Below are 72,089 nucleotides of genomic sequence, written 5' to 3' on the forward strand. Positions count from 1 at the left end.
GAGCATGCAGGACACACACACAAAGGCAGGTATATCCAGAGAACATAGGAAAACATATTGTAACTGAACTGAAGCTCAGATAAGATAAGACTGGTTTAGGGTAGGATGAAGCAAGAAAGGGCACAAGGAACTATGAAGCATACTAAAATAAGAAACAATAAGATCAAGTTTATACTGTCTCAATATATAGAAAATTCTGGCAGTTACAGGGCTGTAGTACAGGAGGCAGATCAGGGGGCTAGTCTGGGAGATTCTGTAGGGTATTTGCTGATGACAATTTGCTTTAAAGTAGTGACTGGGTGATGCCAGGAGTAGGGACTCATCTGGTAACAGGATTATTTGTTTAGTGTTATTGCTTTTGAAAAAAATAAATAGCGAGAACAGAATGAGGTAATCTTTTAATAGAATGACCTTTTAAAATTTTTACTTATCAAAAAATTTACTTATAAATGTCCATCAGTTCAAGATTACTAGTGTTTGGCAAGAGGTAGGATATATATGACCAGGTAGCAGAACAGGAATAGTACTCTTTTTTTTCCATCTCAAAATAATTGTTTAATGTTTGTATTTATCTTCATATTATATAATTTACTTAATTGCATTACTATTGATAATGCCCAGGTTATATGTGGAATTTTCTTTTTCTTAAATTATGGTTAGACATCACTGGCCTATAATTTAACAGTCATAGTATTCTTGTTCTTGTAGCTACGGTGAAACAAAATTTTAAAAAATATATATATCTGGGATGAAACTGATCTTCGTAGCTGGAGAGACTTTTCCTCAAGAAAAAATCTGTGTCATCCTAAATATGCTATGTGAGGATGCTGGATGGTGGTGGGAGGGCAGAGAGCTAGATGGACGGACAGCTCTTCAGATGACTAAGGAAGTTATCACACTTTGAGATGTGCTTGGGGATAGCAATCCCTGCACATCAAAATATATCAGAGAAAAAAAGAAAAAGAAAAACTTCTCAAGTAACATGAAGTGTATGGAGAATCACAAAGTATCCCTGGCTGTCCAGAGATTAACAGCACTTCCACTGCAGGGAGTACAGGTTCAGTCCTGTTCAGTTCCTGGTTGGGGAACTAAGATCCCATATGTTGACAGCGAAACAAACGAACAAAAACCCAAAGACTCAGTAGAGGCTGCTATCAGCAAGTCAGGCTCAGAATCCAGAACAAATGGAATACAAGTGAACTCTTTACCTCTCTGCTAGAAGAGGGCAGGCATTTCTGAAGTGGGAGGCTGGGACTGTTGCTGGTAATTGGAGAGAAAAGGAAATTAAAATGTAGAAAGGAAAGTAGAGGAAGAGGAAATTCAAATTCCCACCATACTTGGCTGTATTTTACTGGGTAATACTTTAAAGTTGGAAAATTGGAAAAAAAAAAAAATCATTTAGTGCCTTTGACTATGACTCCAGGTCCAAATAAAAGTGAATCTTTTTTACCTTCTTTCTGGAACCATCAGCCACTTGGACATGTTGGCTTTGTAATCACCTTGTAACTGGTATTACTATTTTAAAAGAAGCAGTGCTGTTTGCGGGATGGCAATATTAATATTATTTTTAGAAAAATGATGTGGCATTCATTCAGTCGTCCTGATGGTCGGGAGCTTTTGTTGACCATGTTCTTTGCCTTTTCAGGTAACTTTTTTCTTTCTTTTACATGCAATTTCTTCAGGGTAGTAATTTAATAAATATGAATATTTCCCATTCACAGGAATTACTTAACCATGTAAAGACTATTCCCCAAAATGAACATTTTAGTTATTTTTCAATGTCTATGACTGTCTTCTCATTAAACATATCATTTGTGAGTCAGTAAACCTTTCAGGAAAAAAAAAATCTCAGTTTTACTTGCATATGATTTCAATTGTTTCAATTAATATATCTAGGAAAAATAAACATGTAGGACTTTATACTCATTTTATAATTTATAATGGAAATTACTTTAGTGTGTATGCTGTTAACTACTTCCAAGTATTCATTATATGAATACCACAATATTATTCCATATCTCAGTATTTTAGAGGAATGATAACTGCTCTTGGATAAGATGTGATTATAATTAAATCATTAGAAAAGTCTCTAAAAGATTCAGAGTTAATTTTAGCAAATCATTTTTAATGACGATAAATTCTAGAATATAAATTTTAGCATATAAGATAAATTCTAGCACAGTCATGTCTGACTCTCTGTGACTCCATGGACTCTACAGTCCCTGGTATTCTCTAGGCCAGAATACTAGAGTGAGTATCCTTTCCCTTCCCCAGGGGATCCTCCAAACCCAGGAGTAGAACTGGGGTCTCCTGCACTGTAGGAGCATATAATGTGTACATTAAATTTTTCTACATTTTTTATAAAAGAATCTGTCCCTTGAATACAATGTTGTTGCTAAGCTGCTAAGTCACTTCAGTTGTGTCCGACTCTGTGTGACCCCATAGACAGCAGCCCACCAGGCTCCCCTGTCCCTGGGATTTAATACACTGAATTAAAAACCAGTCTAGAGCCTTCAGAATTAGAAAAAACTGGCTTTTAGATTATGCTCTTGCATTTCTCAAGATGAGATTCTATAATACATTATTCCTGAGAAATATTCCTTTAAAAACATTTCTTGGTTAAATAAATTTGGGAATCACTGAATATGACCAGACTTGGAGACTTGCAAAGTTCATTTGTATATTAAAGGCTATAAGAAGGTCTTTTATAAAGTGGTATTTAACCTCTTTGAATCCAATTTTTCTCAAGTGTACTGGACCCCTGAAAAAGTTTCTTAAGGCTCCAGCACTAATATCTTCTAACACGAATTGGGAAAAAGTCAGTCCAGTCTCGTAATAATATAATTAAGGAACGCTACCATGACCCTTTGGGCTTCCCTGGTGGCTCAGATGGTAAAGCGTCTGCCTGCAATGCAGGAGACCCGGGTTCGATTCCTGATCAGGAAGATCCTCTGGAGAAGGAAATGGCAATCCACTCCAGCACTCTTGCCTGGAAAATCCCATGGATGGAGGAGCCTGATAGGCTACAGTCCATGGGGTTGCAAAGAGTCAGACACGACTGAGCTACTTCACTTTCACTTTCACCATGACCCTTAGGCTTCCAAGTTGGCTTCTGCCTGCCGATGTAGGAGATGTAAAAGGCACAGATTGGATCCCTGAGTTGGGAAGATCCCCTGGAGGAGGGCATGGCAACCCACTCCAGTATTCTTGCCTGGAGAATCCCCATGGACAGAAGAGCCAAGAGGGCTACAGTCCATTGGGTTGCAAAGAGCTGGACATGAGTAAAGCAAGTTAGCATGGCAGGGCACTGTACCATGATCCTCAGGACAATCAACCAACAACCTCAAGATGGCACCTAAGTTAATACTAGGATTTAGAATAATTTACACATTTCCAAGTTACCAGTAATCCAAGTCTATGCCCTAACCAGTAACGCTGAAGAAGCTGAAGTTGAACGGTTCTATGAAGACCTACAAGACATTTTAGAACTAACACCCAAAAAAGATGTCCTTTTCATTATAGGGGACTGGAATGCAAAAGTAGGAAGTCAAGAAACACCTGGAGTAACAGGCAAATTTGGCCTTGGAATACGGAATGAAGCAGGGCAAAGACTAATAGAGTTTTGCCAAGAAAATGCTCTGGTCATAGCAAACACCCTCTTCCAACAACACAAGAGAAGACTCTACACATGGACATCACCAGATGGTCAACACCGAAATCAGATTGATTATATTTTTTGCAGCCAAAGACAGAGAAGCTCTATAGAGTCAACAAAAACAAGACCAGGAGCTGACTGTGGCTCAGATCATGAACTCCTTATTGCCAAATTCAGACTTAAACTGAAGAAAGTAGGGAAAACCACTAGACCATCCAGGTATTACCTAAATCAAATCCCTTATGATTATACAGTGGAAGTGAGAAGTAGATTTAAGGGCCTAAATCTGATAGATAGAGTGCCTGATGAACTATGGAATGAGGTTTGTGACATTGTACAGGAGATAGGGATCAAGACCATCCCCATGGAAAAGAAATGCAAAAAAGCAAAATGGCTGTCTGGGGAGGCCTTACAAATAGCTGTAAAAGAAGAGAAGCGAAAAGCAAAGGAGAAAAGGAAAGATATAAGCATCTGAATGCAGAGTTCCAAAGAATAGCAAAAAGAGATAAGAAAGCCTTCCTCAGTGATCAATACAAAGAAATCGAGGAAAACAACAGAATGGGAAAGACTAGAGATCTCTTCAAGAAAATTAGAGATACCAAGGGGACATTTCATGCAAAGATGGGTTCGATAAAGGACAGAAATGGTATGGACCTAACAGAAGCAGAAGATACCAAGAAGAGGTGGCAAGAATATACAGAAGAACTGTACAAAAAAGATCTTCATGACTCAGATAATCATGATGGTGTGATCACTGACCTAGAGCCAGACATTCTGGAATGTGAAGTCAAATGGGCCTTAGAAAGCATCACTACGAACAAAGCTAGTGGAGGTGATGGAATTCCAGTTGAGCTATTTCAAATCCTGAAAGATGATGCTGTGAAAGTGCTGCACTCAATATGCCAGCAAATTTGGAAAACTCAGCAGTGGCCACAGGACTGGAAAACGTCAGTTTTCATTCTAATCCCAAAGAAAGTCAATGCCAAAGAATGCTCAAACTACTGCACAATTGCACTCATCTCACACGCTAGTAAAGTAATGCTCAAAATTCTCCAAGCCAGGCTTCAGCAATATGTGAACTGTGAACTTCCAGATGTTCAAGCTGGTTTTAGAAAAGGCAGAGGAACCAGAAATCAAATTGCCAACATCCGCTGGATCATGGAAAAAGCAAGAGAGTTTCTGAAAAACATCTATTTCTGCTTTATTGACTATGCCAAAGCCTTTGACTGTGTGGATCACAATAAACTGTGGAAAATTCTGAAAGAGATGGGAATACCAGACCACCTGACCTGCCTCTTGAGAAATCTGTATGCAGGTCAGGAAGCAACAATTAGAAATGGACATGGAACAACAGACTGGTTCCAAATCGGAAAAGGAGTACATCAAGGCTGTATATTGTCACCCTGCTTATTTAACTTCTGTGCAGAGCACATCATGAGAAATGCTGGACTGGAAGAAACACAAGCTGGAATCAAGATTGCAGGGAGAAATATCAATAACCTCAGATATGCAGATGACACCACCCTTGTGGCAGAAAATGAAGAGGAACTCAAAAGCCTCTTCATGAAAGTGAAAGTGGAGAGTGAAAAAGTTGGCTTAAAGCTCAACATTCAGAAAATGAAGATCATGGCATCCAGTCCCATCACTTCATGGGAAATAGATGGGGAAAGAGTGGAAACAGTGTCAGACTTTATTTTTCTGGGCTCCAAAATCACTACCGATGGTGACTGCAGCCATGAAATTAAAAGACACTTACTCCTTGGAAGGAAAGTTATGGCCAACCTAGATAGCATATTCAAAAGTAGAGACATTACTTTGCCAACAAATGTCCGTCTAGTCAAGGCTATGGATTTTCCTGTGCTCATGTATGGATGTGAGAGTTGGACTGTGAAGAAGGCTGAACGCCAAAGAATTGATGCTTTTGAACTGTGGTGTTGGGAGAAGACTCTTGAGAGTCCCTTGGACTGCAAGGAGATCCAACCAGTCCATTCTGAAGGAGATCAGCCCTGGGATTCTTTGGAAGGAATGATGCTAAAGCTGAAACTCCAGTACTTTGGCCACCTCATGCAAAGAGTTGACTCATTGAAAAAGACTCTGATGCTGGGAGGGATTGGGGGCAGGAGGAGAAGGGGACGACAGAGGATGAGATGGCTGGATGGCATCACTGACTCGATGGACATGAGTCTGAGTGAATTCCAGGATTTGGTGATGGACAGGGAGGCCTGGCATGCTGGGATTCATGGGGTCGCAAAGAGTCGGACACGACTGAGCGACTGAACTGAACTGAACTGAACAGTGAATGTTACTCTTGGTACAGGGACATTATGATTCTTCCCTTTCCTACAAAATGCTTTAGGATTTTTTTCTAAAACTCTACTGTCTAATGAAATAGATGATACATCACACATTCCTCCTTTCACTTTTCCCATATCATAAGTGATATAATAACATAAATAAGTGGCAAAGGAAGAATTTACCTCATTCTAACCAAATTGATGCTTTTCAACTGTGGTGTTGGAGAAGACTCTTGATTGTCCCTTGGACTGCAAGGACATCCAACCAGTCCATCCTAAAGGAGATCAGCCCTGGGTGTTCTTTGGAAGGAATGATGCTAAAGCTGAAACTCCAATACTTTGGCCACCTCATGCGAAGAGTTGACTCATTGGAAAAGACTCTGATGCTGGGAGGGATTGGGGGCAAGAGGAGAAGGAGACGACAGAGGATGAGATGGCTGCATGGCATCACCGACTCGATGAATGTCAGCTTGAGGAACTCCAGGGGTTGGTGAGGGACAGGGAAGCCGGGCGTGATGCAGTTCATGGGGTCGCAAAGAGTTTGACACGACTGAGTGACTGAACTGAACTGAACCAAATTGAAAATGTTCCCTGTCATCCACATGCCACACTTACTCCAGTTCAAAAGACACAGACTTCCTTAACTCCTACCCTCTTCTCTTCATCCATCTCCTCTCAACAATTTTTCGGCTTCTCAAAGTCCTAATTGAAACATATCACCTGCTGTACCATCACATATCTTTATGTCTTTATGTCTTACTCTACCACCACTTATCTTTCTGGTCTTCAGCTGCTCTTAGATTCAATCATCTTCAAAATAAAGGAACTATATCACTGCCTAGATGATTTCTAATTTCCCTACAGTTGTGCTTTTCCATGGATTCTCAGTGGCTAGTAGCAGAATTAATGAATTTTGTCTTTCAAGCCTGGACTCAGACATTGTTACCAATGACCGATTTTGGGCACCAATAAGGATCCTCCTGCGTGTGTCATGAGAGCTGAAATGCATTATTCTTTGATCAAGAATGGAGATGTGGGAGCTTGTGGTCTAGAGCACACAGACCATGGTTGGGCTGCTATTTACAGCTCTCAACAGTCCAGATTGCATTGCACTAGCTGCAGCATCTCGGAACACTGCCTACTGCCACCGCTGCTACAGAATTGTGGCTTCAGGCACAGGACTTCTGCACACCATCCTGGTCCTGAATCGGAAGTGTTCAATGTAGCCATTTCACACTAGAAATTCCACTCTGGTCCAAAGTGCTGGGGGCAAGGCCTTTGCCCACCGCACCCTATGAACAAGAGAAACTAAGCACAAAGGTTGTTGTTTTTTTTTTTTTTTTCAAAAGGTTAGACTTTATTTTATTACCCAGATTCTATTTTTATTTTCTGTTTGTTAATGGGCTTTGCCAGTGGCCAAATATATTCCTTAAAAATCCTTGTCATTGTCTGTAGAGATATGGAGGACTTTTACTTGATAAAGTTTCCACAGTTCTATTCATTGACCCTCAGGTCAAAGAACTAGGATTAAAACATTTCCAGGAAATAACAGTCTTTTTGGCAGGAATTTTTATCACTAGAAACTCAGACATTTTACAGAATGCAGCAAATAAGTAGTATAAATATTGCATGCTGCTGCTGCTGCTGCTAAGTCACTTCAGTCGTGTCCGACTCTGTGCGACCCCATAGATGGCAGCCCTCTAGGTTCCTCTGTCCCTGGGATTCTCCAGGCAGGCATACTGGAGTGGGTTGCCATTGCATACTCAAAGGGAATTTCCATTTTAATTAAAGTCCACCCCCCACCATTTTAAAACGAATCTTGTTAAAAATATTTCCTTCTCTTAAGGTGGTTGCAATTTTAGGGTATTATCCTCTACTAAAAGGCAGTGTTATACGTGATCCAGCATAAACGTAACATCCTAAATGCAAAAGTATGACACAATGCAGTGAGCTGAAAATGATATGAAACAACTCAGTAAATAGATTTATTATATTTTTTTCTCTGGTATATGTTGCAGAAGAGTCTCTCTTTTCTGATATGTATAAGGTTTGTCTATAATAATGGGCACATATTTAGAAGGAAGTTGTATTAAGGTGTTACATTTATTCCAAAGTGAAATATCAAGCCATACATGCATATCTTCAGGAAGACTAAGAATTCCAGGTCACCATTATTTCATAAACTCTTTCTTCTCACTACAGTCATTGGTGCATCCTGGTGTATCCGGGATGTTATGTAAAACTTAGTCATAAAATATACTGATTTTCACTGATTCCAAAATACATACTGAATGTGCCTTTATTAGGTTAAAAAGCTTTCCCAAGGCTATCTTTTTGCAGACTGGATATCCAAGAAAACTCTCTGGATCCTTCCTCAAAGACCTCATATTTTAGCTGTTCTAGGCTCTGTTTTCTAGTTGGAAGGCATGTTACCGCTTCCCATTTCACTTCTCAAGGATCTACATTCCACAACGCATCTGGGATTCTTAATTTTTGAGTCAGTGTGACTGCCATGAGAGATTTTCAGTAGCTGGTAAACCATTATTTCTGGGTGTGTCTCTGAGGATGTTTCTGGAAGAGATTAGCATTTGACTAAGTTGACTGAGTAGGGCTTCCCAGGTGGCTCAGTGGTAAAGAATCTGCCTGCCAATGCAGGAGATGTGGGTTTGACCTGTGGGTTGGGAAGATACCCTGGAAAAGCAAATGGCAACCCACTCCAGTATTCCTGCCTGGAGAGTCTCACAGACAGTCCGTGGTGGGCTACAGTCCAGGGGGTCACAAAGAGACAAGACTGATGACCGAGCACACACACACACAAGTAGACTGTGTAAAGGAAACTAGAATCATCCAACATATTCAGGGCCCTAACGAAATGAAAAGGGAGAGGAAGCGTGAGTTCTCTTTCTCTTTCCTTGAGCTGTGCCATCCATTTTCTCCCGCCTTCAGACATTGAAGCTCCTGTTTTCTCAGCCTTTGGCCTTCAGGACTTAGAGCAGCAGCCCTACCTTTTCAGGCCTTCAGCTTCCCTCTGGGCCCACCTGTGTTTTCATGCCTTTGAACTCAGATAAAACTATACCACCAGCTTTCCTGGTTCTCCAACTTGCAGTAGGCAACTGTGGGACTTCTCAGCCTCCATAATCATGTGAGCCAATTCTCATAATAAATCTCCTCTTACATATCTGTATATATCCTATTGGTTCTATTTCTCTGTAGATCCTGAGTAATACCACTTAGCCTCAACTGTGAATGACTGAAGGTAATGCCATCAAGGCAAACCCATTTGGATGTCATTATATACAGTTTAAGATCCAATGCCAATTCCTACCAAGCCCTTTCCTGTTTCCTTTCATCCTCTTTGATGCCTCATAATTCTCCATATTTGACAACAGCCAAGGTTGCCAACTGGCATTCTCCGTATTTGGCATTCTCCATATCTGCCAACTGGCATTCTCTTCTCTCAACCATTTATCCCAATATATCTACAAGATTTATCAATGTCAGAAATGCCCAAAATACATGGCATTTTTTCTTTTGATATAGTTTATTTCTAAAACTTGAAACACATTCTAATTCAATCTCCTCCTTTGTTAAAATTTTCTTTCAATCTCCTCATTTTTTTTTTTAAATGAAGAAATTTAGACATAAAAAATGTAGATGACTCACTCAAGGTCACAGAATATCAGACTGCAACACACATTTTATGTTCTCTAAAAGTTTATCCCCTGCATCAATAAGCAAGGAAGGATTTTTAAAGTCATGGTGCTAAGGAAAAGAGCTAAAAAACATTGATACACATAACACTTACATAAAGTACAAGTTCAGGCATTAGTGTGGCAATGAACATTAACTAAGTTAGGGTATTTGCCTTCAGGGTGAAGGCAAGAGAGTGGGAAAAGAATATGGGGAGAAGTGTAATAAATCACTAAAACCATGAGAGAGATTTTATGATAATGAACCATGAGCTGAGTATAATTTTTTATTGATTCCTTTCTTGGATTGGTCTTTTATTGCCAAGAATAGAATTATCTTTCTGTCACTTGTAACCCATGCATTCCTACCAAATATAACTTGTTTCTAAAACTTTTACACAAGTTTATAAAATCAGTTGGTCATCGGAACCAAATGAAGCATGCAGACCTCAATTTGGCAGCATGGGAAAAGGAAAGAAGGGTGCCAAAGAGTACGGAGAGAAGGGGAAATACTGCCGTCATTTATAGCAGAGAATCATATTATTTTTACCAGTTGACGTAGTCATGACACATGAACACAAAATCAAATCATGGATTAGAATGGTATCTCACTTAAAATGACGTATCACAAACCATTGTAGTCAAAAATAAGTTGTGTGCATTTTAGTCAAATGAACAAATATTATTAATTTAATCAAGGGTAAAAAGATTAATTATATTTGAAAATATGCTTCCAAAGAGCCTTTAAACTATCTTTTATCTTGTTCAGCACAGAACAAAGTTCTTTACTTCTTCCTATTTGGAAAACCAAGAAATAAATACGAGAAATATATGTTTAAGTAACTGACAAAAATAAATAGATTAAAAGACTTTAGCATTTTTTTTACCAAAAGGACTTACATTCATTTCCCACACTCAGTGTTTAAAAGTATGAAAATATACTTTATAGTAGAAACTAATATAACATTGTAAAGCAACTATAGTCCAATAAAATTTTTTAAAAAATAAACAATTCTTTATTCATTATATACTTCAATAATACTATTTCTACTTTACAGTTGATCAAATCAACAGAGAGGACTATTGACATATCTGAAGTTACATAGAGACTGTTCTAAATATCACCTTGATGTCATCTATGATATGATAGGAAATTAGTTCCCTGTTGAAAAGAAAAGCAATTTCTAGTTCCTTTTAGCTATTTTGTGGCCAGTTGGTGCTTTCTGCATGCTTTAAGGTAATTTAAATCACATGATTGAAATTATACATGCCATACCAAAAGACTCACTCTTATAGAGCTTTAAAATTTAAAGTCTCTCTCTTGCCTTTCAAACACATTTCCACCTCTGAGTGCATTATCTCTACTCAAAATAACACATTTCCCTGGAAAATGCTGCCTCTAAATTTTAAACTATTCATGTTTGCTTTAAAATTGACCAGATAAGCTAACATTTTAAATCTGCTTCCAGAAAGATAAAACACTCTAATCTCCTGAGACATCTCCTCAAATATGTGTATTTTATGACGTTTAGTAAAGTTCTGGCACCAGTAATGTTGTCCTTTGGACAAAGAAACATCTGAGGCAAAAATTTTATTTATTACTGTTGGTTGAAATACAGGAAGAAAAAAAAAGGAGTTTCAATGGCAACAGAGCCAAAAATACTGGAGGCTCAATTTTGCCATTGAAAGCAGCCTAATACTATAGCTATATTTCATTAAGAGCCCTTTATGTCATCATGTATGCATGCTGTTTCTTTTACTTATAGTCATTCCCTTGAGGCTCTTGAGAACTTTTCGGTTCCCTTGGGCCTAACATGCTTTATTTATTTATTTATTTTTGAAGTATTTTTAAAGTAAGATTGTACCAAATCCTCTAGCAGACTCACGTATCCCCTAATCAACCTGCTAAGCATTAAATGTTAAAATCTTCATATATTATATGATAATATGAAACAGGAAAAAAGCCAAAGGATATTTTTGCTAGAGAATGTAGAGACTTAGGCATGTTTTTTATATTTCCAAATGCTATTTATTTGTTTAGAGATTATTATCTTTAAAGGTTTGTTGGGCAAGTCTTTGAAATTCCATTGGATTTTCTATTAAGTACACTAGCTTGAATTTGAAAAATAATGCCACAAGGACATTCTCCTAGTCTTTTATTTTATATTTAGTAACTAAGGCAAATGACTTAGCACCGCTAAACCTCAGTTGTTCGGTCACTAAGTTGTGTCTGATATTTTGTGACCCCGTGGACTGCAGCATGCCAACCTTTGCTGTCCTTCACTGTCTCCTAGAGTTGCACAAACTCATGTCCATTGAGTTGGTGATGCCATCCAACCATCTCATCTTCTGTTGCTTGCTTCTAACCCTGCCTTCAATCTTTCCCAGCACCAGGACCTTTTCCAGTGAGTCAGTTCTTTGCAACAGGTGGCGAAAATATTGGAGTTCTGCTAAGTTATCTCATTCCAACTGAGGCAAGTCTTGCAAATGAGCATGTTAATTTTTAAAATCTTTCCTGTAGTTTGTATGTAGACCCCAAATAGTAAAATTTTGATCCAGAAGTACCTTTCAAGATAATCTAATTTTAAAACGCTTATCTCACATGACAAAAATTGTGATGCTGATGTGCAAATAATAAATGTATTTTACACACAAAAAAGGAACAAATGATTTCAAGAATATTTGATTCAAGAAGAAACTTTCTTGCTAAGCTATGAGGGAATGATTACCTCACCTTTGTGGGGAATTATTCTATAGTACCTAATGAAAGCATGTTTTCAGTTGTTTCTGACATAATAAATCAAAACCTCTCACTAGAATGTGAAGTAAATAATTGTCACCTTGAGCCCTGTATAACTCTGATGAGAAACCCATAAACTAGTTAGAATCTATTAATACTGTACTTTTGTCCTATATTAGATTTCCATTCCTGAATAAAATGTAATCATAGAGTTATTAAAAATTGTATAGATCTATGCTGTTTCTACTTTTATGGTGGAGAAACAAAGTTATGTTTGGAAACATGTTCTAGTTCACATAGTTTATTATAAATTAAGCTCCGATTTTATTTTTTTAAGTACCTGGACTAATTCCAAATAGTTTACTGTTCACCTTGTTGAGTTATCAAAACGATTAACTTGGGAAACAGAGTGAACTGTTCAGAACAATTCTGGAAGTACCTCTTTGCATTAAGCTGACCCACAAAAAGTCCAGGAAAACCTAGGTAATGCCTCATGAGTAAACCTAATCGTAGGAATTCTTGGTGACAACCAAGTTGGAGGGGATCAAAAGTGAATCGTAAAGAAGTGGCTGTTGTCTTTATGTGATGTGTTATGCTCTTCTCTAGCCTGCTGCTGCTGCTGCTGTTGCTTCAGTCGTGTCCAACTCTGTGTGACCCCATAGACGGCAGCCCACCAGGCTCCCCCGTCCCTGGGATTCTCCAGGCAAGAACACTGGAGTGGGTTGCCATTTCCTTCTCCAATGCATGAAAGTGAAGAGTGAAAGAAGTCACTCAGTCATGTCCGACTCTTAGTGACCCCATGGACTGCAGCCCACCAGGCTCCTCCGCCCATAGCCTAGACATGTTTTTTAATGAATTGTGATAGGCTATTGAAACACACACACTTTTACTGAAGCTATTTTGTCACTCCACACATTGAAAGAAAAGGGAGGATACAACTGACACCATGTCTGCTTTTCAGAATGTAAAAGAGGTGCCATCTTTGCTGCAGGGCCTTTACATTCCTTAATGGTCTATTCCAATATACCTGTGCCTATACTTTTAACCTTGGTAAGCAGTCCACATAATAAAAAATTAAGTGTTCAGTTTGAATGGCACATCTTCAGGTAAGTTTTCCTTTACTCCACAGTAAAAACTACACTTTTCTGGTCAGACAGTCTCAGTGTGCCCATTTCTATTGTTTCAGAGCAATTGTGTTTTTGTTTAATATCTCGACTATACTTTGAAATGTGCAAGGACACAGGTTCTTCTCCTGTTGTCATTGTTTTATACTCTGTTACACAGCACCTAGATTATAAATATTGCTAATCAATATTTGTTGAATAAATAAAATAAATAATAATATATGGTATATATTATGATAATGTAGTATAATATGATATGATATAGTAAAATGTAGATAACGACCGAAGAGGCTAAAACTGCCTTAAGGATCAAGGAAGGAGTGTTCTAAAGAGTAATATTAAGAGGTTAGGATTTTTTTTTATCATTTGAGATTAGACTAGCTATTTATTCTATATTTCACATATAGTGATGTTAGCTCATAGAGCTAAATTTGTTTTCTTCTCATTTGTTTTTATCTCATTTTTAATATCTTGAAAGTGTCCATAGAAATGTACTTTCTTTTGTCCCAAATATATCTAACAGAAAACTAAGTCCAAATTATCTTTTTTCTTTGGGCTTGTTAACAGTAGCTACTATTTGATAGGATTGGAAAATCCATGGATGGAGGAGCCTGGTAGGCTGCAGTCCATGGGGTTGCTAAGAGTCGGACACAATGGAGCAACTTCACTTTCACTTTCACTTTCATGCATTGGAGAAGGAAATGGCAACCCACTCCAGTGTTCTTGCCTGGAGAATCCCAGGGACGGGGGAGCCTAATGGGCTGCCATCTATTGGGTCGCACAGAGTCGGATACGACTGAAGCGACTTAGCAGCAGCAGCAGCAGCAGCAGACCTGCCTCTTGAGAAACCTATATGCACGTCAAGAAGCAACAGTTAGAACTGGACATGGAACAACAGACTGGTTCCAAATAGGAAAAGGAGTACATCAAGGCTGTATATTATCATGCTGCTTATTTAACTTATATGCAGAGTACATCATGAGAAACGCTGGGCTGGATGAAGCACAAGCTGGAATTAAGATTGCCAGGAGAAATATCAGTAACCTCAGATAGGCAGATGACACCACCCTTATGGCAGAAAGTGAAGAGGAACTAAAAAGCCTCTTCATGAAAGTGAAAGTGGAGAGTGAAAAAGTTGGCTTAAAGCTCAACATTCAAAAAACGAAGATCATGGCATCCAGTCCCATCACTTCAGGGCAAATAGATGGGGAAAGAGTGGAAACAGTGTCAGACTTTATTTTTCTGGGCTCCAAAAACACTGCAGATGGTGATTGCAGCCATGAAATAAAAGACGCTTACTCCTTGGAAGGAAAGTTATGACCAACCTAGATAGCATATTCAAAAGCAGAGACATTACTTTGCCAACAAAGGTCTGTCTAGTCAAGGCTATGGTTTTTCCTGTGGTCATGTACGGATGTGAGAGTTGGACTGTGAAGAACGCTGAACGCCAAAGAATTGATGCTTTTGAACTGTGGTGTTGGAGAAGACTCTTGAGAGTCCCCTGGACTGCAAGGAGATCCAACCAGTCCATTCTAAAGGAGATCAGTCCTGGTGTTCTTTGGAAGGAATGATGCTGAAGCTGAAACTCCAGTACTTTGGCCACCTCATGCAAAGAGTTGACTCATTGGAAAAGACTCTGATGCTGGGAGGGACTGGGGGCAGGAGGAGAAGGGGACGACAGAGGATGAGATGGCTGGATGGCATCACTGACTCAATGGACGTGAGTTTGAGTGAACTCCGGGAGTTGGTGATGGACACGGAGGCCTGGCGTGCTGCGGTTCATGGGGTCCCAAAGAGTCGGATGTGACTGAGTGACTGAACTGAACTGAACAACAACAACAACAAATGATAATCATAAAATTATATAATTTGAGATTTTTCAAAAGCAAAATAAATTAATTAGAATTAAAGATATACATAGATTTTAAAAAAGCCTCCACTGGGCTTAACCATTGGTAATATTGGGGCTTCCCAGGTGGTACTAATAATAAAGAACCCGCCTGCCAATGCAGGAGACATAAGAAATGCAGGTTCAATCCCTGGGTCAGGAAGATCCCCTAGAGAAGGGCATGGCTACCCACTCCAGTATTATTGCCTGGGAAATTCCAAGGACAGAGGAGCCTGGCAGGCTACATTCCGTAGGGTTGCAGAGTCAGACATGACTGAAGTGACTTAGCACACAAATGTTAACATTAATAAGAGCAATTTTAGTGGCTTAGTAGAGGCGGAATTCAATTACAAGTGAGTTGAAGAAAGAATAGGCAATAGCTAAATACAGGTGAATGTCAAGACTTTCTGATAAAACCTTGACTGTGTATAGAAGAATGATTGAAGGAGGTGCCTTAAGAGGGAGGGAGGCTATATGAAGTGAGATAAATTCAGGAAAAGAGGAATCGAAGTATAATGATAGCCTTAGATAGCAGGGACACCTGTCTCTTAGATCAGAGTAAAAAAGGTAAAAATTGTAAGGTGAAGTGTGTATGTTGTGGTGAAATTACGAGGAGGGGAAACTGTGTTAATGTCTGCAGATTGCTCTTTTTCTAAGCAGAAAATGCTAAAAGTGAAGATGATCTGAGTGGAACATGTGCTTAGGGGAGATGCTGTATTTCTGCCCCTTCCATTTCCTGACCCAAGACTGCCCTGGTGGCTCAGAAGGTAAAAGCATCTGATTACAATGGGGGAGACCCGGGGTTCAATCCCTGGGTCAGGAAGATTCCCTGGAGAAGGAGATGGCAACCCACTCCAGTATTCTTGCCTGGAAAATCCCATGGACAGAGGAGCCTGGTAGGCTACAGTTCATGGGGTTGCAAAGAGTGAAACACGACTGAGCGACTTCACTTTCACTTTTCACTTTCAGACTCCATGTATTTCTTTATTTCTACTTATCTGTTGTTATTCTGCATGTGTGTGTGTGACAGCTGTTGGTATGGTATACTTTTTTCTGTTTCACATCCCCAAATGGTTTTATTTATTTTTTATTTTTTTGCTGGATCTATAAGGAAATAAGAAGGAAGTAAAATAAAAATATAATCTGAGTTATGTCTAGTTTATCTGAGATCAAGACTACCTCTCTATATGAATGAATGGAAAGGCAGCATATTTCCATATAACTGAAATATTACCCAAACTAAAAAACTAGAACTAGAAAACAATCATTTTTGATGGGAACCTTTTTAAAGTGTTTGATAACACTGGCCTCTGCTGCTGCTAAGTCACTTCAGTCGTGTCCGACTCTGTGGGACGCCACAGACGGCAGCCCACCAGGTCCGCCGTCCCTGGGATTCTCCAGGCAAGAACACTGGAGTGGGTTGCCATTTCCTTCTCCAGTGCATGAAAATGAAAGGTGAAAGTGAAGTCGCTCAGTCGTGTCTGACTCTTAGCGACCCCATGGACTGCAGCCTATCAGGCTCCTCTGTCAATGGGATTTTCCAGGCAAGTGTCAGTAATTTGGGGAATGTATTTCCCTGAGTTCTTTCACTTTTTCCCTAGTTTCCTAATAAAAGTTGCTACCAAGTGCCAGGTGTGTAGTCATGTTAGGACATCTATGAAGCTAACATATGAAAGTAACAAGATAGAAACACAATAACTGGTTTGTAGATACAATTAAACCATCTATTTATAGTAAAAGTCAATATATAGTTATTAAGTGGCTGTAGTATGAAATATACATATGTCAAAATGTATGCCCCCCAAAGCTTACAAAACACTGTTATTCACATTACAGTATCTTTGTATAGCATAAGAGAATAAATGGTCTTCAGTGTCTGCTCACTGACTACCTGCCAAAACTGTCATCATCTTTCCAAAAAAGATTCCTGATAAAACTTAGAATAGTGGTTTTTAAATGTGCTTAAGAATCATTTGAAAATTGTGTTAACAATTAGGATGGATGGGCTTTGCTCCCAGAAGTACAATATCAGAAAACTGCTCTTGTTAGCAAATTCTCCTAGTGATTTGGCCACATGTAGTCCTTGGAACACACATCTAGATGGCTAATATCTTCTATTTATCTCTATCAACTTAGCTGGAAGCAGGCTATAATCCTTGTAATTATCATTCATCAGTAGCCAAAGGTTTTTTAAGATAATTGGCAATCTTCCACACAGACAACTTTGAAATTGCTTTCTCCTAAGACCAAGCCCCCTTCCTCATGTCTGTTCTGTTATATAACATTAAGCATTCTATACTTATTTGTGTTATTTATTCATATACACACTATAATATTTTATGCATAGCATTTGTGCAATTGTCTTCATATGATACAAAATTCACACTAATTCATATTGATTAAAATATGTTCTATACATCCTTATCTTTTTAAACAAAATAAACTCACTATGAATTAAATGATTCTAATAGCACCCCTTGTTACACTGTTAGGCAATACAATTTTTGTCTTCTTTTACATTATTCCGTGCTATCCCCCATGGATGTCTTGCCCATAGTGGGTGCTCAGTAAATATCTATGGGATAATCAAGTTAATTGTATGGTGAATAAGAATCCAAAGGCTAAGTATTCAGTTCAGTTCAGTCACTCAGTCGTGTCCGACTCTTTGTGACCTCATGAATTGCAGCACACCAGGCCTCCCTGTCCATCACCAACTCCCACTAGAATTAAAGTATACATCTTAAGTACATATTGATGACATTCCTTTAGTATGATGAGAATATGTTTAGTTACTTAGTTTTAGAAAGTAGAGGCTGGCTGATTCATTATATTAAAAAAAGAAAAAATATAGAATTAAAAAAAATAAAGGAAAAAAAAGAAAGTAAAGGCTGATGGAAAACTACTTACTTAAAGTGTTGTAGTTCTATTTTTTATTATTAAAAGACATATATTCTCCATGTGCCTACATTTTTATATAAGCACTTTATGAATCAAATTACCTTTTAGTTATTTGTTTGATAATAAATATTACTTATTTGTAATCTATTATTTGAGTACATTGGGCTTCCCTGGTGGCTCAGCGGTTAAGAGCCCACCTGCCAAAGCAGGAGACGTGGATTCCATCCCTGGGTTGGGAAGGTCCCCTGGCAGAAGAAATGGCAACCCACTCCAGTATTCTTGCCTGGGAAATCCCATGGACAGAGGAGCCTAGCAGGCTACAGTCCATGGGGTCACAAAACAGTCAGATATAACTTAGTGACTAAACAACAATAAACAAAGCATATTTTTTAAATGTAATCTTTTTGTATAAAAATGTGCAAAAATAGATCTTTATACCTCCTTAGTAATTTCTTATGTTGCAGAAAATAGATTATGATTACTTCATAATATAATAATATTCCTTGTGAAAAGCACTTTCTAATCTTCCAACTTGTATGGTAAAGTGTCATTTATATTTACTAACATAATGTTCATGAATACATTTTACATTTATATATTACTTGCCACAAAAAGTCGCATATAGTTTGCACTTTCGATGTTATCTTTAACACACTATCTTAATTGGTTCTTCGACATTCCTACATGATTTGCTCAATTTTACAATGTGAGTTTTTATGCTATAACTTGAAATTCTTTGAGCCAACAATTCATAGGAATCTGTTTATTTCCATTAATGTGAGATCTGTATCTCTCCCTGGCTGTTTGTTTACTGAAAGAGAAGAAAGATGGCAGATAAAAAAACTTTTTTCTTTCACATTTGTTTCCTCACAAAGATTTAGCTATAATTCAACTGTAAAGCAATTCAGGAAGTTCCCTAAATAAGTAATGAATGGTTGCTTTTGGGTTAAAGTTATATTCAGATAATTTAATGACTTGCTCATATTCAATGCCCATTTCTTGTGTAAGAATAAAACCAAATTGGAAAAAGGAAATCAAATTTCACAATATTTACTATAGTATATGTTGCTTCTTTTTGAACATTGTCTTCTTTAGCATATTTTAATTAATTTTAGAGGTAGAAATAATTGATAAACTTTTTATTCAATTCAAACACATAGTCATTGAGATTAATATTGAAGCCTCTGCATCTCTTGATAATCTTTGAGAGTGTGCTCAGTTGCTTCAGTTGTGTCCAACTCTTTATGACGCCATGGACTGCAGCCTGCCAGGCTCCTCAGTCCGTGGGATTCTCCAGGCAAGAACACTGGAGTGGGTTGCCACGCCCTTCCGGAGAAGGCAATGGCAACCCACTCCAGTACACGACTCCAATACACGACTGAAGCGACTTAGCAGCAGCAGCCGCCACGCCCTTCACTGGGATCTTCCCGTCCCAGGGGTCAAACTCGGGTTTCCTGTATTGCAGGCAGATTCTTTACCACTGAGCCACTGGGGATATTCTCTAGGTAAGCTAAACATTATTTCTCTCTTTTTTTTTTATTGAGTGGATACATAGAAGCTGCTGCAATTATGAAGAACCACACCCTTTGTATAAAACACACATTGTACAGTCCTTAAGCAGGGGTTGTTTAAAGCACATAGCACAAATTTGCTTTAGACAAGGTAAGGCATTCTCAAGTTAGCCAATAGTTTGGGACAACCATGATAAAAACCTGAGTTAGATTTAGGCACCTAAAATCTGTGTCTGCCTGTCCTTTGCTATTACCACAGGAGATTAGGGATGGGTGAACCCAGTCATGTTTTGGGTTCGTCAAACATCTTGAACTACTTTTCCAATGTTCTGGGTTAGGCAAAACCCAAAATGTGTTTTGCCAAGCACATTTTCTCTTAATTCTTAAACCCAGGAGTATTTTAAGGTAAATTTAATCCATATGTTTCTGATTCATTTACACTAAACTCATCAAAATGTTCTGTCTTGAGAGCTATTTGATGTGCAAGAAGCTTTTTGAATATTTTACAAGCCCTTTAAAATCAAATTCATTGGACTTTTACATTCAACTGGGCCAAGAGCAAGTGAACCCAGACCCCAGAGCAATCAAGTTTGGTTGCAAAGTCTAAAACATCAAGGTTTGTGTAGTTTCTAAACTTGGTTATGCACATCTCAATCCTTGGTGAGAATATATATTAACATTATTTTTGCAGAATGTAGATTGTGTAACACAATGAGTAGTGAACAAATGCAAAATAAAGCATGGAAATATAAAGAAGCCAAATGACAAATAATTCAAAGCAGATTGAATGTCTGTTCTTTAGCAAGAACCATGCACAAGCTAACATAATGGAGGATGACACTGCATCTGTTTTCATTTTTCTTTCTTTTGGGAGGACTTTCGTCTTTTTGGACTGCATTTGGATTTTTCTACAAATTCTCTTCCATTTCTATCTTTTGGACAGTCACAGAACTGTAGCTAACTACAGCTAGCACTGTAGCACTAACATTAAATAAAAGAAAATTATGTTTAATATTATATAAAAGGGTTTGTTTTGTTAAGAAAAAGCTAAAATGAATTACTAGCTTTATTTCTTAAGATATCATTATAACTTTTAGGTTTGAAAAATAATGAACAGGTTGAGACTCATTATGAAGTTCACAAATCAAATTCACTATCAAAGTCCCAACTCTTATAAATTTAGGCTGGATAATAATTAGTAAAATTTGTAATATGTAATAATACTATTTGATTATATATCAGTAAAAGCATTTTGATCTCTCTCTTGATTATTTTTATATGATTCAGAAGACCAGACTACATTTAAGAGTTATACATAATGGTAGTTAGGGTCTTAGCTATGTAAATAAGAAAACTAAGTAGTAAGGCAGAAAAAGACAAAGCAGAATAAAACACTATTATGGAGAAATAATTTATTACATGCCTAAGAGCTGAAATCTTGTTCTTACTTTTCAGTTACGAACATTTCTAAAAACCAGTCCCAGACATTGAATAAAGTTAAATAAGAAGTCAATAATAATTTTAGCATAAGCTTTGACAGTTGCAGATGAAAAAAGTTTGTTTTTCCTACTGCTGTTGGCTAATAAAGCATTTTAGTGGCTTTCAAAATAGTCTGTTGTAATAAGACACAAATGATAATATCTTTGTAATCAGTATCTCAAGTATCCTATATTCTCTTTCAACACTTTCTCAGAAATGTTGAGGAGTAACAGAGGAACACAGCAATGGAGGGGAGGAGGAAGGAACAATTATATTGGAGTAAAACTGAAATTCTTTAGTAAAGAATTCCCTTTCTGTATATGCCATATTTTTGTTTAATAATGCCATGCTAGGATTATAGTTTTTAGAAGTTAGGACTTTGGTAGTAGTATATTTTAGCTTTCAACTCTCACTAGATAGTTAACTTAGAAAAATTTAAAACTTTAACCTCAAGTTTCTTCTTTGGAGAATGAGGACAAAATTAAGGATTCTAAAATTATTGAAAGTTATAATATGCATGAAAATCTTAGTATCAAATAAACTTAAGGCCATATAATAAGTGTCACATAAATGGTACCTGTTAGAAGGACTATCTACCCCCTTTTTAGTTATCAGGGATGGGTTAGCTACTACCAACAAAAGGTAATACCTATTTGGTTTATATATGTTTTCTTGATGTGTCAGCTTGGCTAAATTACAGTCTCTAGTTATTCAACCAAAAACTAATCTAGATGTTTCTATGGAGGCATTTTCTAGATGTGATTAAGATCTATAAACAGTTGCCTTTAGATAAGAAAAAGTATCCTAGATAATCTGAGTGAGTCTATTCAGTCAGTTAAAATGCCTAAAGAGCAGATCTGAGGTTTCCCTGGTGAACAAGAAATTCTACCTGTGGACAGCAGTATCAGACCCTGACCAAGAGTTTCAGACTGCTTTCCTGACAGCCTGCCTCAGTGGATTCTGGAGGTGCCTAGCCAGTCTCCACAACTGCGTAAGTCAGTTCCTTGCAACAATTCTCTTAAAGCAGATCTCCTACTGTTTCTGCTTCTCTAGTTAAGCACTGATGCATGAATTCATTTATTCAGCAAATACTTACCAAGGATTTTCTATGTCTCAATTCAAGTATTATTCTAAATACCAAGGAATCTGCAGAGAACAAATTAGATGTTTCTCCTGTCATCACTGAACAGACGATATTTTCCTGAGAAAAGTTACAATATTAAAAATATTTAAATTAAAATAATAAAAAGTGTTTTGAAGTAGAAAAGATAGAACATTATTTTCATATTAGCCCTTTTAGTTTTCATTTGGAAACATTTAAACATTTTTATTGTGAATTTAAATCAGACCTATATCTTAGTTGGGAGACTGTTTCTGTGAATCTTGAGTGTCTATTATGCAGATTCAAATGTAGGTTTTCCCCTATGTGGAAAAAAATGTAAAAATTTAAACTTTCCGAGTTAAATGTAGCCAGTGAAGACACACTGAGTGCCTCTAGGTACATGAAATTGAGGTGAACAAAGCCGGGAAGGGCCGTTTTACCTGCATTGGGATCTAATGTTTTAAGCAAATGATGGTCATTGTTAATTTTTTTTTAATTGAATTGTCATGTAGCTAATATGGTGTGTTTATTCATGTGACTACATTAAACACATTACATTCAGTGCAAAATACTTAACTGTCAAATGTTTCTATCAGAACAATAAGAAGAGCCTTTATAAAATAAAAAGAGCTATCAGTAAATATTGAAAATAAGGATTAAATTTTTTTGAGATTTGAAATTTCTTTTTATTTATTTATTTTTTTTAAATTTTATTTTATTTTTAAACTTTATATAATTGTATTATATACATCAAAATGAATCCACCACAGGTATACATGTGTTCCCCATCCTAGAAATCTCTTTTTAATATGTGTTTTTATTTAAATAATGAACAGATAAACAAACACATTCTCAGTAAGCAAAATTGAAGGGAACCAATCCTTGAAATAGAAAGTGTTACAAATAATTTTTCTATTAAAAACATTGTGCTCAATTTCTTCCACACTGTTCCAATATCACAGGCCAGTTAGCCTTTAAATCATATGTACTTCAACTCACAAAAGTTTGTTTGTTTCCCATTTACAATTTCACAGAATTTTCCAGAAATTAGAATTGGAAAACAATAAAGTGTTTTCCTTTTTCTTTGATTGTCCATGAACACACACCTCCTGCTCCATTACCAGTTATATGTCTGCTTAAATTTAAATTGCCAGGCCCCTTAGTGGCCAAGTCCTAGCCTAGAACTCTTTTAGATATTAATCAGACTTAAAAAAATAAGAACTTTCTTCAGTTATAAATGTAAATACTTTCTTACTGATTTGGATCAGGATAAGACAATATACATAATGTGTTTTCATTTTAAAAATAATAATTTTGGTAACTGGGAAAGCAAGATGTTTGCAAAAGCATTTTAAACATGGATATTCAATTTGCAAATGCTGTTTTAAAATAACTTATAAGCATGTTATTAAATTATCCTGAACAGAAAGGACATATATTATGGAAATAGCACCCCACTCCAGTACTCTTGCCTGGAAAATCCCATGGACGGAGGAGCCTGGTGGGCTGCAGTCCATGGGGTCACTGAGGGTCAGGCATGACTGAGCGAATTCACTTTCACTTTTCACTTTCCTGCATTGGAGAAGGAAATGGCAACCCACTCCAGTGTTCTTGCCTGGAGAATCCCAGGGACGGGGCAGCCAGGTGGGCTGCTGTCTACGGGGTCGCACAGAGTCAGACACAACTGAAGTGACTTAGCAGCCAATTTCTCAGACTTTCGTAATTTTGAGTTCAGTTCAAGATGGCAGAGTAGAAGGATGTGAGCTCATCTTCTCTTGTGAGAGCACAAAAATTACAACTAGCTATTGAGCAACCATCCACAGGAGGACACTGGAACCCACCAAAAAAAGATACCCCACATGCAAAGACAAAGAAGAAGTCACAACAAGATGGCAGGAGGTGTGCAAACATGATAAAATCAAATCCCATACCCACCACAGTCTGGAGAACAATAATACCAAAGAAGTTTTCCGACCATAGTGAAGCTTCTGAGCCTCATATCAGGCTTCCCAGCCTGGGGATCCAGCAAAGGTACTGGTAATCCCCAGGGAATCTGACTTTGAAGACCAGTGGAATTTGATTATAGGACTTCCACAGGGCAAGAGGAAACAGAGACTCCACTACTGGAGGGCACAAACAAAATCTTGTTCATGCCAAGACCCGGGGGAAAGGAGTAGCAACCCCACAGGAGACTGAACCAGACCTACCTGTAAGTGTTGAAGGATCCCCTGTGGAGGTAAGGGTCAGCAGTGTCTCTCTGTGGGAATGGGGGCATTGGCAATAGCAGTCCTAGAGGAGGCCCCTTGGTGTAAGTCCTTTTGGAGGTCACCATTAACCCTACCATAGAGCCCAAAGACCCCAGGGCTGGGTCACCTCAAGCCAAACAACTTACAGGAAGGGAGCACAACCCCATCCATCAGCAGATAATTGGATTAAAATTTTAGTGAGCATGGCCTTGCCCACCAGAGCAAAACCCAGTTTTTCTAATCACCAGTCCTTCCCATCAAGAAGATTGCACAAGACTCAGCCTCACCTACCAAAGGGCAAACAGAAGAAGCAAGATGAATCACAATCCTGCAGCTGCTAGAACCAAAACCACATCACAGAAAGTTAAAAAGAATGAAAAAGCATCTGGTTTTGTCCCAGATGAAGGGACAAGATAAAACCCCATAAATATAGCTAAATGAAGTGGAGATAAGCAAAATTCCAGAAAAAGAATTTAGAATATTGATAGTGAAGATGATCCAGAATCTCGAAAAAAAGAATGGAGGTAAAGATTGAGAAGGCGCAAGAAATATTTACTGAAGACCTAGAAGAACCAAAGCACAGGTAAACAGAGATGAACAGTACTCTATTGCTGTTGTTTAGTCTTTAAGTTACATCTGACTCTTTGCTATCCCATCGGCTATAGCCTTCTAGGCTCCTTTGATATTCCAGGCAAGAATACTGGAGTGGGTTGCCATTTCCTTCTCCTGGGTATCTTCTCAACCTAGGGATCTAATTCATCTCTCCTTCCTGGCAGGCCGATGCTTTACCACTGAGCCATCTGGCAGGCATATTCTTGACCACTGAGCCACTTGGGAACCCCAACAATACGTTAGAAAGAATCAATAGCAGAATAACTGACCTGGAGGACAGAATGGTGGAAATCACTGCCACAGAACAAAATATACAAAAATGAATAAAAAATAAATAAATGAAGACAGCCTGAGACCTCTGGGACAACATTAAACATACTAACATTCATATTAGAGGGGTCACAAAAGGAGAAGTGAAGAGAGAAAGGATCTGAGAAAATATTTGAAGAAATAATAGCTGAAAACCTCCCTATTATGGGAAAGGAAATAGTCAACAAAGTCTAGGAAACACAGAGAGTCCCAGGCAGAATAAACCCAAGGAAGAACACAGCAAGACACATGATAATGAAAATGACAAAAAAAAAAAAAAAAGATAAAAGACAAAGATAAAATATTAAAAGAAAAAGGGAAAAATGACAAATAAAATACAAGAGAACTCACATAAAGTTTCTCAACAGAAACTTTACAATCTAGGAGGGAATGCCATGATATATTTAAAGTGATGAAAAGGAAGAACCTTCAACAAATAATACTCTACCAAACAAGACTCTCATTCATTTTTGATGGAGAAGTCAAAAGCTTTCCAGAGAAGCAAAAGTGAAGAGAATTTAGCACCACAAAACTAGCTTTGCAACAAATACTCAAGGAACTTCTCTAGGCAGGAAACACAAGAGAAGGAAAAGACCAACACAAAATAAACCTAAAACAATTAAGATAATGGTGATAGGAACACACATACCTTAACTATAAATGAATTAAATGCACCAACCAAAAGACATAGACTGTCTGGGCAGTAGATAACAAGTGCGTGTATGCACTTCCACTTACCACATCACTCTACTGAACCCCTCAAATTATATATAATTATTTTATATTGTTAGGTTAATCATGTTTCCATTATGGCTTGAAATTATAATGATCTTTTATTTTTTGTCTGGCTATTGACTTTGAAAATTGATAAACTTCTTTTAGTATTGTGATTATGTAGCTATTATTCACTTGATAAGATTATCAAATGAATCATTACTGGTCAATAGAAAATAATAGAATTCTATATTGCTAAAACTACCATTTAATAGAAAAATTTGTAATCACTTTTTAAAATCCAGATGCATAACAGAACTATCTTGGATTCTTTTTGAAAAATGCAAATGCCCAGATATTGCTGTTCTCCAAAGCTCCAGATATGTTTCTAATGAGCAGCAATGTTTAAAACCAACTGGACTATATGATGATCTTTTATTTTATCCAGTTTATTTCACTTTTTCTATTTCATATTCAGTGCTCACATTTCATTTAGTTTATGTTTTTTAATTTCTCTGTCTCTTTTTTGCTGTTATTGTTTTTCTCAAGCCTTTATCAAGCATAGTAGAAAAGCTTTTGTATGTATAGTATGTATGTGCTAAGTCGCTTCAATCGTGTCCGACTTCAATCGCTTCAATCGTGTCTGACTCTTGTCTACAGCCTGGACTGTAGCTGGCCAGGCTCCTCTGTCCATAGGATTCTCCAGTCAAGAACACTGGAGTGGGTTGCCATTTCCTTCTCCAGGGGATCTTCCTAACCCAGGGGTCAAACCCGTGTCTCTTACATCTACCTGCATTGGAAGGCAGGTTCTTTACTACTAGCACCATCTGGGAAGTCCTAAAATGTGTATAATATAAGATATATATATAAGAAAATTTATGAATTTTTCTCTAGTTAAAAAAATTCATGACACTTGGATTACACTTGTTTGACTTGGTATGAATAGAATGCTAGATTTCTAATTTGTATTTGCACAAAACTTCAATATAGTTCCATGTATTTTGGCATCTAGTATTACCAAAAGTCTAGAAAATTTATTATCTTTGTGAATTAAAAATAATTTGAATGATGTTTGAAACTTTTAATTCAATTCTGAGACTATAAAGAAATACTATGTTTAAAAAAAAAACAGGAATTTAACATGTGATACAGTATTATTAACTGAAGTACAGATTTTGTTCAAATTTCACAAAATTTTATACTAGTGTCCATTATTTGTTTCCATACCTTACTCAAGACTCCACACTGTATTTAATTGCATTGAGCAGATTCAGCTGCCTGCGAAAAGTTCTGGTAAATTCTCTTTTCATTTTTATTCTATTACAAATATTTTCTAATTTTTTCCTTGTTATAGCTTCTTAGATACACTCATCATTTAAAAGTAGACATTTAATTTTGAAATACATGGGATTTTGAGTAAAGTATCTTTAATATTAATTTCTCATTTTTGATGTTAATTTCTCATTTAAATGCCTTCTCTGCAATCACCCTCTGTGCTTTTCTCAGTCTAACTTTATTGAGGCTTTTAATACCTAAGTCGAAGATCTCTCTTGGTAAATGTCACACTGCACTTTAAAATATGTGATAAGAGAATAAATTGTATGATTTCAATAATTTTAAACCATTAATTTTTGCACCTTGTTTTGTGTCCCTGGATATGTTCCAGTGTCTCCTAGTTTACAATCTATGGGAATGTGAATAGAATTTGTATCCTCCTGTTGTGTGAAAAGTATATAAATCTTAGTTATTTTGAATTGGTTCATAGTGTTTTCAGGTCTACCATATCCTACTTCTACTTCTCTGTATATTCATATACAGAATATACAGAATGTATCCATATTCTACTTCTCTTCATATTCATTCTATTAATATTTGATATTGAAACTCCAACTAAAAATCTTAATTTATCTACTTTAAAAAATAATTGTAATATATAGTGGAACTATATGTATCCTTATTCTATATTTTCCAAGTCTCCTCTGTAAATGTGTTATCATACTTTCATAATTTAAAAATTAAAAATTAAAATATAAAGAAATAATTCTGAAGTTGAAAAGTAGTTTGGAAGTTTTAAAGCAGTGATATTTTTTAAGACAAAGACATTTGCTATAAAGTCAGCAAATGTCAACAGATTTTCTAATTGTCAACCATCAGTAAATGTCAACAAGTATTTAATATACAATCAGCAAATGTCAACAGAATATTAAAGGAATAAACTTTTCTACACTTTAGAATTATTCATGTATAATGAAGCATTTTAACTATCACAGAAACTGGAGCCAATACAATTAGTAATTGATACCATTAAAACTATTGCTTATTGCAAATTTTACCAGTAATTGTCATGAGTGGGCTGTTGGTACACTAAGGAAATCTTAGAGGTTATAAATTTTTTATTTTTACAACTAGTTTTATATTACAGTCATTCAAGTATTTATAAAAATTCAATTATAATTATATATTATACATAAATGTTACAAATTAATTTTATCCCTCAAGTAGACATTCTTAGATCCTCTTTGACTTACTCCACTCTACCCTACAATTAGCTCATTTTCTATTTGAGTCATGATGAAATCTATTGCTTTATTACATGAACCCTCTGAGCCAAAACACTTCTCTAATTAGCCTAGTTTCATAGTCCTTTGAAAATGTAAGTACCCACAAGTTAATAATGCTGAACTCCTTAGTAATTCTCATGAAAAAAATTTTATGGAAACTTAAGGAAATATAAAAAAAAAGACCAAGATCCCAAAGCTCTTCATTTAAGTGTTATAAAATTTGCAAAGATCAATTACAATGATTCTACAAGTTACTCTCCTTCAGTTTTTCTTCTTTATAAACATGCCCAAATAAAGCAAAGGTTTACACACAACCACGCGTTAGTTCAATATAGAGTGAAGGAATGAATACACTTTTGAAGGGCAATCTGTAAGCAGTTAGAAGACAAGGGAATTTTGAACCTTACACACCATGGTCTATAATGAACAAATCATGCCTGACCGTGATGATAGACTTGTTTGAGAGGGTTACAAAACTAACTGGAGAAGAGGATGGAGTCGACGTCATGTATTTGGGCTTCAGTGAAGCATTTGAAACAGTGGATCATGAACTTTTAGTTGCAAATTAATTATAATTGTTTTGGATGAGAGCAGAGTCACATGGATTGAGAACTGGCTAAAAGATCATAAACACAAATAATACATGGCAATGAATCCAACTGGAGGATAACTGCAGCAGGTTTTTGTAATGGTGAAGTTTTATAAATCTCTATTTATTGGTTGGTAAAAACTAGTTTTCTCAATAATATTTAAGTAGAAGCGTTTTCAGAGATACCAGATGTAGAACCCAAAGAAAACAGATCAAAATATGAGTTCATATGAATCAATATCTAATTTAGAATTTATGTTTACTTCAGTTGAATTTTGAAAATGTTATGTAAAAAAGTATTAGTGCATAATATTTAGGGAATAACTAGTGCCAATAAAATAGAATGTTTTAAATATTTTAGACATTATTAATGATACATCTTATTTCTTATTAAAGTAAGTTCGGTAGTACCTCTATTAGAAATGTATCAAAGAAATAAAACTAATCTTTTAATTTTTATAAATAATGCTTGTGATTTTTCTATGTTTGTTTAAATTAAATTAATTTTATAGTAATAAGAGAACAGCATACACAATACAGACTTTTAATTTCAAGGAGACTATCAGAAAATAACTCTTTTATGTCTTTTATGAAAGAAGAAGGCAATTATCTATAGATGTTTTTAAACCCAAATCTCTTTTATTAGAGGGGATTAGTGGGGCACAGCCAAGGCAGGGAAGGGCTGGGGAGACCATCTTCCTACACTGCTTGTTCATTGGCTTTGCTTCTTGAGTTCTAATGCTTCCTCACATAGGGCAGCTCAGGTGCGCTGGGGAAGGGCTCAAAGCACAAAGCCTCAAATGTCTCATCTGCCAAGAAGGCTAGCCCCACAGTGGCTGGGGCCTGAGGCTGTGCTGTCTGGTGGGTGAAGTCACACTCATGCAATGTCGTGCTCTGTCATGAAGTTGATTGTCCTCATACAACCACTGCACTTTCGGTCCTCGGCATCTGTGAAGATGGTGATCTGGTGGCAATGGTTGATGAGGAACATGTCCATCTCAGAATCTGCCTCTCCCCCAGATTTATCATGAAATATCGTAGAAGAGCTTTTCCAAATTGTAGCTACAAGATAATTTTAGAAGTTATGCAATAATGTTTTAAAATGCATTCATTTGCATATATTAGGGGATAAAGTGATTAAGTGACATAAATACTACTTAAATACGTTTGAATGCAAACAAGTACCATTATCTCAAGAAACATATTGTACAGTAGTATAAAATATGCACACATTCAGGTAATTGGTACACAGAAGACTAATGTTTGGGAAATGTTGCAGATGAAAAAGCCAGTATTGCCTTATCCATTGAACCAAAGATTGATTTAATTAGATGTAAGGATAATGTCTTGAGAAGATACTGGCAAGATTCTCAAGGAAAATAAGATTAAAATGTTGAGCAAATAGACAAAAATAAATTTCATAACATTCTATATAATCCCCAGATTTTCCAGATCCAGCAGAAACCTTGTTTAATTAAACAATATTTCATTAAAATTCTTTGCATTACAGCAAATGAACCTAAAGAGTCTCTTGAAGTTTCAGTTCAGTTCAGTTCAGTTGCTCAGTCGTGTCCAACTATTTGCAACCCCATGGACTGCAGCACAGCAGGCTTCCCAGTCCATCACCAAGTCCCAGATCTTGCTCAAACTCATGTCCATTGAGTCAGTGATTCCATCCAACCATCTCATCCTCTGTCATCCCCTTCTCCTCCCGCCTTCAATCGTTCCCAGCATCAAGGTCTTTTCCAATGAGTCAGTTCTTCACATCAGGTGGCCAAAGTATTGGAGTTTCAGCTTCAACATCAGTCCTTCTAAAGAATATTCAAGACTGATTTTCTTTAGAATTGACTGGTTGGATCTCCTTGCAGTCCAAGAGACTCTCAAGAGTCTTCTCCAACACCTTAGTACAAAAGCATCAATTCTTCAGTGTTCAGCTTTCTTTATAGTTCATCTCTCACATCTATATATGACTATTGGAAAAACCATAGCTTTGACTAGATGGACCTCTGTCTGCAGAGTAATGTCTCTGCTTTTTAATATGCTGTCTAGGTTGGTCATAGTTTTTCTTTCAAAGAGCAAGTGTCTTTTAATTTCATGCCTGTAGCCACCATCTGAAGTGATTTTGGAGCCAAAAAAAAAATAAAGTCTGTCACTGTTTCCATTGTTTCCCCATCTATTTGTCATGAAGTGATGGGACCATATGCCATGATCTTAGTTTTCTGAATATGAGGTGGGTTTTTTTTTTGGTAAATTAATTAATTTATTTTAATTGGAGGCTAATTACTTTATAATATTGTAGTGGTTTTTGCCATACATTCACATGAATCAGCCATGGGTGTACATGTGTCCCCCATCCTGAACCCCTCTCCCACCTCCCTCCCTATCCCATCCCTCAGGGTTGTACCAGTGCACTGGCCCTGAGTGCCCCATACGACCCAGCAATCCAACTACTGGGCATACACACCAAGGAAACCAGATTTGAAAGGGACACATGTATCCCAATGTTCATCGCAGCACTGTTTATAATAGCCAGGACATGGAAGCAACCTAGATGTCCATCAGTAGATGAATGGCTAAGAAAGCTATGGTACATATACACGATGGAATAGTACTCAGCTATTAAAAAGAATGGATTTGAATCAGTTCTAATGAGGTGGATGAAACTGGAGCCTATTTTACAGAGTGAGGTAAGTCAGAAAGAAAAACACCAATACAGTATAATAACACATATATGTGGAACTAAGAAAGATGGCAATGATGATTCTATATGTGAGACAGCAAAAGAGACACAGATGTAAAGAACAGACTTTTGGATTCTGTGGGAGAAGGTGACGGTGGGATGATTTGAGAGAATAACATTGAAACATGTATGTTACGATATATGAAATAGATCACCAGTCTAGGTTCGATGAATGAATATGGAGTTTTAAGCCAACTTTTTTTCACTCTCCTCTTTCACTTTCATCAAGAGGCTCTTTAGTTCTTCTTCACTTTCTGCCATAAGGGTGGTGTCATCTGCATATCTGAGGTTATTGATATTTCTCCTGGCAATCTTGATTCCAGCTTATGCTTCATCCAGCCTGACATTTTGCATGATGTACTGTGCTTATAAGTTAAATAAGCAGGGTGACAATATATAGTCTTGATGTACTCCTTTCCCAATTTGGAACCATTCTGTTGTTCCATGTACAGTTCTAAGTGTTGCTTCTTGACCTGCATACAAATTTCTCAGGAGACAGGTCAGGTGGTCTGGTATTCCTATCTCTTTAAGAATTTTCCAGAGTTTGTTGTGATCCACACAGTCAAAGGCTTTGTCATAGTCAATAAAGCAGAGGTAGATGTTTTTCTGGAACTCTCTTGCTTTTTTGACGATCCAACAGATGTTGGCATTTTGGTTCCATTGCCTTTTCAAAATCCAGCTTGAACATCTGGAAGTTCATGGTTCATGTACTGTTGAAATCTGGTTTGGAGAATTTTAAGCATTACTTTGTTGGCGTGTGAGATGAGTACAATTGTGTCGTAGTTTGAGCATTCTTTGGCATTGCCTTTCTTTTGGATTGGAATGAAAACTGACCTTTTCCAGTCCTTTGACTACTGCTGAGTTTTCCAAATTTACTGGCATATTGAGTGTAGCACTTTCACAGCATCATCTTTTAGGATTTGAAATAGCTCAACTGAAATTCCATCACCTTCACTAGCTTTGTTCTTAGTGATGCTTCCTAAGGCCCGCTTGACTTTGCATTCCAGGATGCCTGCCTCTGGTGAGTGATCACATCATCGTGGTTATCTGGGTCATGAAGATTTTTTTTGTACAGTTCTTCTGTGTATTCTGTATTATTGTCACCTCTTCCTAATATCTTCTGCTTCTGTTAGGTTCATACCATTTCTGTTCTTTATTTAAGGTTTAACCTACTGGAGTGATAAATTCTGACTTGTTCACCCCTTTCAACTTTTAAACATCAATAGAATGAAATAAAAACATACTAAACCTAGAATAGAAAAAAAATATTGTCACCATTAGGTATACCTTTAAATGGAAAGGGTGCTTTTGCTGCTTGCAACTGGTTTGTCAGTTGAATGAAAACTATTGCTCTAAGATTGTCTCACCACTTATTTTTATTTATGAAACCTAAAAAGATAGAGGCACCAGAGAGCTAGACTAAAATGAACACACCAAGAAAAAGACAAATTATAAAATATTTCATCCAAGTAGAAGCAATGAAAACTTTTGGTTTGCACAACAGCCTCCCAAGGGTAAAGGTAGGATTTACATTACTGGTTGTACTTAAAATTCACCCTGAAGATCATTGAGGCCAACATCTGAGAGTATTCTCACAGGAGAGATTAGATGACCTGTCATGGCTTTCCATTTTTTATTTACATGATTTTGCTGCAGTAGTAATTATTCTTTTGGAAAACAATTTGCTGACAACTTAAGATTTTAGCCTTGAGAGTTGTCTGGCTGTGTTCAGTTAAAGTTGAGCTGTCATGTCCAAAAGGCCATAAGACACACCATGGATCATGGATCCCAGTCTTTCCTTAAGCCTTTTTACTACAGAGGCAGTGTTAATAATTCAGCTTTTCGAAATAAAGAATAAGCACTACATTTTACCTTACAGGTGGAACAAGAATAATGACATTAACTCTACAAATATCTCCTACTTAAACACAATTCTTGATTTGAATAGTCATGACCCTTGTATTATCATATTTTTGCATGAAATATTAGCATATATTTATTGATTCATTAATTCTTGCCTTTAGGAAATATTTCTTCTGCTTACTCTGGTAGTTGGAATATTGGTAGTGCTAGATATTGGAGCCATAGTAATAAAAAAAAATACACATCTTTGATGCAGCTGGAGGGTGTAATCAGGCAAATGAGTAATTATAATAAAAGTAATACGTTTTCTGATTAGAAAGTAACAGATGTTTTGGGATTATATCAGTGGAAAACTCAACTCAACCGTGATGGTGATAAGAGAGGTGATGATAAAAAGTAGTGTCTCAGAGAAAATTATGTGTATTCCCTGGTGGCTCATACGGTAAAGAATCTGCCTGCAGGGCCGGAGACCCAGGTTTGGTCTCTGGATTGGGAACATCCTCTGGAGAAGGGAATGGCTATTCACTCCAGTATTCTCGCCTGGAGAATTCCATGGACAGCGGAGCCTGGTGGGCTACAGTCCATGGGGTTACAAAAAGTCGGACACAACTGAGCAACTAACACTTTTACTTTCATGGCATATATGTGTGTGTGTGTGTGTGTGTGTGTGTTCATGTATATATAGCATATTTAATAATTTATGCTGTAATGTATATATATGCTACATAGATTATTTATCTGCGCTATGTACACTAGGCAAAGAGTACAGATAGTCTGGTGACTCCAAGATAAGAGAATATGAAATGTTAAGGAGCTAAAAGATGTTTAATATGCTAGCGAGTAGAGTTTGAGAGGAAGATGATACAAGCTGAGGCTAGAAGGCCTCCAAATGTTGCCTAAGCTATAACTCCAGTAGCCCATTCACGTGGACTGTGTCACCCAGGTGAAAGAAGTAGTGATCTTAGGGTAGAAACAGTGAGGATGGAAAAAAGTGTAATGAAACAAAAAAATATTTAGGAGGCAAATTAAATAAGACAGTGATTGTATATGAAGAGTGAAAGAAATGGAAAGAAGATAATTGGCTTGATCAATTGGGTACATAGATGGTATCACCCTTAACTACAATGAGAAATATTGAAGGAAAGAAATGTTTTCGGGTGAAATAGCTTTCTTATGGTGGTTTCCACTTGCTGACTTTGAGGTGTACTTGAGAAATCTAAACAGATATTTCTAGCAGACAGTTGGATAGGCAGATCTACAATCCAGAAGAGGAATCTATATCAGATACGTGTTTTGAATAGATGATAATTGAAGCCATGGGAATTAGAAAAGGCTGAAAGGAAGATTAGTCTTTTTTTCTGATTTTGGATGGGAGTATAGTTATATAATTCTATATTTATAATTATTAGAGGGCATTTACAGGAGTATATTTATAACTTAATTTGGTAATCCACATTTTAGCTTAATATCCATGTGATTTATTCAGAGTATATAGACAGAAATATAGACACTACAAATAAGCAGAAAACACCCAGGTTTTGTTGTATATATTTATATTTTCCACAGTGAATGTGTAAAGATTTTTATAAGCAGAGACAAGTAGATGCTATTGAATATCTTTCTAATTTATATAGGGACATATTTAATAATTGGCTCATTTTTGATAGCTGAAACAGCATTTGTTTTTAAGAAATTAAACTAAATTAAAATCTGACTAAAACACATGGAAATCCCTAATTTATGTAATAGAAATATTGGTATTGCCCTTAAACATTTAGTTGGGCAGATGAAAATATTGATATAGGTTTCTATTCCTCTTTTTCAGCTTACTCTATTGGGGAGATAAGAACAAACAATAAAGTACCACACTATAGACTGAAGGAAGAAAAGCAAAGAAGCCACAATTATGAATGAAGCTATTTGTGTTCTGGATAAGTGATGATTATTTGCCTATAATTAATGTTCTTTCTGGTACCTTGCAAAATGTGAAGAATACCTTTAGTAGATACATTATTCTTTATAACATTGATTGCTATGAACAATAGAATACAGTCTTGTCTATTGTTCTGAGTTTAAGATGATGTTTTATTTTTCATCACTGGTACGTAGTTGTGTATATATAAATCCAAAACAAGTGAAGCAATCAGTCCATCAGTTTGTTATTTTGTTTACATGAAATCAAAAGAGTTAGTTTGATTGATTCCCTCCTCCTTGGAAGTTTGGGCATTAAATATGCAACCCAGATGTCAGGTGGGACCACCTTGTCTTCCATGAGATCTAGATAAGATTGCCTTGAATCTTGATACCCACCTTGTGGAAGGAGGAAACACTTTTCAAATGTCAGTAAAATCCAGGCAGCTTAAGTTCTTAATGGTTACTCTTCCTCCACCCTCTGTCTGAGTTTCTATGTTTCCTGTCTTTTATATCCACCATATCATTTTAAATTTATGCTCTGAGCTATTCTTTATCCACAAAACAAAAATGCAGCCCTTGCAAATGAAACACTCATGAATGTAGAGAACTTTTTGGAATATTGGGATGGGGAAGATTAAGAGGGCAAAGCATTTACACTGCTGCAGAATAATGACTCTACATTTAGTATAAGGCCACCCTGATCCGTTCAGCCATCTTTCTTGATAGGAATTTCCACCAGTCCTTCAGTCCCTGTAGAAGTGTGCTTTGGAATAAATTCATTAATTTATATATACATCCCAAGATTTAAATAACAGTATTGTTTGTAATGGGCTTCTCAAATGGTTCAGTGGTAAATAATCTGCCTGCCAATACAGGAGTGCAGGAGACGTGGGTTCCATCCCTGGGTCAGGAAAATCCCCTGGAGGAACAAATGGCAACCCATTCCGGTATTCTTGCTTGGAGGATCAGATGGACAGAGGAGCCTGGTGGGATCAGTCCATGGGGTTTCAAAGAGTCAGGCACAACTGAAAATGCACACAATACAAACATTGTAACAGCAAAAATTAAAAATAAAGCTTCCTATATTACAACCCAATTAAATTGACTAAGATAATCCATACAGTGTGACTTAAATGATTTAAACATCCATACAGCAGTCATTTAAAAATAATGAAAACAAGTACATCCTTGAGAGGAAAAATATCTAAGAGATATTACGAAGTAAAAAAAATCAGGATGCAAAATGATGTCTATGATATGTTTCTATTTTGGAGGTAAATAACTATATTTTGAACTGGAAGAATACACCAAATGATAATACCGGTTCCTTTCAGGAAGAGGTACTGGGTTAGTGGGAATGACTATTCTTTCATTTTAGTATTGCAATACTGTTTAATTTAATTCAATTTAAATAAATTATTTAAAATTAATAGCACATCAGTCAGTTCACTCACTCAGTCATGTCCAACTCTTTGTGACCCCCTAGACTGCAGCATGCCAGGCTTCCCAGTCCATCACCAAGTCCCAGAGCTTGCTAAAACCCGTGTCCATTGAGTCAGTGATGCCATCCAACCATCTCATCCTCTGTTGTCCCCTTTTCCTCCTGCCTTTAATCTTTCCTAGCATCAGGGTCTTTTCCAGTGAGTCAGTTCTTCTCATCAGGTGGCCAAAGTATTGGAGCTTCAGCTTCAACATCAGTCCTTCTGATGAATATTCCGTGGATTCATTTAAAGAAATCATTTTGTTATCTCATTCAAAATAACTGAGTCACTCCTATATGGTTGTGAGAAAAAGAGCTGCTCTTAGAATAAAGTCCAAAGTTCTTTACACCCTAAGTTCTGGCCACCCTGGCCTTCCTGGTGCCTCAACAACTTGCTACATCCATTCTCAAATCAGATCCTTTGAATTTGTTCTTTGCTCTGCTTCCAATTCTATTTACCTGTCATGTCACCTCATTTGGATCTTGATTCAATTGCTACCTCTTCAAAGATGCCTTTTGTGAACATCCTACCCATCCTAAGCCCTGTCACCTATTTAGTTATTGTCTGTCTTATTGCACTATTTGCTTCATGGCACAAATTGCTGCTTGACGTTAGGCACGTGTGTGTGTGTCTTTTCCCCTAGTAGAACATTAACTTTGTGAGAACAATGGCTTTATATGTTTTGTCTGTTGCTATAACTTCAATGCCTAATAGTAAACTTTCAATGAATGCAACAATGAATAAGTTAAGGGGGCCACATGAGTTCCTGGGTCTTATCTTCTGTAATCCAGAAGTTTATCAAGAACAGTTTCTTTTGTAAGAGGAATTCGTGTATCAACTCTTAGATATTATACTTATTTTGTTGTGAGCATTTATTAATTTATACTATATAATTTAAACAGGATTAAAGACTTGAAGCAAGTTTTAATGAACTTGCTAGAATAAAAATAAGCATAATTCTAAAAAATTGAACCATCACTGATGCACTACGTATGTCTTATTTTAGGGAATCCTTCCAGTAATCTTATGAGATGGCTTGATATTTATCACATTATATTACAGCTGAATTCAGATTCTCAAAGGACTCATATTCTCATTAATTGCTACAGATTTTCTTGATTGAACAGGGCATGTTTATGAATTTTTCCCACAACAGGAAAGAAAATGACAAGATATACTAAATTTTTGATCAGAAACAGTAAGATGTGGTCAATTGAATTATAGATGCACACTCAGAGGTGATACTTTTGTTTCTCTCAACACATCTACATTCATTTCATAGAATTACCAAAATAGAAATTATCAGTGTTCTGTTGATGGTGATTACCAGAGTTTGAGAATAGCTTATTATGGAACAAAATGGCAAAAAACCTTTTTAAGGAACAGTTATGGAGCTGAATGCTCCAGGTAAGACTAGCAGACTTGCCCCAACCGATGACGCTGCCAGTCTCACCAATTTAACTGCAGTCAAGAACAAAATTTAATAAATAATCCATAAGTAGAAGCAAATAACCACCTTGCCCTCAGAATAAATTGCATTGCTTTTCATTTATTTTCTCCCTCAGTTAATACTAAGGAGAATACAAGCGTTCAAGGCCTTCCACCATCACACAGAGTCTTAGCTTTCTGTAGGCTCTAATCTGACCGAATCAGATCATCCCAGGCAGTGGAGTCTCTATTTGTATTGACCTAGTAATCCTTTCCAACAGCATGAATGTCTTTTGCCTCAGTCATGTTAGAAACTTCTCTTGGACTTGAGTTCCACTCTATTTTCATCCAACTAATACTGAGAATAATCAAGGCAGAATGTCCTAAGCAAAGAGTGGGGAAGATGAGTCCATTACAAGAGGTCTGCTAAGAGGAGAAGAGTTTATTGCAGAGGATAGTAGAAACATAGAATTAGATACAGTAGTTCTGCAATTTCCTTTAAGTAGTTTAGACTTTATTTTCAAGCCAAATTTTTAAGCAGGGGTGTCTGGTTTACAGTCAACCTGGTGACAGTATGAAGGATAGGTGAGAGCCTAGGTTTTAAAACTGTTCAGTGAAACCAAAGAATTCATTGGAGATTCTAAGCACACTCTCCAAACATTAATCTAAATGCAATCAAAAATAATAATTCAACATTTAAAAACTAATTAATATGCAAATCAGTGGAATAAATAGTTACCTTCATCACTACAAGCTAGAAACAAGGTTAAGAGCAGAAAGGTTCAAAGCATCTTGCTGTAATAAGATCGGGTTGATATTCCTGTCTCTGTCATGAATTTTCAGCACCTGGGGTAAACTGGACAATCGCTGAGATGAGCCATCACTGAGTGCGGAAGAACCAAACTGTCTCATCTCAAAGACTACTGTACCTTACTCTACATGTCAGAGTGCTGCCTGGCTTCTCGGGAGGCCTCTGCTGGTCATACTAAGCCACTGCCTTACCTTGACAGTGCTGTGAAAAACCAAGATAGCATATTAAAGAATAGAGACATCAGTTTGCTGACAAGGGTCCATATAGTCAAAGCTATGGTTTTTCCAGTAGTCATGTATGGATGTGAGAGTTGGACCATGAAGAAGGCTAAGTGCCAAAGAATTGATGCTTTCAAATTGTGGTATTGGAAAAGACCCTTCAGAGTCCCTTGGACTTCAAGGAGATCCAACCAGTCAATCCTAAATAAAATGAGTCCTCAATATTCCTTGGAAGGACTGATGTTAAAGCTGAAGCTCCAATACTTTGGGCACCTGATTCATAGAACTGACTCATTAGGTAAGACCCTGATGCTGGGAAAGATTGAAGGTAGGAGGAGAAGGGAGTGACAGAGGACAAGATGGTTGGATGACATCACTGACTCAATGGACATGAGTTTGAGCAAGCTCTGGGAGTTGGTGATGGACAGGGAAGACTGGTGTGCTGCACGGCATGGGGTTGCAAAGAGTCGGACATGACTGAGAGGCTGAACAACAACAAAGAACCTTGACAGGTACCAGGGCAAGATGTGAGCACACGCATGCTTCATGGAGTACAGTCAGTGCTCCTGGGCCTGTCTACTCTGATAGTAAAATGGGAAATGTTTTTTGTTATCAAAAAATGCACGTACTAAGAAATTTTGGATACTGGAGACTAAGTGGTATCAAGGGGTGCTGCTGGGTTAAGTCATCTGTTGTATGTTAAGCTGAGAACAAAGCTCCTGTGATTGCTGTTGAACATTTAATTACTTATAAAAATATATTTGATCAGAGGTTTCTTGCTCTATATCAATTTTGATTTTGCACTGTCTTTGTTTTTATTGTGGATGTTTATTCATGTGTTTGACCGATGCAGCCCTGTGAGATATTTGAGTCAGACTGTTGTTTTTAGTCCCAGGCTAGGTGCAAACACAGCAGCCGGGTGCAGGCCCCTCAGCCTCTTTAATCATAGTTGCACGGTAACAAGTGAATACATAATGCCTAGAGCAGATGCAATACTACAGTTTCTTTTGCGTTTAGGTAAAGTTTAGATGCTCCCTTTTCTTTTTTGTTCTTTTTTTATTTTCTAACATTTGACTATTTTATATTTGACAGTGTTACTGGGCATTTTCAGTGGTTTCTTTTTTGGTCTAACTTTTATCAGTGATTTTTGTAGGAGATAAAATGATTATCTTTGAAACCCAAAGTAGACTTCTGGTTATAAGAAGAAAATTAAAAATGCATTTAATGATGAGAATGATTAGACTGAATAAAGTATGGTAGGATATAACATAAACTAATTTCACAATTTGTGGTAGATACCTTGAAAACAGCATAATAGTGAAAACAGAAAAGAATGTAATAGAGCTCTTTTCTTTCTTTTTTTTTTTTTTTTAATGTCCTATGCTGCCTTTAGATCTGGGCAAGAGGGGCCTCAGCTGTGGGTCCTGGGCATTTTTTTTTTTTTTCCCTTCTATGGCTGCATCCCTCTCCGTAGAGCAAATGAGTCCACAGCTGAGTGGAAGCCTACAACTCTCTTTCAGACTGACCTTTAGGTATCCTGCTTCCCAGAACTCCCTGCCTGCAAGCACATCCCAGCCTGCGTGGTGATCTTCCCTGGATCCATCCTTCTGAAGTGGTTCTACATTGTTGGTGTAGTGCAGAGCTGGTGTAGTATAGTGCTGACGAGTGGCCCAGGGGTGACTATTGGGTGTTAATGGAGCTTTGGCATGCAGTCGAGGTGACCACACACAGCCATAAAAAGCCCTCAGGGTGTGGAATGAGCCAATGATGCAAGGGGGAGGTCAGACTGCAGACCTGGGGCTAGTTCTCATGCCACCATGTGCCAGAGTAGGACTTTGAGGAGTGCAGAATTCTAAGCCCAGACATGTCACCCACATCCTTATGAAGGTACATTTGCAAGATAAGAGATAGCATATTTTATTTAATAGTTTATTATAATTTTCAGTAACTTTTAAATATTTAGATTTATGATACTTGAGCCTTCCTTTGTATTCTTGTTCTAGATCCTATAAATGTCAAGGGTGTTCCTGTACATGATTAAGTTCAAGCAATTCTTAAAAGAATTCTACAGGCGGATACTATCATTTTCTCTACTTTACAGGAAAGGATACTGAGGCACAAAAAGGTTAAACAGCCACATAAGGCCACACAGATAGTGAACCAGGTTTGGAATGAGAAGGGTGGATTTGACTGCCTGAAGTACTTTCTCTTAACTGCAATACTAATGCTGTTTCCTGAAGAAAATGTGTCAACAAATTCTTACAGAAAATTTCTGGATGACAAGAAAGTAAATGCCAGTAATTCATTGGGATTCACCTTTTAGTAATGCTGCTGCTGCTGCTAAGTCGCTTCAGTCGTGTCCGACTCTGTGCAACCCCATAGACGGCAGCCCACCAGGCTCCCCCGTCCCTGGGATTCTCCAGGCAAGAGCACTGGAGTGGGTTGCCATTTCCTTCTCCAATGCATGAAAGTGAAAAAATAAAGTGAAGTCTCTCAGTCGTGTCTGACTCTTAGCGACCCCATGGACTGCAGCCTACCAGGCTCCTCCGTCCATGGGATTTTCCAGGCAAGAGTACAGGAGTGGGGTGCCATTGCCTTCTCCACCTTTTAGTAATAAAAATTGCCTAAATCCATACTGTATTTTCTGTTGTGAAATTGGTAAATATTATTACAGCCCCTGCAGTTACAATACCATTTTGAAATAAAACATTCAGAGCATAAAATTAAGTCTCTTACCTTCTTTTCATCATTCACTGAACAGTTTAATAAAGCAAACTGTTTAATAAAACATCTTTATATATATATATATATATATATACATATATATACACACACACACACATAGAAGATGCTTGTGTCTTTAAAACAGTATTGGATAATTCTATATAAATTATTGATTTATTAGGTACAATCTTAAATTGTAGATTTTTCACTTTCTTGTTATTATATTGTCAATAAATTCCAGAAATTTCCCTTTCTGTGCTAATTTGATAAAAGCTTTTGGGCAAGGTACTGACTCAAGTATCTCAAATGAGACAGGAGAATAGTGTCTTTTGTTTGTTTGTTTCTGATAAAGTAATTCTTTGAGTAATTACTCCTTAAGCAAGGTTACATCATCTTGCGTATCTTACCAGTACCTTTAAAGAGCTGAACCCACTTCATCTGGCAAAACTTTGCTTACAGCTGCAGATGAAGAGTCAGAAATGAAATAGAAATATTTGAACCTAACATTAAAACAAACTAAAACAACTATTTCAAGACATTGAATGAATATTTGACAGATAAATACTAAAATATCTTAAATTTAAAAAATATACTATTGACTATTTCATCATTTACATATACACATAAAATTTATTTAGTGCCTAATTGTGAATATTTACCCAACCAAAGAATCTATTCGTCTACTCTCTCCAAACTGGGTACTCAGTAGAGATTATGTGAATTTACAAACCTTATAAGATGACTTATAAATACACTTTACTTTTCGATATTCTTTTAAGCTTTGAGTCTATTTAATTGAACAGTATGTTTCTGTGATTCAGAACTTTCTTGATACTGTGTATCCAAGGTAAAACCTAAAAATATATTATATATTGAGGCTATAAGTGTCACCAATAACTGTTCTCATTCATTGATATGATAATGTGTAAGTTATAAACTTGAAATTTTCATGATATTAAATTTATAAAATATCACTTTTCATTTATGGACCCTCATTGGAATTCATTAAAAATATGGCTCTACTGTTCAAATACTACAGGAGAAAATAGAGATTGAGATGAGGATATGCAGGAGTTTAGGCAAGAGCTGTTGAGGGCCAGAATAAGGGTTGTGGGGGTGGGGATGGAAATGAAGGGAGCTGAAGCATAGAAATTTAGTGAGATCCCCACATAATTCTCTGCCTAGGAAATGTGCCTCATATAATTCTCTTCCAGGAGCTACCTGACAATTTCGTGAATTACCCAGAGAAGACTCAACAGTCATGAAAGAGAGTCACCACTTTCATTCTAAGACGCATTATTGTATGTAGTACATAAAAACCTGTCCTCCTAGGCTGGACAACCATTTGAACATGTAAAATTATAGAAAGAGAAAATAATCAGAGCCACTGTTGCTAGGTGACCAAACACTACCTGATTATGGTAGCACTATCATATTTTCTTTTCTCTTTATTCATAATTAAGCACATTGCCTTTTTGTTAACAAGTGTCTCACAAAACTGTATCACTTCATGTAAAGGAAAATTTTAGTGCCTTCCTGCACTGATTCATTACAAACATCAGTTTCAAACTTTAGATGAATGTGATAACCAAAAATAGACAAGCAAAAACAGCAACAATAACAAAACACTGCGGAATTTATTTCCCTAATTTTCCTCACTTGTTTCTTCAAAAACAAGGTCTTGATATTCAAAAACTGGGGCATGGAAGAAAATCAGACTCACTGCTGCTGCTGCTGCTAAGTCACTTCAGTCATGTCCGACTCTGTGCGATCCCATCCTGGAAAATGTGTGGTGCAGATATCAAGTAGTAGCTCTCTCCTCCCTCTCCATGCATGGCCTGAGGGTGAGCCCTCCTCCCCACCTTAGCATGGCTACTGGCTTTGTTTACTAATGAAATATTTCTGCCCAAATTGTATTTACTGGAACAATACCATTTAAAAAAACTTTAGATTAGCATACATAGCTTTCAGTGTTTGCATATCAACTTATGTTTCTATTTTTTCCCTTGAAGTCAGAAAAATAATTTGTGATATATTGAGTAAAGGGACTGTTCTGGAGTTTAGTTGTTTTTTTTTTTAAGAAAGAAATCTTGTTACTGTAGCCTCATCGGAGAAGGCAATGGCAAGCCACTCCAGTACTCTTGCCTAGAAAATCCCATGGATGGAGGAGCCTGGTAGGCTGCAGTCCATGGGGTAGCTACAAGTCGGACGCGACTGAGCGACTTCACTTTCACTTTTCACTTTCACACAATGGAGAAGGCAATGGCAACCCACTCCAGTGTTCTTGCCTGCAGAATCCCAGGGACGGCAGAGCCTGGTGGCCTGCCGTCTATGGGGTCGCACAGAGTCAGACACGACTGAAGCGACTTAGCAGCAGCATAGCCTCATACTTTCAAATTAGATGACCATTGATGTATACAAATATTTCCCATTTTGGCAGGCCCCTAGTGCTGAATCAGTAAAGAAAGCTGAGCACCGAAGAACTGATGCTTTTGAACTGTGGTGTTGGAGAAGACTCTTGAGAGTCCCTTGGACTGCAAGGAGATCCAACCAGTCCATCCTAAAGGAGATCAGTCCTGGGTGTTCATTGGAAGGACTGATGCTGAAGCTGAAACTCCAATACTTTGGCCACCTGATGCGAAGAGCTGACTCATTTGAAAAGACCCTAATGCTGGGAAAGATTGAGGGCAGGAGGAGAAGGGGATGACAGAGGACGAGATGGTTGGATGGCATCACTGACTCAATGGATATGAGTTTGGGTAAGCTCTGGGAGTTGGTGATGGACAGGGAAGCCTGGCGTGCTGCTGTTCATGGGGTCGCAAAGAGTCGGGCATGACTGAGCGACTGAACTGAACTGAGTCCTGAATCAAATGACAAATCTTGATTATTCCTCTTTCTTTTTTTTTCTTTTTCTTCTCCCAGCTTTACTGAGGAATAATTGTAAGTTAAAATATTATATAGAAGATGTACAATTGATCATTTGATGTACATTGTGAATAAACACAATCAACATTAAATTAACACATCTATCACCTCACATAAATTTGCTTTTGTTTTACTTTTGATAAGACACATCCAAACCTACTCTCTTAGCAAATTTTGAGTACATATTAATATATTATTAACTATAATCACCATTCTGTATATTAATCTTGGGTCTTATTCATCTTATTACTGCAATTTTATAATCTTTGAACAACATCTTCCCATTTATTCCATGCTTCAGCCCTGGAATACTTTCTGCTTCCGTTGTTTGACTTTTTAAGATTATACATGTGAGATAAAATAGTATTTGTCTTTCTGTATTTGGTATATTTCTTTTACTGTCCTCCAGGTTCGCCCATACCTCCAAAGGCCAAATTTCTTGCTTTTCTTCATGAGTGAACAATATTCTATTATTTACATACACTCCATTTCTTTGTCCTTTCACTTAGAGTGTTTTCTATTTTGGTTTTGTGAATAATGTTTCAAATAACATGGGAGTGCAGATACCTCTTTCTTTTTGATAGGAAAGAAATAAAATCATTTGTAGGTTAACTGAGGGAACTACCTTTTATTTTTCATCTTGGCTGTGTCTATGTACAGGTTGTGAAGTTGAAAATTGAAATAGTGTCTTGATAATATAACCACTCTATTGGCAGAAATTGGAGAGGAACTAAAGAGCCTCTTAATGAGGGTGAAAGAGAAGAGTAAAAAAGCTGGCTTGAAACTCAGCACGAAACAAACTAAGATCATGGCATCTGATCCCATCTCTATGGCAAATAGAAGGGAGAAAAGTGGAATCAGTGACAGATTTTATTTTCTTGGGCTCCAGTATCACTGTAGATGGTGATGGCTGCCATGAAATTGAAAGATGCACACTCCTTGGAAGGAAAGCTGTAACATATTATATTAAAAAGCAGAGACATCACTTTGCCAGCAAAGGTCTATATAGTCAAAGCTATGATTTTTCCATTAGTCATGTATGGATGCAAAAATTGGACTGTAAAGAAGGCTGAGCTCCAAAGAATTGATGCTTTTGAATTGTGGTACTGGAGAAGATTTTTGAGAGTCCCTTGAACAGCAAGGAGATCAAACCAGTCAATCCTATAGGAAATCAACCCTGAATATTCATTGGAAGGACTGCTGCTGAAGCCGAAGCTCCAGTACTTTGACCACCTGATGGGGAGAGCTGACATTGGAAAAGACCCTGATCCTGGGAAAGGTGGAAGGCAAAGGAGAAGAATGCAGCAGAGGATGAGATGGTTAGATAACATGACTGATACAATGGACATGAACTTGAGCTAACTCTGGGAGATAGTAGAGGACAGAGGAGCCTTGTGTGGTGCAGTCCATGAGGCTGCAAAGTCAGACACGACTTAGTGACTGAACAACAACAATATGACTTTAAAACCCACTTTGCCTGACTCTGTCAGATAATTAAACAGAGGTGGCTTAAGAGAAATTTGAGCAAGCCAAATAATCGGTTTTTCTCAATGTTTAGGTAGCTTCTGTGAGTTCAAATATAGACCATATATATTTTTATTCTTATAAATGGCATTATTAACCTCCTTAGTAAATGAGTGTAGTTTTCCTTATCTGGTAAGCAAGGTATTATCTGAAGCAAACCAGCTTGGAGAGTGTTTACTTACCAGATGGGAGAATAAGGCGGTTGGGATTCCATCCCTGACTTGACATGAATGGTGTGTGCTGTGCCCTTTCCTTTGGTGCCTTAGCAGCTACTAAATCCTGCTTTGCTTCCTCTTGCTGGCTGAAAAGAAACAGAAGCCTCTTTCCACAAGTGACTGGTGGCAGATGGATCAAGCTAGTGAAATGCTATGCCCCAGACTTTCATCTGTCCAGCTGAACTGGGTCATTACAAAGGGCACTTTCACGCATTGTTCCTCTCGTGGCTGAAATTTATGTGTACTGTGGGCAATAGTTAATTTAATTTAGCAAGTTTATTTTAAACATTTACTACTTGCTTAGCAACATGCTGCCTACTTTCCAAAGGTTAAAAAAGACATGGCCACACCATATTAGCTTTGTGTGTTTCATTTTTTAAAGGGAATAATAAATGTAAATCTAGGAAGGCATATCATTGAAATAAATCAAAATCACTTGGTTCTCAATTTTCCTGTAGATTAACAAACTCTCTTAGGGGTAATTAGTGAGCAGAGCAATTAGGAAGAGTAAGGAATAGGAGACACATAAACAGGTATTTGGGGAAAGGGAGTAATACATTTTAAAGTCTAAAAAATGTTGAGTCCATATGTTGAAACTTAAGTAGTGTATACAATTATTTACATTTTGGTTTCAGATGTAGAAGTATAAAGGGGAACTCTTCTTTAGTTCTGAACTTATATCTATCTGCTTCTTTCACCATCCAGTCAGGATTCATCCATCCATCTGGTCACCTATTTTGTCTTCAAAATTTTCATTGGTGAAAACTGAGTTTATGAACCATTTATCATATTACAATTAAACTTTTTACATTTAAACCTGTGACTGAGGAAAACAGCTTTGAATCAAGCATATTGTTTTGGATTTCTATTCTAAGAAAACCCAGCTAGGGGGCAGTACTCTCAATGGGAGGCTGGCAAAAAAAAAAAAAAAGAAAGAAAAAAAAATACAGAAAAACCAAAGGAAAATCTTATTCTGCAGCTTTTATGAGCCTACAAAGTCCTTCCTCTATTAAAAAGCTTGCTCACTTTTGTGTGTATGGCATCATTTTTTTTTTTTTTTTTTCTTAAGCAGTTTGGGAGACATAAACTGGAAAAGATTATCTGGTCTTAGACATGTACCATAGCCCATGGCAGGAAGAAAAAGTGAGAGCAGCTTTGCAGACTTGTCCTCCAGATGCAAGTGTCCAGGAATGTCTTGCTGCACCAAACCAGGAATCACCTAAGAGTATTTATTTGAGAAAACCCCAAAACTAGACACATTTGGTGAGCTAATTCATTTAGTGGGCAAATGGAATAAAACCCAACTTACATTTGCTGGTTTACAGACCATTAGCTATTCAAGTTCCCAGCGATAAAACAAATCACCTGTCCTCAGTTTTGATGATCCTGAGTCTAAAGACCCATAAGAGTACTGTATCTGAAATTTAATACAAAATATATGTCAAGTACATTAGTTTGAAGATAGACACTCCCTTTAATTGGGCTTCCCAGGTGGTGCTGGTGGTAAAGAACCCTCCTGCCAATGCAGGAGACTATTAGAGAGGAGGGTGGGATCCCTAAATCAGGAAGATCCCCTGGAGGAGGGCATGGCAATCCACTCCAGTATTCTTGCCTGGAGAATCCCATAAACAGAGGAGCCTGGCAGGCTACAGTCCATGGGGTCACAAAGAGTCATACTTGACTGAAGCGACTCAGCACACATGCACATTCACTTTAATTAACGTGTAAAGTATGCTTCTTTAAAACCCAACGTATGATACTTTTTTTTTCAAGCTGTAATAAAAATAAGTAGGCACAGTTTGATGTAACTGTACATATTCTTTCCAAGTTAGTACTTTGAAAAAGAGATGAAATGTTTCCTTACTGAAGAAAGAGTCATGTAGAAAGTGACACCAATCTGAATATGACATATGAAAGGTGACCTAAGCAAGCATTATTCTTTTATCAAATAATTCACAGCTTTAAAATATATGAACAGTCATATACCAGTTCTCACAATTTTTGTTTCAAGTAACATGAACCTGATGAATTTTATTGCCATTGGAAACACCTGACTCCAATTTCTTGACGTGGGAAGGTTATTTGAGTTTTTTGAATCTACACGTTTTACCTAGGAACTTGAATTCAGTAGGTTCGCCAGAGTCTGGAAATCTATAGTTTCACAAGGGCCACCAACATGTCTGGGAATACTGCCAATCAAACCTTTGCCAGGATGTGTATATGATCTGTGACTATTTTGTGACTGGAACATGATTGGTTTAATGTACAGTCCCAGTTTCGTAATGGTTTTGTCTCCACTGTATTCAACTTTTAGGGTCTGTTTAAAAATGCCGTCTGAAAACAATCCCCATGCTTTCTATCTCTCTAGAAACTTTTTTATCCTTTTGAGCTGATGCAAATGTCTCCACCTCCAGATGGCCTTCAACATCGTCATTGCTGAAAACAACCCCTTCCTACACTGGTAAGAATTGGCCTTTGATAGAACTGATTCCTCTAATAAGCTTTTTGGTTTAATATGTGTGTCTATTTGGAGAACATGTCTTTTAAATTATTGTGGACTCTACTATAGAATTTTCTCAAAGACATTACGACATAGTGTCATAATGAGGATCAGGACACATTTTTTTCCCATAAGAATACTTGGATTTTTCTGCAGGCAGTGTGGCAGAGAAATTAGGATCAGGGATTTTGAAACCAGACTGCATACATTAATATCCCAACATAATTACTTACAAGCCATATGACCTGGGAAAGTTGCTTAATCTCTTTTGCCTCAATTTCTTCATCTGTAAAAAATAAGGATAAGTATAATGCCTATTGAGTAGGGCTTTTATGAGGATTAAATGAGTTGATATATGTATAATGGTGGCTCAGACGGTAAAGCGTCTGTCTACAATGTGGGAGACCCGGGTTTGATCCCTGGGTTGGGAAGATCCCCTGGAGAAGGAAATGGCAGTCCACTCCAGTACTATTGCCTGGAAAATCCCATGGACAGAGAGGCCTGGTAGGCTACAGTCCATGGGGTCGCAAAGAGTCGGACGCAACTGAGCGACTTCACTCTCACTCTTTTAAAATAACTATATTAGATATTTGGTATTATTATTGGCTATAAGTGGTTTGTTTTTATATTATGAATTCTGAGAATTTGTTCATCACTTTTCTCTCTTCACATCAACTGAATACAGATGTAAAGTCAAGTTTGTATCCTCACCATAATATGGAAGGGAGCACTTTAACCTTGTCCTTTGTCTCTTCGTCTCTTCTGTTGTTGTTTAGGCCCTAAGTCATGTCTGACTCCTTTGTGACCCCGAGGACTATAGTCCACCAGGCTTCTCTGTCTGTGGGAGTTCCCAGGCAAGGAGACTGGACTGGGTGGGTTGCCATTTCCTTCTCCAGGGGATCCTCCTGGCCCAGGTATCGAACCCATGTCTCCTGCACTGGCAAGCGGATTCTTTACCACTGAGCCACCAGGGTAGCCCCTTTACTTCTTCTAGTGTGTTCTTATCTCCCATTTAGTTTATGAAATCTTATATAATTTTATGAATTCGTGGACATTGCTTGAAATTTTTTTCTGGCAAAGGATAAATTATATATAAATTAAAAGGTACACATTTTTTCTTTACCCTGCTAATTGAGCTGCACAAAAATGTAAAAGAATTAGGGAATATCCTTATTATAGGGCAAAGCAAAATATAGAGATTTAGCATTAAAATGTAGGAGTTTGAAGGAAGTAACATATGCATCTAAAAAACAAGGAAGGTTACTGGTGGTAGTGGACAATTTTCTTCCCAGTTTGCTTTTCTGTCATTTGAAGAAAGGGAGAAGGAAACGGCACCCCACTCCAGCACTCTTGCCTGGAAAATCCCATGGATGGAGGAGCCTGGTGGGCTGCAGTCCATGGGGTCGCTAAGAGTGGGACACAACTGAGCAACTTCACTTTTACTTTCCACTTTCATGCATTGGAGAAGGAAATGGCAACCCACTCCAGTGTTCTTGCCTGGAGAATCCCATGGACGGAGAAGCCTAGTAGGCTGCAGTCCATGGGGTCCCACAGAGTCGGACACGACTGAAGCAACTTAGCAGCAGCAGCAGCGTTTGAAGAAATATGTACAGTTTAGTGTAGCTATCCAGTGTGAACTTTCATATCATTTTCAGTGGGCAGATTCTCCTTTTGTGACAGGGGGTGAAATTTCAGAGTCACTGAAGGAAATTATAGTGAAACTAACCTGACAACTTATAAGCCCAATGCCATAAAATTCAAATAGCCTCCAGACATGTGCAACACAGCAAAAGTATTATTTTAAAATTCCTTAAATGAGTTTTTCAAGCTGCAGTCTTATGTTGAAAATTTTAAACATTAGAACAACAAAAACAACCGTCTCTACCCCCTTTATAAGTAGCACTGGATGACTAGGGATGAATTTATATCCTTGAAATTTCTCAGAGTCTCAGAACGGTTTTGCAAACCACAAGAGCATTACTCCTCCATAAGAGCATTATGCCTGTGGTTTACAATGTCTTCTGGACTTCTTGATTGATTTATAGCATAGTTATCCAGCCATCTCAATTCATTAAGTATTTTTCCCAGCTTAAGTCACGTGTCCTGTCAAATCAAGACTTCCCTTTAGTTCTCAGTAATGCCCTGCTGCTAGAATACTGCAAATTCCAGATTAGGGAAAAGCCTTTCAATTCTGTGACTCATGTCTCCAACTTTCACTGGACACAACTATTCACCCAAAGACTTATACTAAATGAGATGAGACTTGGTGACAGCATGCTTTGGGTTGAGAGGATAAGACTATCAGAGATATCAAAGATCTACTCACTGAGCACTAGGATGCCTTCCAAATTGAAAGGGAATCCTGTGCCCGGATTCCAGGCAATGCAATGTATCATATATGAATTTAATTGCCAACTATTGAACTCTACCGAAAATTTTTTCCTCATATGCCAATCCCAAATTTTCTGGCCATTAGTAAGTATAAAAAAACAAATAAATCTATCATCTTAAAAAGTGTTAATATTAAATAGTGATTCCAGGTAATAGAAGTAATTTCAGAAGTTATATTTTGGTACATAAATAAGTGGGGTTAGAAAATGATACATAAGGTACAAATTAAAACAAAACATAGCTAACCAGTAAAATTACTATGCTTGAGTAAAATTGGGCTTCCCTTGTGGCACAGCTGGCAAGGAATCTGTCTGCGATGCAGGAGACCTGGGTTAGATCCCTGGGTTGGGAAGATCCCCTGGAGAAAGGAAAGGCTTCCCACTCCAGTATTCTGACCTGGAGAATTTCATGGACTGTATAGTCCATGGGGTCACAACTAGTCAGACATGACTGAGCCACTTTCAGAGTAAAATTGACTACTGGAAAAAAGTTCTAACAGTATTCTTGGATATTCATGGTAGTGAAGTGAAGTGAAGTGAAGTGAAGTGAAAGTCGCTCAGTCGTGTCCGACTCTTTATGACCTCATGGACTATACAGTCCATGGAATTCTCCAGGCCAGAATACTGGAGTGGGTAGCCTTTTCCTTCTCCAGAAGATCTTCCCAACCCAGGGATTGAACCCAGATCTCCCGCATCTCAGGCATATTCTTTACCAGCTGAGCCACAAAGGAAGCATTCATGTTAGGCATTTAGATAGACGTCTACAGGTAAGTCAAGACATTTCATGAGACCATTAATGTTTGAAAATCAAGAATTTGATTTGATACTTACAGTACAGAACAAAAAATAATCTGGGATATTCTAAGAAAGTCACTAAATATCAAAGTCCTGGTTGCTAAGACATTTATTTCATCTTATTTTTCATATTCTTACAAATGCTTTGATTTTAGGTCAGAACTTCCTTATGGTCCATTTGGAATTTCAAAGAGATTTCTTGATTTCCCAACATTAATGGTCTCATGAAATACCTTGCTTTATATGTAGACATCTATCCTCAGCCCTGTCTTTTGCTGAGTAAGAATGATACATGTTTGGATACGGTATCTTGGTTTTGGAGTTTACCCTCCAAGAATAATTTTGATAAAAAGTGAAATTTGGAAAATAATATTGAAAATAATTTTGAGCTTTCTTACTTTCATTTAACTTCCACAACCTTTTTCCAACCAGATGACTGAAATAAAAACTTAAACTTTATTTCTGATTATAGCAATTGTCTGTACTTTTAATAACTTTCTCTTTATGACCTTTATATTAAGTAAATAAAATGTTTTGCATTTTTTAGGAAGAAGTATGAGGAGGGTGGCCACAGGACTGGAAAAGGTCAGTTTTCATTCCAATCCCAAAGAAAGGCAATGCCAAAGAATGCTCAAACTACTGCACAATTGCACGCATCTCACACGCTAGTAAAGTAATGCTCAAAATTCTCCAAGCCAGGCTTCAGCAATATGTGAACCGTGAACTTCCTGATGTTCAAGCTGGTTTTAGAAAAGGTAGATGAACCAGAGATCAAATTGCCAACATCCCCTGGATCATAGAAAAAGCAAGAGAGTTCCAGAAAAACATCTATTTCTGCTTTATTGACTATGCCAAAGCCTTTGACTGTGTGGATCACAATAAACTGTGAAAAATTCTGAAAGAGGTGGGAATACCAGACCACCTGATCTGCCTCTTGAGAAATCTGTATGCAGGTCAGGAAGCAACAGTTAGAACTGGACATGGAACAACAGACTGGTTCCAAATAGGAAAAGGAGTTCGTCAAGGCTGTATATTGTCACCCTGTTTATTTAACTTATATGCAGAGTACATCATGAGAAATGCTGGACTGGAAGAAACACAAGCTGGAATCAAGATTGCTGGGAGAAATATCAATAACCTCAGATATGCAGATGACACCACCCTTATGGCAGAAAGTGAAGAGGAACTCAAAAGCCTCTTTATGAAAGTGAAAGTGGAGAGTGAAAAAGTTGGCTTAAAGCTCAACATTCAGAAAACGAAGATCATGGCATCTGGTCCCATCACTTCATGGGAAATAGATGGGGAAACAGTGTCAGACTTTATTTTCTGGGCTCCAAAATCACTACAGATGGTGACTGCAGCCATGAAATTAAAAGATGCTTACTCCTTGGAAGGAAAGTTATGACCAACCTAGACAGCATATTCGAAAGCAGAGACATTACTTTGCCAACAAAGGTTCGTCTAGTCAAGGCTATGGTTTTTCCTGTGATCATGTATGGATGTGAGAGTTGGACTGTGAAGAAGGCTGAGCACTGAAGAATTGATGCTTTTGAACTGTGGTGTTGGAGAAGACTCTTGAGAGTCCCTTGGACTGCAAGGAGATCCAACCAGTCCATTCTGAAGGAGATCGGCCCTGGGATTTCTTTGGAAGGAATGATGCTAAAGCTGAAACTCCAGTACTTTGGCCACCTCATGCGAAGAGCTGACTCATTGGAAAAGACTCTGATGCTGGGAGGGATTGGGGGCAGGAGGAGAAGGGGACGACAGAGGATGAGATGGCTGGATGGCATCACTGACTCAATGGACGTGAGTCTCAGTGAACTCTGGGAGTTGGTGAAGGACAGGGAGGCCTGGCATGCTGGGATTCATGGGGTCGCAAAGAGTCAGACACGACTGAGCGACTCATCTGATCTGATCTGATGAGGAGGGTGTCGTGGCATATAAAATATGGATTTCAAATGACATGTGTATCTTTTAAAAAGTAATGTATATCTTTAAATACAAATAATCTTTCTGATCTAAAATCTTAAGTTAATAGTAAAAATACTCAAATATCTTTGTTCATGAAATCTGAAATGTTAATATCTCACTGAGGCATAGATTTAATGAAATAAATATATGTGTATCCATGTTGATTGAAATTTTATATACTTTATTGATACATATGGAAATACATTTAGAAAAGGAATCAAGCGTACTCTGCAATTTCAAAAGACAAAATTATTTGTAGCCCAATAAAAGCCACTTATATAAATTACGTTGACAAACAGGCACCAGCTTTATAGACAGACTTTCTTTCTTAGAGGAATGCTATGTGAAAAATTAAAATTATATTACAGAAGAAAAATAGAGCACATTTTGGTCAGAAACCCAATGGCTGTCCTTAGAGAATTCTACTTTTGGTTACAACTTCTGAGCATTCTCCAATCTGAACAATTTATACTCAGGGGATAAATTCATGGTTTTTATGGTGCTAACTCTGTTTACAGCATACCTGCTGACTGTTAAACATCCTATGATGAGAGTAAGATCTTATTATTCTTCCTACTGGCCTTTCCATCTCAATTGTATCTTGTATCTTTTCTTAAATTTTAGATCATAAGGACCCTGTTAAAACACAATTCTGTAAGTGTCTCTGGCTAATTATATCTGTCATTTAGCATTTCTTTCCTTAAATGGTGAGAAAACACACAAGGAAGCAGAATCAGCAAATAAAGTCTTGTATTTGCCTAATGTCTGAACAACCTCAATACCAATAAATATTCATTGAAATCTAGACCTGGATTGAAACTAGCATTGTAAATTCTAGACATGTGCCTTGGATAAGCATCTTAACCTCTCTAAGGTTCAGTTTCCTCATGCTGCATGTGGGCATATATACTGACTTCATATATTGCTGGTAGTATTAAGAAGGATAAAAATCCCTAATGATAAGACCTGGTGAGTAGAAGTAGTCAGATTTTCTTTTCTAATTATACTTTCTGTCTTCCTTCTTTCACAGGCAGACAGATACATAAACTTTATAGCTATTGTTACTTTTGTGCTTGATATTATGCTATAGTTCACTGTTCTCTCTGCTTTATGTGTATATATTTTCCTTATTTCTAAGAAACAAAATCTTAAGGCAGAGGCTATATTTCTTTGAGTTTTGCCTTCTGGTAGTAGCGGAGAGTTGGATGTATGACAAAATGTTGAACACAACTACTTACCAATTTGTTGACATAGGCCAAGATTTATTCAAAATTAGTTACTTGTGACACATAAATGTTCTTAGATGTATACTCAGTTCCTTGAGTAATTAAGAGTTACTCATGAGAATGATCTCTAATAGTAACTATTCATGGCATAGAAGATGAAATCTGTGGGTAAAGAGGAAGAAAGAAATAATTATTTGTTAAAATGAAACATGTTCTTAGTTGTAATAGTAAATATCTTCTAATGACAGATTAAGAATACTACCATTTCTAGTAACATGTCCCTATCTGAGTAGCTAATTCTCTAATACACAATTTGAGAAAGTGCCAGGGATGGTTGAATGAAATTCTCACTAGAGAGTTATCTAATAGGAAATATTTAGAGAAGATTTAAATTTCTGTAATTCACTGAAACAGTTATATTAGTTGTACCAAAGTTCTCTAAGTTTTATTGCATAGGGTTTCAAAAAATGGTACTTCGAATCCATATTCTACAGTATGAAGCTTATAGTTGGAAGACTGTACCTGAGTGGAAAATTATGATTTCCAACTGCATTAGGAATCATCCATTTCATAATAGTATTTACCACATTCTTGGCAAGCTAGCTCTCTAATAATCAAAGGTCTATTGTAAATAGCCTGTAAGTTATTTTCAAATAGAAGCTAATTTAAATGTTTTTCACTTACTTACCAAATTTACCCTAATGTTAATTTTCTCCTCTCTGCAACATAGAAATATAGTGTATATGTGAATATACTTTTCATTAACAAAGACAGAAAAGGCAAATTTACAACACAATTGAGATACTAGTAATACAAAAAATCATAGATGACAAACTTCTTTGTAAATTGACTTAATGTCTGCCAATAATACTATGAAAAGTTAATGTAAACTCTCGGGTGGGATGTTAGACTTGTCTATGACAGATTGGAAAGAGAATTCTGGAACATTTCAAAGGTAAAAGAAAATAGGACTTGACAGATTAAAGAGTCCTGAGCTGTGCTCACCTTCCTCAAACTACCCTTTATCAGATGGATTAACGCAGTTTTAACATCAGAAAAGACAAGCTGCTACCTATGACAGTAACCAAAAAGCTTACTGAATGTGGCCCAGCATTAGTAGAGGAAGAAGGGAAATGTTTATTTCCCCTGTCACTATACTGAAAGAAATAGACAGCTGTTGGTCAGTGGCTTATCTTAAAATAGCTTCATTAACACAAAGAAGCCTGGTGTGCTGCAGTCCGTGGGATCACTAGGAGTCACACGACTGAGCAACCGAACTGAATGGAACTGATCACAAAGAAGCAAGTTGGAAAACAGCGACATAGGAAGTGGAAAGTCTAAGTGCCGAAAACTGAGACATCTGGCCAAAGAGCATATATACTGGATAAATGTGAGTTAATTTTCAATTTGCCTTATGTTTAAGAAGGGGCATATTAGGGAAGATTCATTTCTGATTAAGTAAAACTTTAAAATGTTTCTAGATTTTTACTTTTTAAACGTATTGATTAAAACATTTTTAAAAATTTACCTTAACTTTAATAAAGCATAAACTTTTGAATGAAGCACAAGTCAGAATCAAGATGCTGGGAGAAATATCAATAACCTCAGATATGCAGATGACACCACCATTATGGCAGAAAGTGAAGAGGAACTAAAGAGCCTCTTGATGAAGGTGAAAGAAGACAGTGAAAAAGCTGGCTTAAAACTCAACATTCAAAAAGCAAAGATCATGGCATCCGATCCCATCACTTCATGGCAAATAGATGGGGAAACAATGGAAACAGTGACAGACTTTATTTTCTGGGCTCCAAAATCACTGCAGATGGTGAGTGCAGCCATGAAATTAAAAGACGCTTTCTCCTTGGAAGATGATAAACCTAGACAGTGTATTAAAAAAAAAAAAAAAAAAAAGGAGAGACATTACTTTGCTGACAAAGGTCTGTCTAGTCAAAGCTATGGTTTCTCCAGTAGTCATGTATGGTTCTGAGAGTCATGTATGGACCATAAAGAAGGCTGAGTGTTGAAGAATTTATGCTTTTGAACTGTGATGTTGGAGAAGACTCTTGAGAGTCTCTTAGACTGCAAGGAGATCAAACAAGTCCATCCTAAAGGAAATCAGTCCAGAATATTCATTGGAAGGACTGATACTGAAGCTGAAGCTCCAATATTTTGGCCACCTGATGCAAAGAACCGACTCGTTAGAGACGACCCTGATGCTGGGAAAGATTGATGGCAGGAGGAGAAGGGGACGACAGAGAAAGAGATGACTGGATGGCATCATTGACTCAATGGACAAGAATTTGAGCAAGCTCTGGGAGAAGATGAAGGACAGGGAAGCCTGGTGTGCTGCAGTCCATGGGGTCACAAAGAATCAGACACAACTGAGTGACTGAACAACAAATGTTAGAAAACAAAAATTGCATCTATTTTAAGCATGCAGCTCCATGAGTTATGAAAATTATATACCTACATAAACACCAGCCTGGTAAACATGTAGCACATGTCTGTCACCTCCCAAAGTTTCCATATTTCTCTTTGCACTTAATCCTATTCCCTTATCCCACACCCCGGGTAAGCATGGGCCTGCTTTATTATGCCATAGGTTAAATGTACATCTTCTAGATTTCATGTAAATGAAATAATCCAGTGTGTTCTCTTTTGTGTCTGACTTCTTTTACTCAATTTTTGAGCTTTGTACATGTTGTGTTCCATTTGTATCAATTAAAAGTTGACGTAAGTTAAGTATCAATTCAAGTATTAATTTCATTGTATGACAGTTGCAAAACTTGCTTACAGATTTACTTGTTGGTGTACATTTGTGTTTCTTCTAGTCATGCGCTATGAAAAATAAAGCTGCTGGGTGTGTACCCATCTTTTAATAAACACACGCTTTCATTTCTCAGGGTATTTACCTGAGAGTAACTGCAGAGTCACATAATAAATAAACTTTTTACTACACAGAAACTACTATGTTGTTTTCCAGAGTGGTTACACCATTTTACATTACATTTACAAGAGCCATGGATAAAAGCTTCAATTTCCCCACCTCTTCATTAACACTTTGGTATTTCTAGTCTTTATAATTTTAGTCATTTTAGTAGCTATGCAACAGTAACTCATTGTGGTTTAATTCATATTGGGTATTTTTTCATGTTCTTTATTTGTATATCTTTTTTGATGCAGTGTTTATTCAAATATTTTGTCCTATTATTGGGTTATTTGTACTATCATGTGGTTGAAAATTCTTTACACATTGTAAGATATACATATTGTGAAGAATTTATTTCAACTCATAACTTATCTTTTCATATTATCACAGTCTTTCTCAATGAGCAGATTTTTAAATTGTACTGAAGTTTAATTTATCCATTTTTTACTAGTCAGTATATTTAGTGTCCTATTAAATATTTGCCTACTCCAAAGTCACAAAGATTTTTCTGTTTGCTTTTAGAAATTCTATAGTTTTAGGTCCTACTTTTAAATATTTTCTAGATTTCAAGTTTATTTTTGTATATGTTGTGCTATAGGGTTGAAAATCATTATTTTTGGCCTAATTTCATTATTTTCGGTCTAATTTCATTATTTTCAATCATTTCAGTATCATTTGTTGAAAAGACTACGTTTAAAACTTAGAATTACCAAGGAACTGATATCAAAATTTACTGACCTCAGTTATATATGATGTATGCTATATATATGTATGCTTATGCTACTTCTAGCATAAGCTTATGCTTATGCTACTTCTACACTGTCTTGATTACTACAACATTATGATATATCTTTTAAAAAGATAATAAAATTTCTCTAAATTTGTCCTGTTAAAAAAAATTGTTTTGGCTATTTTGGGTCTTTTGTGTTTACATATAAATCTTAAAATTATCTTCCATTTCTACCAAAACAACCTGTGCTCGTTTAATGGTATTACACTGAATCTTCCAACACATGACTATGGTATTCCATTTATTGCTTAGTTTAAGATATTAATTATAGCAGGATACTAACACATAGGATGTTCTACATATATGATTGTATTTTCTATGAATAAAGGCCATTTTCTATTTAATTCTAATCAATTTCCCTATTTTCTCTTTATATCTATCTATCAATCTATTATATATATATATATTATATATCATCTATCCTCCCATCTATATTGTAATGTTTTTCTCACCTTATTGCACTGGTAAGAACCTCTACCATAAGTGTTGAATAGCGATGGTGAAGATAGACAGTTTTGTCTTGTTCTTAATCTTCAGAGAGAATTGTTAATTCTTTCATCAATTGCACATTGGATGCATGTTGAAAAGAATATGCTATTATTCCTAGTTTGCTAAGAGCTTTCATTATGAATAGATGTTAAATTTTGCATATTTTAAAATGATTATATGCTCCTTGGTTATTTTGCTAATATAGTAAATTACCTTGATTTTTTTATAACACACCATCTTTACATTTCTAGGATAAACTCAATTCAGCTCCATTTTTATATAATGTTGGAGTCTGTTTGCTAATATTTTGTTAAGAACTTTCATGATTATGTTCATAAATTGTTGTTGAATCGTTCAGCTGTGTCTGACTCTTTGCAACCCCACGGACTGCAGCATGCCAGGCTTCCCTGTCCTTCACCATCTCCTGGAACTTGCTCAAACTCATGTCCAGTGAACTGGTGTTGCCATCCAACCATCTTGTCCTCTGTCATTCCCTTCTCCTTCTGCCTTCAATCTTTCCCAGCAGCAAGGTCTTTTCCAATGAGTCAGTTTTTCACATCAGGTGGCCAAAGTATTGGAGTTTCAGTTTCAGCATCAGTCCTTCCAATGAATATTCAGGACTGATTTCCTTTAGGAGTGACTGGCTGGATCTCCTTGTAGTCCAAGGGACTCTCAAGAGTCTTCTCCAACACCACAGCTCGAAAGTATCAATTATTTGGCACACAGCCTTCTTTATGGTCCAACTCTCACATCCATACATGACTACTGGGAAAACCATAGCTTTGCCTAGATGGACCTTTGTCGGCAAAGTAATGTTTCTGCTTTTTAATATGCTGTCTAGTTTTGTCATAGTTTTTCTTCCAAGGAGCAAGTGTCTTTCAATTTCATGGCTGCAGTCATCATCTGCAGTGATTTTGGAGCCCAAGAAATAAAACCTGACACTGTTTCTCCATCTATTGCCATGAAGTGATGGGGCTGGATGCCATGATCTTAGTTTTTTTGAATGTTGAGGTTTAAGCCAGTTTTTTCATTCTTGTCTTTCACTTCATCAAGAAGCGCTTTAATTTCTGTTTGCTTTCTGCATAAGAGTGGTGTCATCTGCCTATACAAGATTATTAATATTTCTCCCAGCAATCTTGATCTCTGTTTATGCCATCTATCCCAGCATTTCGCATGATGCACTCTGCATATAAGTTAAATAAGCAGGGTGACAATGTTCATAAGGGATCTCTGTAATTTTCTTTCATTGTTATGTCTCTGCTGGATTTGATTTTAAGACAGTACTGGCTTCATAAAATGAATTTTGAAGCATTTCAGCTTCCTTTTTTTCAAAGGATTTGAGTAAAATTGATATTTTTATATTAAATTTTTGGTAGAATTGTCTACAAAGCCATCAGATTCTGAAATTTTCTTTGAAGAGAGGCTCTTTACTAGAAAATTTTATTCTTTTTTATGTGTTATATTCTATTGTCAGTTTATAAATTAGTGTCTCAGGGAATTTGTTTTTGTCAACTTGAATTTATTGGCACAAAAAAATGTCTCCTTGTGTGTATGTGTGTGCTAAGCCGTGTACAACTTTTTTGCGACCCTATGGATTGTGGCCTCAGGATTTTCCAGTGATTCTCCATGCAAGAATAAAGGATGTGTGCCATTTCCTCCTCCAGAGGATCTTCCTGACCCAGGGATCTTACTTCCATCTCCTGCATCTTCTGCATTGCAGGCAGATGATTTACCACTGAGTGACAAAGGAAGCCCATTTTAGTTCATTATCTTTTAAATACCTCTAGGTTCTGTGATGATAAGCTTTTTCATATCTAAATTGATAATTAGAGTTTATATCTAATTTTTCATTTTTTTAGCCAAAGATTTAAAGTTCTAATTGATTTTTCAAAGAATCAGTTTCTGATGTTGTTGATTTTCTTTTCTATTTGTTGATTTTAAAGTTTTCTTAATTTCCATTCTTTGATCATTTTCTTTTTTTTAATTACTGTTTTTTTCTTTACCTGTTTAAGTTTAAAGTTTAGATAACTGATTTTACTTATCTTTCTTTTCTAATAGATATATTTAAATCTGTAAAATTTACTACAAGTAGCACTTTAGCTACACACCCTGAATTTTGATGTTTATCTTTTCCCATTACAATTTAATTAAAAATATTTTCTAATTCCTTTGTGATATTTTTGACTTATAGGTTATTCTGAATTGCACTGCTTAGTTTCAAAATAGTTTAGGGTTTTCTGATTTTCTAAATCGATTTCTGAACAGATTCATATAGTCAAAGCACATATTCTATATTATTTCTATTATTAAATTTATTGATACATGTTTTACATTTTACTGTTTAGTCTATATTGGTGAATATTCTATGTGCTCTTGAAAGGAGTGCATCTTGATACATTCTTCAACATCAATATATAAATCTCATTTGTAAATCTCAGTTTGACCAATTAGTAGAGATGTTCAATTTTCTTACCAACTTTTCTGTTTCCTTGTTTTCTTATTTTCTGAAAGACAACTGTTGAAGTTCAGTTCAGTCGCTCAGTCATGTCCGACTCTTTGTGACCCCATGGACCACAGCACGCCAGGCCTCCCTGTCCATCACCAACTCCCAGAGTCCCCCAAACCCATGTACATTGAGTCAGTGATGCCATCCAGCCATCTCATCCTCTGTCTTCCCCTTCTCCTCCTGCCCTCAATCTTTCCCAGCATCAGGGTCTTTTCAAATGAGTCAGCTCTTCGCATCAGGTGGCCAAAGTATTGGAGTTTCAGCTTCAACATCAGTCCTTCCAATGAACACCCAAGACTGATCTCTTTTAGGATGGACTAGTTGGATCTCCTTGATCAAAGAGGGACTCTCAAGAGTCTTCTCCAACACCACAGTTCAAAAGCATCAATTCTTCTGTGCTCAGCTTTCTTTATAGTCCAACTCTCACATCCATACATGACCAGTAACGCTGAAGAAGCTCAAGTTGAGCAGTTCTATGAAGACCTACAAGACCTTCTAGAATTAACAACCAAAAAAGATGTCCTTTTCATTATAGGGGACTGGAATGCAAAAGTAGGAAGTCAAGAAACACCTGGAGTAACAGGCAAATTTGGCCATGCAGTACAGAATGAAGCAGGGCAAAGGCTAATAGAGTTCTGCCAAGAGAATGCACTGGTCATAGCAAACACCTTCTTCCAACAACACAGAGAAGACTCTACGCATGGACATCACCAGATGGTCGACACTGAAATCAGATTGATTATATTCTTTGCAGCCAAAGATGGAGAAGCTCTATACAGTCAGCAAAAACAAGACCAGGAGCTGACTGTGATGGCTCAGATCATGAATTCCTTATTGCCAAATTCAGACTGAAATTGAAGAAAGTAGAGAAAACCACTAGACCATTCAGGTATGACCTAAATCATATCCCTTATGACTGTTGAAGTATTCAGTCATAATTGTGGATATGTCTATTTCTCCTTTCAATTTTTTTTTGGAAATTCCATTGTGGTTTTAAGAAACATCTTTCATTTCTCTCTTCTTTATGTTCATTTTCCTTCAAATACTTAGCATATGTAACATAGCTTTTTGAAAGTCCTTGTCTGCTAATTTCATTATCTCTAATATTTCTGAGTCTGTTTCTATTGACTGAGATTTCCACTGCCTGTGGGAAATATTTTCCTATTTTTATACACATGTAGTCAAGTTTTATGAGATCCTAACATTATGACTGCTACATTGTTGAGTTTCTGGATTTTATTGTTTTCCTTTAAAGAGTGTTGAAGCTTAGTTTGATGGGTGATCAAGTTAATTATAGATACTGCTGCTACTGCTGCTAAGTCACTTCAGTCGTGTCCGACTCTGTGTGACCCCATAGATGGCAGCCCGCCAGGCTTCCCTGTCCCTGGAATTCTCCAGGCAAGAATACTGGAGTGGGTTGCCATTTCCTTCTCCAATGCATGAAAGTGAAAGGTGAAAGTGAAGTCACTCAGTCGTGTCCGACCCTTAGCATGGACTGCAGCCTACCAGGCTCCTCCGTCCATGGGATTTTCCAGGCAATAGTACAGGAGTGGGGTGCCATTGCCTTCTCCAATTATAGATAAGCTTGAATCTTTTGAAGCTTTTTTTAAACTTTGTTAGGGGCAGGGGCATCTAGATAGCCTTTACTCTAAAGCTAGTTTAGCTTTACCACTACAATGAGATCCTTCTGCTGCTACTGCTGCTAAGTCACTTCAGTCGTGTCCAACCCTGTGCGACCCCACAGACGGCAGCCCACCAGGCTCCCCCATCCCTGGGATTCTCCAAGGAAGAACACTGGAGTGGGTTGCCATTTCCTTCTCCAGTGCATGAAAGTGAAAAGTGAAAGTGAAGTCGCTCAGTCGTGCCCGACTCTTAGCGACCCCATGGATTGCAGCTTACCAGGCTCCTCTGCCCATAGGATTTTCCAGGCAAGAGTACTGGAGTGGGGTGCCATTGCCTTCTACAAGACCCTTCTAGGGTTACTATTATATACCCTGCATGTTTAACAAGTTTCTTTTTCTTTTAATTGGAGAATAATTACTTTATAATGTGTTAGTTTCTGCTGTACAACAAGCATATGTCCCCTCCCTCCTGAGCCTCCCTCTACCCCTACCCACATCCCACCCCTATAGGTTATCAGAGAGTACCAAGCTGAGAACCCTGTATTATATAGCAGCTTCCCACTAGGCATCTATTTTATGTAAGTCAATGTTACTCTCAATTCGTCCCACCATCTCCATTCCCTGCTATGTCCACAAATCCATTCTCTACTTCTGCTCCTCTATTCCTGCCCTGAAAATATGTTCATCAGTACCATTTTTTTCTCTATATTTCATTCAGGCTAGTCAGAACTCAAACACCTCCTATCCCAGTGTTAATTACTGAAATTGTTTACCCTACAGCTCCCAGGTGGATAGTATTTGGCTAGTAGTTATATTTGGCCTGGTCTTATAGAGTTTCACCCTACACAAACACAGTTTAATACTCAGCCAAAAACTCAAAGGAGCTATGCAAATTTCTGGAGTGCTCTTTCTGCACAGTACTCTCCTATTTGCTTTTCTGCACTGTAAATCCTTACTTCCTTAGTCTTCCTTAACTCTGATCTTTGTCTCATTAATCAGGGAAACTAGCTTGGGGTCTCCCTACATTCTCACAGTCCAGAAAGCATCCACAGGCAGAGAAATCTGAACCAGTTACTGGGCTCACTGGTTTCCACCACTTTTCTCAGGGATTACAGTTCTGTATGGCCTGTTGTAGATGCCTGAAAACATTGTTTCACGTATTTTTTATAGTTTTCTGAGAAAGTCTAATACCAGTTACTCCATTATATACCCAAATGGAAGTCTACAGGTAAACATTTAGCAGTAAGTTACAAAGGATGGAAAAATATTAATATATAGTTTGATTTTATTTTTTAAAAGTTCCAAACCTAAATCAAAACTAAATTATAGTGTTAAGATTTAAAGAAATAAGATGAAAATAAGGATTCCTTGATGGGAGAGAATGAAATTATGGTCAGACAAGGGCACACCATGGAGCTGGGGACTGGAATGTTCTATATGTTAGCTTGAGTAGTGCTTACATGAGTGTTCACTTTATATGTATTATTTGAACTATACATACAGGCTTTATATATGGCATATCTCATGACTTAAAAATATTTTATGCACATATGCATATATGTCTATAATTTTGAAACTACTGGAGGAGGATCCTTTATTTGACTTTGTTTCCTGCTTGTGAGTGGTGACACCAGGAAAAGAATAGCTGATCCTTGCAGTCCTGAAAACTCATGTGATGCCAATTTTGATGCATAGGTCACACAGAGTTTAATAAAATCCCTGGAATTCAGAAACATTTGCTTCCCCCCACCCCTCCACAGCATTGCAATCAGTATTAATGATCTCCCTTAGAACAAAGAAATGTTATGTAAGAGAGAAGTAATAGCAAAGTCTGGGTGAACACTGTGGCACCCTTAATTTGCAGCATTTCAGAATTTTCCAGCAGAATATCAGAACACATGCCTTCTTTTAGCCCTAAAGAGCCTACAGCCTTCACATCTATACTCACCAATGGATATCATTTTGTTTTACCTTTTATGTATAATTTTGTCTTATTTGGTATCCAACCTGTCCAATTATGAGGCAAACCTGAGAGCCCAATACACTGAATAAAAAAATGTGAAATATTATAATTACCTAAGAAAAGGCCTCTTACAATGTATGAAATGCCCTTTAATTAGTATTCAAGGATTTCACGGTTAATTAACATCCATATATAAAAAGATCCTTTGGCTTTCTCAAAAGTGTTTATCTTTTTTTTTTTTTCCCCCAGAATATTTAGTCCATTTCAGTTATCAGGTAAAGAATTCTGATTTCTTTACAATGAAAAAGAACATTCTGTTTCTCACTCCAATAACCCTGACGTCGTTTTTGCAGTTATTTGTGTCAATATGCAGTCCCATGTGCTCAACAGGACAATTGCTCGGTTTTGGGCTCTGGATATGGTGAAGCCAAATGCTTTAACTGACCCACAGAGTAGCTACAGAACAACAACAACATGAGTTCCATTAATTAGAGGGAAACACTAGGCAGGAGAGACTGATTTTGGATTTATTTGTTTTGAAGTTTTACATCAATCAACTCAATATAACATGGCCTCTCCAGCATTAAGTTCACAGACAAGGGAGAAGAACGTAAGGGGAAATTCTGCATTTAACCCATAACCTTTGCTTCACTGAGTCTCCACCCATGTTCTGTCTCATCAGAATGGAAAGAATACAGCCCCTCTTAAGGTGAGATGGTGTATGTTGTCTCCACGGTGCAATGCTTAATGCTTAAGGATATTACTGATTTACTGGAGTGTCCAAATTTTTATTAAGAAATAACCAACAATTGTAGGCAGTCAAGATATTTCAGACGAGTGATTGAACACCAAAACCCTGACATGTTTCTTGTGAAATTGCTCAGTGTGAATTTGTATGGCTTTGTTTTAGACATCTCTGAATTAAATCCCACTGTTAAGTTCAAGCAGTCAAATAACATACTTCATCTCTGTTCCTAATGTGATTCCGGGTGGGCAAGATCCCCTGGAGAAGGGCATGGAAACCCAATCCAGTACTCTTTCCTGGAGAATCCCTATGAACAGAGGAGCCTGGTGGGTTACAGTCCATGGGGTCACAAAGTGTCAGATGCAGTTGAGAGACTAAGCAAACACATTGAGCATGTTAATTTTTCTGGCTCTTTCAGGCTTGAATTTTACAGAATGAATAGCATTTGCCTGAAGGCACCTCTATGACCTTTGTGATGCCAATTTCTGAGAACTGCTTTTAATGGGGTTTTGATTCCTGGGTCAGGAAGATCTCCTGGAGAAGGTAATGTCTATCCACTCCAGTATTCTTGTCTGGAGAATTCCATGGACAGAAGAGCCTTGCAGGGTAACAGTCCATGGGGTCACAGTCAGAGGCAACTGAGCAACTAATGCTTTTTTTTTTTTTTTTTCATATTTTAAGAACTGTGCTAAGCAGTATACAACTCTATGAAGTTCGATGCTACTCAAAAGGGAATGGTTGAGATTCAACTATAACCAAAAGATACAGAAAGATATAAAAGGTTATATCTAGACTGAAAACAAAATACTAGAAATAAAATTTGAATTAGAAAATGTTAAGAACTATAATAGGCAAATGAAGATTTGAATCATGTTGGGTCTGAATGTAGAGAAAAAGAGTAGGGTGTGTGTGTGTGTGTGTTTGTGAACTCAGTCATGGCTGACTCTTTGCAACTCCATGGACTGTAGCCCGCCAAGTTCCTCTGTACATAGGAAAAACAGGCAAGAATACTGGAGTGGGTTGTCATTTCCTTCTTCAGGAGATCTTTAGGACCCAGGGATCAAACCCACCTCTCAAGTATTGGCAGGCAGATTCTTTACCACTGTGCCACTTAGGAAGCCCAAGAATAGGATTAAAAACCATGGAAATAAAGATGATAGAACATGGCAAGCAGAAAAAGAAGAACTCCTAAAGAAGAATCACCAAAATTGAAAGAGGTTTAGTGATCAAAGTGTGCTTTAGTACTAACATTGGCCCAACTTTAAAAAATAATTTAAGTATAAAGACTGAAAGGACTTGTTTTGCTCAGAAAAGAGATAGTAAAGATAGAACCACATACAAACAGATATTTGAAACTTCTTTTCATTTCAAGAACAAGTCAATATTCTATAATCATTCAGAAACAAAAAGTTATATACAAACAGGAAAATTCAGGTTAAGATTCAGACTTCCTTGTGATATTAAAAGCCAGAAATTAATTATTAATAAACAAAAATCTATGAAATTCTGAAGAAAAATTTGTAACTCAGGTTTTCTATTGCTGTTGTCATTCAGCTGCCCAGTCACGTCTGACTCTTTGCAATTCCATGGACTGCAGAACTCTAGGCTTCCCTGTACCTCACCATCTTCGGGAGTTTGCCCAAGTTCATGTTCTTTGCAACAACGATGCCACCCAGCCATCTCATCCTCTGATGCCTTCTTCTCCTTCAACCCTCAATCTTTCCCAACATCAAGGACTTTTCCAATGCGTCATCTGTTCTCATCAGATGACCAAAATACTGGAGTTTCAGCTTCAGCATCAGTCCTTCCAGTGAGTATTCAGAGTTTATCTCCTTTAAGAGTGATTGGTTTGAACTCCTTGCTCTCCAAGGGATTTTCAGGAGCCTTCTCCAGTACCACATTTCAAAAGCATCAGTTTTTTGGCACTCTGCCTCCTTTATGGTCCAGCTCTCACAACTGTATGTGACAGCTGGGAAGACCATAGCCTTGACTATATGGACCTTTGTTGGCAGAGTAATGTCTCTGATTTTCTACACCCTGTCTAGGTTTGTCATCATTTTCCTGCCAAAAAAAAACTGGTAAAACCAAGTTTTACCCTTTGGCAAATTATCATTTGTGAGGAAAAATTTTCTTGGTTGTGTAAGGACTCTAAAAATACACTATTCATAGTATGGGTAGAAAGTTATTTGAGCTAACACTACTTGGATTTTTAAACTGAATAGGCTAAAACTGATGAAACTATATAGAATATAGCATTTGCTACATTGAACAAAATAAGGGCTTGATTAAATGTTAAATATTCTGTAAACTCTTTGCTACAAATTTAACTATGTTCAAAATGAACCTTCAACAGAGCTATTCATTCAACAAGTATCTATCCACCTTTTATTACAGATTTTAAAGTCTAGGAGGAAAAGCAAACCAGTAAGCAGAAAATTACATTCTAGTGATTGGTGCCAGGAGAGGGGAAACAAGTGTTGCAAAAACTCAAAGTAATTCCTAACTACCTCCAGAGGTAGAAGTCATCACAAAAGAAATAATACTGATGCTTAAATTTAAAGCTTATGGAGGAAAAAATGAACCAAAGTATTGCTGATCAAGGCTAGTCATCACAAAAGCCAACAGAAGGCAGTTTGTGTTGCTAGAACACACGGTGTGAATGGAGGAGTGGTAACATTTACTGAAGGCAAGTGGTCTCTGGCTACCATCTTAAAAGGCTTAATAATTTTATCTCTGAGTTTGTGTTTTATAATTAAATTCTGATGAGATCATAGAATATGCATCAATAACCCAGAGCTATGGCCCACAGTGATCTCAGCTCCTGCTGTGCCCTTGATTCCCCTGGATTGGTTGTTGACCACCTCATCCCATGTAATTGCTATCCACCTTCACAACTGGTAGGGATCTACACTCCAGGCGACTATTGCCATGCTCTACTGAGCACAGACCACTGTGCTCTGGGGCTCTGAGAACAAGTCTCTCACTCAGCTCCTATTTCTCGCATCCTGCTTTGGGATTGCAATACTTTTGGGTGCATACAACCACTGTGGGTTGGGACTTCCAGCCATGGGAAGAGAAAATATCTGGCTTCACTACCCTTCCCCTGACTAGGGCACAGCACTTTTGTCTGGTAGTTGGAATGAGTGGATCATCTAGAATGTTGGAATGAAACTCTCAGAGCAGGGTCCTCAGGCACTTGAGATGGTCCGCACTTGTGATGTGAGTATCCTTGTGCCCAAGGAAGCAAGCAAGCCATTGAGGACCAAACTACCACCCCCAAAACAAAAAGTGCACAAATAAAGAGATGAAACAAAAACCATCATGACAGTGCAAAAGAGAGACGATTCAACAGAGAGTCTACTGCTATTTCAGAGGTTACCTTGAATCATGCCACCCATCTATTCCTGTCCAAAGTTTCACCATTTTTCTTATGGTGAGAGAAGCCACACAGCAAAGGCCTTCCACCTCAGGCTGAATTTTGAGCTTCTGGGCTCTTCACAGTGCTTCCATGCTGACAATTTTTCAGGTTATGATGTTGTATTTCCAATTTGATCACCAAACACTGGCAGCAACATCGTGACCCTTGAAACTCATCTGTGTCATGTTTTCAGATTTCTGGACCATTTGTGATCTGACAGCTGTGTACTTTCTATTGCAAAAGTCACTCAGCAAAGAATTGATTGTCAAGATATTTGTTGTGCCTTACATGCTTCCAACTATTAACAATATCACCTGTTATTGAGCACTGAAAAGGCTTCTTCACTGTGGTTTTGATTTGCATTTTCCTGGTGGTTAGTGGTGTTGAGTACCTTTATCATATGAGTGCCTGTGTTGGCCAGCTGCATGCTTTTGTGTGTGTGTGTGTGTGAGGAAAAAAAAAGTCTGTTCAGATCTTTTGTTCAGTTTTTAATCAGGCTGTTTTTTTAAGTTGAGTTGTATGAATCCTATGTATATTTTGGATATTAACCCCCTCAGTTCAGTTTAGTTCAGTTCAGTCACTCAATATGTCCAACCCTTTGTGACCCCATAGACTGCGGCCCGCCAGTCTTCCCTTTCCATCACCAACTCCCAGAGCTTACTCAAAGTCATGTCCATTGAGTCAGTGTTGCCATCCAACCATATCATCCTTTGTTGTCCCCTTATCCTCCTGCCTCCAATATTTCAATCTATTATTTGTGAATATCTTCTCCTACTCAGTGGATGGCTTTTTCATTTTGTTGATAGTTTCTTTTCCCATGCAAAAGCATCTTAGTCAGATGTAGTTTGTTTATTTTTGCTTTTGTTTCCTTTGCCTGAGAAGATGGATCCAAAACGATACTGCTAAAACTCGTGTCAGATGGTATATTGCCTATGCTTTCCATTAAACTTTTGATGGATTCTGGTCTTATATTTGTCTTTAATCCATTTTGAGCTTATTTTTGTATATGGTGTGAGCAACTAGTCCAATTTTACTCTTTTGCATGTAGCTGTCCAGTTTCTCAGCAGTATTTATTGAAAAGACCATCTTTTCCCATTTTGCCTCCCTTGTCATAAATTAATTGGCCATACAATTTTGGGTTTATTTCTTGGTTCTCTATTCTATTATATCTATCTATGTGACTGGTTTTGTGCCAGTAACACACTCTTCTGATTATAGCTTTGTAATATAGTTTGAAATGAAGGAGCATGCTACCTCCAGCTTTGTTTTTTTTTTAAGATTGTTTCACTTATTTGGGGTCTTTTGTGTTTCTATACTAATTTTAGTTTATTCTAGCTCTTTTTGCCTTTTCATACTGTTTATTGGGTTCTCAAGACAAGAATACTGAAATGGTTTGCCAGTCCCTTCTCCAGTCAATCAGGAAATCAAACAAGTTAATCATAAAGGAAATTAACCCTGAATATTCACTGGAAGGACTGATACTGAAGCTGA

At 37.2% G+C, this 72,089-nt stretch overlaps 1 long non-coding RNA gene and 1 pseudogene across 1 annotated transcript; one reads left to right on the forward strand and one right to left on the reverse strand.

Annotated features, from left to right (window-relative positions):
- Window positions 1-30,028: 30,028 nt before the first annotated feature.
- Window positions 30,029-30,408, reverse strand: LOC147350314 (elongin-B pseudogene; annotated as a pseudogene).
- A 19,181-nt stretch (window positions 30,409-49,589) lies between these two features.
- On the forward strand, window positions 49,590-55,080 carry LOC147350315 (uncharacterized). The gene is made up of 2 exons (XR_015149245.1): window positions 49,590-49,715; window positions 53,487-55,080. It is a non-coding gene; the product is annotated as an uncharacterized LOC147350315 (long non-coding RNA).
- Window positions 55,081-72,089: the final 17,009 nt, after the last annotated feature.

Source organism: Bos grunniens, chromosome 20 (assembly GCF_055505025.1).
Source record: "Bos grunniens cultivar Pamir isolate PY7600 chromosome 20, Bosgru_T2T1.0, whole genome shotgun sequence".
NCBI classification, from domain to species: Eukaryota; Metazoa; Chordata; class Mammalia; order Artiodactyla; family Bovidae; genus Bos; species Bos grunniens.